Below are 65,764 nucleotides of genomic sequence, written 5' to 3' on the forward strand. Positions count from 1 at the left end.
GTTATGACTTGTGACATGATGCCTTGTGATCTTGATATTGATATTGTGGACTGATCGTATTTCTTAATTTACTGATGAGCTGGAAATACGTGAGATATACATTGTGATGAGAAATAGAATATATATATATATATATATATATATATATATATATATATATACATACGTATACATATATATATATATATATATATATATATATATATATATATATAGGGAACATTTGACAGGGGGTGAGGATGTGGCCCTTGAGGGCTCGTGATCCGAGGTCAGTTCCGGAGCGAGTGGTACATGGACACCATGGGCCCCTTGCAGGTCATGGCTATTTGGGGAAACAAAACCATTTAGCATGTGTGTACGGATGTGAGACTAACTCGAGTTGCAATACATATTACTTACTTCCATGTGTGTGAGGGAGGTGATACTCGTCTTGGTTGTATTACATTGAATCGTGACTCATTCTGTGATTTCATATTTGAATTTTCCTTGTGTTTGAGCGGTCGTGTTTACGTGTAATTTCATGACTCTGTTGACTAATAAGGGAAGGTAATGTTGAAGTAATTTCATTTAGCATGGACCAGGTTTGAAAGTAAGGCTGAGATACAGTTGTGGGTTGCATTGCTTTTACTTAGCTTTACTTCTAATTGATAAGTGACTTTTGGTTAATATCTAATGTGGGCTGTTGTGTTGTTATGTCTAATTGTCAAATTACGAGGATGTTAAAGTAATGAGGAAAAAGTTAAGAGTTTGTGGTCCCACTTAGTGTCAGTTGATAGGGAGGTTGAGGCTTGTCCTTTATAATTTGTTGTGGTTCAATTGGTCTAAGAGTCCTTCTTGAATATAATTGTTCGTTGTCTATTGGTCTTTACCTCCTAGTGTTGTGTTGACGGGATAATGGGGTATGAGTATGTTATGTCAGAATTGTTTAAGTATGGGTAGGATTTAAAGAGGTGTTACGACTGTACTTATCTGTTTATTTTAATTGATTTTATATCGTATTACGTGAACTATTCTTAGTCGGCCTATGATGCTTACTAGCACGTGTGGTGTACTGATACTACTCTTGCTACATCCTTTTCGGGTGTAGATGTGTCTCAAGTTATTGCTTGAAGGTTTCACTTAGTTGCAGTGGCGGGGATCTTCCTACAGCTTTTGTGCATCTCGTTCCAGGGCAGAAGTTGTGTTGTTTTATTTTAAGCTTATTCCTCTGGATTGTAGAAGCTCTTGTATACGTCTAGACTAGGTCCCGGGAAATTGTAAGCTCAAATTTTATAAGACTGTCACTTATGTTTTCTCACTTATGTTTATGATTATCTGGTATTGAATGGAAAAATGAGTTTCAAAAATGGGTTGGTTGGTGAGGGTTCACCTACTAGAAGGTAATCAGGTAGGTGTCTGCACGATCCGTAATTTGTCATGACACAAGCAATCAACTTATCACTACTTTCATTAAACTATTCGTCACTTTAGATGTCTAACTGATAGTTCAAGCTGACTTTTTGTGGCTATCTAGGCATACGACGTAAGTAAAACTCAAACCTTAAAAAGAATATAACGAACAACCAGGTCACCTTCATATGTAACATGTAACTTATCTTATATTCAAGATTACAAATCCCACATTTTAAGGAAGTTTACCTATAAATATACTCTAATAACTTGATGGTGTAAAAAAATGCTATATTACATTTACATTGTATATAACTTAAGCTCAATCATTAAACTACAAAGCAGGAGAAACTATCACTAAAACATAGCTTAATTAACTAGATGAACTAGAAACTCTAGCACCTCTCAAGGGTTGAAATATTCAATCATCCAAACTAAGCATAATTAGAAGTAGTCAACAGGGATCTCAGGACATAGTCCTAAGCCCCAACATTGTAGTAACTCATTTTGGGACTTGCTAGGTACAGGGTATTACAATATTAATAAGTTTTATATCAAATTGAAATGTTTGTGTTTAGGTAGATTTATAATTTTACAAAGAAAACATTTAAAATGGTAACAAACAACTGCCTCAATTAGTCCATCCATTATTTAATGGAAAGACCGCGACCTCAAAATGATGTTGTTTTGAAATTGCATTTTGGATAAACTGAAAACAATAAAAGAAAAGAAGTAGGCAAAACCCTCTCATTGTATCTAGTTCAATCAGGTGCCAAGCTAATAATTTTGTTAAGGGTGTTCAAGGTTTAATACAGATGTAAAAAAAAGGTCATTTTTTACCGTATATGTAACTTTTCTGATGAGATGTTCAACCTGGGTGCGACCCGATCCATCTTATTACACAAAAAAAAAAAACTACCATCAAAGTTGTGCCTCAATCTCTAACCAAATTTGCTTATGTAAATGTCACGTCCCAAAATACCCGCTAGACGTGATTGGCACCCAGCAAACACCACCCGCCAGGCGAACCATATATTATACCCTTAATCATTTATGAAAGCACTAAAAGAAAATAAGTGCAGGTCCAACAACGTTATTAATGATAAAAATGCGAAATAGTCGCCAACCAAATTCATAATCGATTTATGAAAATCAACCAACGCTAAGAGTAAAAGAATCTCTAGCCCACATCCCACACTAAGACCAATAGCATCTAACAGAGTTACATGAGTTTGAGTATCGGACATGTAAACCCAAAACAAAAGAAATAACTAGAAAAAAACTAGATAAAGCTAAAATGGTTGCCTCCACGAACAATGCGGTGGCTCTCCTCAGCAACAGAATCCACTCACGAAATCTTCAATTACCAGTCTCGTTCTCAATGACAGTATCTTCATGGACATGCAGGTAAGGAGTAAGTTATACATAAATGTCACACCCCGATCTCACTAGGGTGTGATGGGCACGACCCGAGCGAACCCCGCCGTCTCGTATCCACGTATTCTCTTTGGATACTTAAATCAAATGAAAGTAAAATACATAGTAAAATTTGCAAAATCTTTTTGTCGTTTTTCAAACTAAACACGGTCAGTAAGCGTAAGGACCCCGTAACATAATGTAATATAATAAAACACATGCTAGTGTAAATGTCACGTCCCAAAGTCTCTAACTATTCCCGCTAGATACTCGATTCGGCAACACCGGAATGAAGTGGAGCTCGCCAATCCGCCGGAACGTCTCCCGTAATGGCTTCTACTCATCCGTGTGTACCGCGGCCGAAAACGCGCGCGCCCACAAAAGGCGAACCAATGTACCGAGTATGTAAGGCATGGATGGTAACATAGAAAGAAACATAATCATGTTTCAACAACAGTATGGGGATAGAGCATATCATGTAAGAGAGAGTATCCCGTAAAAGAGACATATAAGTAAGTTTGTACATATGGATCATATCATGTAAACCGTAACTCGTACATATGGATCATATCATGTAAAGTCAGAAACATGTGAGTGCCTAGGGCGGATACCACGCATGATAATGTCATGTCATAGCGAAATACATCGTCGCCCATATAATCCCACGTCATCCCGCGTCCGGATGATAACGATTTAATGAAAATCCCTTCCCATATCCCCATGTATCCCCTCCTCCCCCCATGTACATATTTAGCAACATGAGAGCCCAAGGAAAGTCATGTACCTATCGGAGTGACGTAAGGTCGGCGACCTTCGATTACATTATGGAACAATCGTGACTAACGATAATTATAAGGCGAGACTAACAATAAAGGATAACATCACGGATCATATCATTTCATATACTTTGAAACCTTGAAATAGTCATTATTCAAAAATAGCTTAACATTTCATATCGTCATATTCATGGTAAGAACAGATCCTTGACATATTCGTCATATACGTTTTCCCATGTCTAGCATCATCATTGTCGTCATAAAGTCATAGTCGTTGTTTTAGTCATAAAACTTTCAAAATCGAAAACTTGGATTTTTGAAGAAAAATGAATATTTTGGAAAACCTTTATAAGCTTTTAAGAAGGAAAAATAAATTACTTCTAACTTTTGGGAATGAGTTATGGAAGCATTTATAAAATCTTACATCCATGCCATAGAAAGAAAAGGGACAACATACGTGCCGCGCCTTACTAGCTACGCTCCATCCAAACTTGTTAGTCTACATTCAAGAGAGTTGACATAATCATTAGACTCATCACCATATACTTATCTCATCCTTCAAACAAATTCATTTATATCCCGCCGAAATTTCTAAAGATCTCAATGACCCCGAGATCTTACTCGGCCCAAATCATCAACAACAAAGCCGAGAATGGAACTCGGCCAAAGCAATAATAATGCTAGCAATTATTCTAGCAACACTTCAAGATTCAATTCAATTCCCAATTAATATATACTTCCACCCGAAATCTCACAACACCACCAAAGTCAACAACGCATTACTTCCTTCCAATTTTATGAGTTATATCGACAATCCATATCAACAACCATGCATTAACAACATTTAATGTAAAATTTAAGCAATGCCGCACACTTCTTCAACATTCCGATAATGGTTATAACTTCACTTTAAGCCATCAAACCTTCACTTATCATTATGAAATTCACAATTCAACAACTAAAATATAAATAAAGTCAATTCACTACCCGAATCCTTCCAATTTCAATGGAAACAACAACAATACATTTCTTTCTTCCAAATTCATAAACTATACCAACAACAATTCCATATATCAACATTAACCATAATATTTCCAACTTCAAAATACTTCATAAACATTCCATATTATTTCCATCACTTTTATAACGATTTTACCTAAACCAATATTAACACAAATAGAAAGAGATTCATACCTTTCCTCGATAATAATGCTATATATTTACTCCTCCACCTTGAACTTAAGCCACAAAGCCTCAATACGCGTCACAACTTTGAAGTCACAACTATCCCGGAATTTGGGAATTATACCCGGTTTCAATGCTAAAAGTTGGTGGTGGAAGGTTGGGGAATTTTCAGAATATTTGGAATGTTTTTTGGTCTGATTTTTTTGGCTGAAAATGAGGGGTTAAGCCCTTTATATAGCAAGTCACACAATGCGCCGACTCCGTAGCGCCACCGTTCATCCGCGGAAATTATTTCGAGACCTAAAACTTTTATACACCGATCTCTTTATTTGCATACACGGATATGTCCAAAACTCCATACAATTCGTATAACTTATTCAACATCCCAAACTTTTCCTTATTCCAAATTTACCCTTAACACTCCATACCAATGAAAAGATGAATATGCAACTGGCAAAAACAAAATCGGAAATTAAAAGTCTTATCCACAACTTGTCGCAATCCAACTTAAAATATTCCAACGTACAAAATACGGGATATAACAATAAATATAACCCAGTACGATCCTCGACCAGCCACTTTAAATACCCCCGGAACAAGTGTTAGAAAATACAAACACACAACAAGCACAAAATATTACGCACATAAATATATCATTATATAATAGCAACCAAGTCCCAAACCACTGTTTATCAAGTATATTATATATCTCAACACAATTTACACTAAGGACCTGTCATAAACAGCAGTTAAACAATTAATCAACACCATGAATCCACGGCAACATACACAATGTGCCAAATATGTCGGAAAGCATACACAATGTCCCAATATAATCAAGAAGCATACACAATGCTAAGGGAAGCATACACAATGCCCCAATATCATGGCTCACAGCTATATCACATCACAAAATAATTTATAAAGAGAGCTTTAGATTATTTGAAAATAAAGTATATGCGGCTGGCCTTAAGGACCACCGATTCTTCCAAGTACACGCTCGCCCCAACACATGGACCAAGCAGACAAAACACATTTTAAAACGGGTTTTGAAAAGCAAGAACCCAAAGTTTAAAGTCTCACTTACCTCAAATTTACAATTCAAGCACACTTCCCAATAATTTAAAACTGTGTTCTTGAATCTCCAGATTTCCTCAAACTACACAAAAACGGATTTAGGATGGTCAAAACCCTTAGGATAAACTACTTCTATATTTTTAGAGGCTTAAACGGTTAAAGTCAAATTTTAAAGGACAAAAATGCCCTCTGGTCAATGTGTTCAAAACCCAACAAGACATATGTTTCGGGAAGGCCTTAACGAGAGGATTCCAACGATATATAGAAGTCCAAAATCCGACACTATTTGCCCTTTCAAATCAATGATTTTGATTGAAGAACCCTAGAGCTAAACTTTCTCAATCCCTCAAAATATCCCCATATTTTCACCATAAAGATTCACCCATAATTATGTAATAAACTTAAATAAAAGATTAGAATCATTACCTTAATGAGTTGGGTGGGAAATCTTTATTTTTCTCCTCTCTCTTCCTCTCTTTTTCTCCCTTTCTTCTATTGTGTTTTTTTTTATTTTTTCTCTGCTCGGCTTCTATTGCTTCTGCTTCTGTAATTCACATCTGACTCTCTTATTCCCTTTTACTCCTTATTTTTTTTATTTTTGTGGGCTTGGCCCACATCTCTTTTTCCTTCTTCTTCTTTTGTTTTTTTTTTCTAAAGGACCTTTTAATCCTCCTTTTCTTTTATTTTGTACCACTTAATTCTTCTATATATATATAGAAGAATTATTTTTGATATTTTCTTTTCTTTTATTTTGTACCACTTTATTATTTTTGATTAAATACCAAAATAACCCTTAATTTAATATGTGTTATTACATTCTCCACCACTTAAAATAACGTTCGTCCTCGAACGGGTATAATTCATACCTGTCGCGTCAAATAAATGAGGATATTTATCTCGCATATCCGCCTCGGACTCAAAAGTAGCCTCCTCGGTTGGTTGATTACGCCATAACACTTTGACTGAAGCTACCTTCTTCGACCTTAATTGTCATACTTGCCTATCAAGAATAGATATGGGGCCCTCCTCATAAGTCAAATTCTCATCAAGCTCTACATCCTCTGGCTGAATCTTATGGCTATCATCACCAACATATCGTCTTAGCATAGACACGTGAAATACAGGATGAACAGCAGACAATCTCGGAGGTAAACCAAGTCTATATGCCACCAACCCAATTCAATCCAAAATCTCATAAGGACCAATGTATCTAGGACTTAACTTACCTTTCCGACCGAATCTCATAACTCCTTTCATAGGGGATACTTGTAGAAAGACTTTTTCCCCTTTCATGAACTCCACATCACGTACTTTCTTATCTACATAGGACTTCTGTCTGCTTTGTGCTATCTTAAGTCGTTCTCGTATAATCGCTACTTTCTCCAAGGCTTGCGGAACCAAATCTGGACCTAATAGTTGTGTTTCGCTCGGTTCAAACCATCCAACTGGTGAACGACACCTGCGACCATATAGAGCCTCAAACGGCGCCATCTGTATACTCGATTGGTAGCTGTTATTATAAGCAAACTCTGCCAAAGGCAACTGATCGTCCCAATGACCACCAAAATCAATCGCGCAAGCTCTAAGCATGTCCTCTAAAATCTGAATAACTCGCTCGGGCATCGTCCATCGGTTTGTGGATGAAAAGCCGTACTTAACTCGATCCGTGAACCCAACGACTTCGAAAAGACTTCCAAAACTCGGCGAGAATCGTGCACCTCGATCAGATATTATAAAAATAGGCACACCAAGAAGTCATACTATCTCACGGAGGTAAATATATGCTAACTGCTCTGCGGTATGAGTAAACCGAACTAGTATAAAATGAGCGGATTTTGTGAGTCTATCCACAATCACCCAGACTGAGTCATGTTTCTTGAAAGTATTCGGCAAACCAACTACGAAATCCATCGTAATCCTTTCCCACTTCCACTCTGGAATAATCAAGTTTTGCATTACTCCACCGGGTTTTTGATGTTCATAATTAACCTGCTGACAATTTAAACAACTAGTCACATGTTTCAAAATATCAGCCTTCATACCTTACCACCAATATATAATCCACGCAAGTCTTGGTACATCTTCGTAGCACCTGGGTGGATGGAGTATCGCGAGCTATGAGCCTCTTCAAGAAGTAGTTGCTTCACATCACCCACCATAGGAATACACAGTCTACCATGAAAACGTAACACGCCTTCGCCATCAATAGAGAATGACTTAGCGCCCCTATTTTGCACTCGATCTTGTAGTCTAGCAAGACGGGGATCTTCATATTGGCAAGCCTTGACTTGTCCCACTAAGGACGATTGTGCCACCATACCTACAAGTAACCTGCCTTGCACTGTATGATCAATCCGAACTCCACGGTTGGCTAATGCCTGAATATCCTTAGCCATAGGTCATTCTTCAGCATTAAATCGGGCCAAGCTGCCCATAGACTTTCTGCTCAAGGCGTCTTCCACCACATTCGCCTTACCAGGATAATACAAAATAGTAAGATCATAATCTTTAATAACTCTAACCACCGTCGCTGTCTCAAATTCAGATCTCTTTGCTTGAATATGCATTGCAGACTCTTGTGATCAGTATAGATTTCACACGGCTAACCATAAAGATAGTGACGCCAGATGTTGAGTGCAAATACAATTGCGGCCAATTATAAGTCATGAGTTGGTTAATTCTTCTCATGTTTCTTTAGCTGTCGAGACGCATAAGCTACCACTTTTCCATTCTGCATCAAGACACAACTCAACCTGACTCGAGATGCATCACAATAAAGGGTGAACCCACCCTCATCAGTAGGTAAGGTCAAAATCGGTGTTGTAGTCAATGCAGTCTTTAATTTCTGAAAATTCATCTGACCCCTAGTATACCACACTTTCTGAGTTAAACATGTCAATGGAGGTGCTATCTTCGAGAAACCCTCCACAAACCTCCTATAATATCCAACTAGTCCCATAAAGCTGCGTATCTCTGTGGGAGTAGTGGGTTGAGGCCAATCTCGTATTGCTTCAATTTTCTTCGGATCAACTTAAATCCCATCTCGGGACACCATGTGTCCTGAAAAGAAAACTATGCTCAACCAAAACTCACATTTTGAGAACTTGGCATAAAGCTTTTGCTCCTTAAGTGTCTGTTGCACAATTCTCAAGTGTTGTCCATGCTCAGCCTCACTCCGAGAGTAGACCAAAATATCATCAATGAACAAAATCACAAAATGGTCTAAGTATGGCTTGAATACCCTATTCATGAGGTCCATAAATGCTGCGGGGGCATTAGTTAGCCCGAATGACATCACCAAAAATTCGAAGTGCCCATATCTTGTCCGAAAAGTCGTCTTGGAGATGTCCTCAGTCTTGATTCTCGGTGATGATAACCTGATCTCAAGTCGATTTTGGAAAAATGAGTAGCACCCTGCAGCTGATCAAATAAATCATCAATACGAGGCAATGGATACTTATTCTTGATAGTCGCCTTGTTCGGTTCGTAGTCAATGCACATTCTCATCGTGCCATCTTTCTTCTTCACAAATAACACAGGTGCACCCCAAGGCAATACACTAGGCCCAATGAACCCCTTATCAAGTAGCTCTTAGAGTTGAGCCTTCAGTTCTTTCAACTCAGTTGGAGACATACGATATGGAGGAATAGAGATAAGTTGAGTCCCTGGAACTAAATCAATGCTGAATTTGATTTCTCTTATCGGGGGTAGGCTAGGTAAATCTTCAGGAAAAACACCCGCAAATTCATGAACAACATGTACACTATCAATAGTAACATTCTCCGCTCGAGTATCATGAACGGTGGCAATAAAACCCAAACACCCATGATTAGTCATTCGGCGTGCCTTTACATAAGATATTATTTTTCCTTGAGTCATAGGAGTCATGCCTTTCCACACTAAAGGTTCTCCAGGAAAATTAAAACGTATAAGCTTAGCATAGCAATCAACCGATGCAGAACATGATGCCAACCAATCCATGCCCATAATCACATTGAAAGCGGACATCGGTAACACACGTAGATCAACTACGGTGTCCTTGCCCTGAACAGATATCACACAATCTCTATAAACTCTATCCACTAATATACTCTTCCCCACTGGGGTTTCTACCACATATGGCACATTAATAGACTCAACTCCCCATTCTAAGAATATAGCAAAAGAAGGAGATACATATGAATACGTAGAACCGGGATCAATAAGAGTATATGCACCATGAGAACCGATAGTAATAATACCTGTGACTACTGCATTAGATGCCGCGACATCCTGCCTGGTCATAGCGAAGAATCTCGGCGGTCCACCCCCTCCCTGAGCAACCTGTGCACCCTGTCCATAAGCACCCCAGGAAAGAGGTCTACCGGCGTACACCGACAATGTGTACCAGTAGTTCCCTCGCGGTCGTGTAGTAGCTCGACTAGCACCAGAATTTTCTTTAGGACAATATTTAGCAATATTCCCCTTTCGCACCATAAGTAAAACAAGCCCCATCTACCCCGAAGCAACGACCACTGTGATTTCTACCACAGTTAGAACACCTCGGATGATAACCTGACTGATATGAGCTATTACCCTTCTTCTGCATCTGCTGCTGGCCCTGTCTAGCTGAATAACCACTAGAAGACTGCACCACTGATTCTGACTGAGTAGGTCTGGACTGCCCATGATAAAAACCACTCTTGCCCCCCGATGGAGCACCACTAAACCCACCCATGTTACGTGACTTTTTGCTTTCACGCTCAACTTTGTCCATCTCTAGATGGGACTCGTAACGGAGAGCAGTGTCAACTACATTTGAATAGGTACCATATCGCACATCTCGTACTACAAGACCACGATAGCGATGCTCAAGTCCATTCACGAATCGCCTCACCTTCTCTCTCGGATCCTCAACCAAAGAAGGCACATACCTGGATAAATTTGTAAACTTGGCCTCATACTCTATAATGGTCATAGTTCCCTGCCGCAGATTATTGAACTGACATCTCATGTCATCTTGCTTGCTTAATGTAATATACCTGCTCTTAAACAGAGCTAAAAATTCTGACCAAGTAATAGATGGTAACCCTGCTTGTCAACCTCTCTGAATCAAAATCCACCAAGACTCTGCAGACCCAGAGAATAAGAAAGTGGCAAATTCCACACCACGAGTCTCCTTCAGCCCCAACGTAGTCAATATCTTTTCACAACGATCAATGAACTTCCAAAGGGTTCAATAGAAGTTGGTGAAGCATCAAACTGCGATAGCTTAAGATCCATGAAATTCTTAAACTCCTTGGATTGCCTATGCAGACCGGACAACTTTGTTGAGGGGCCAGGCGAGGTATCGATTAGCCGCAACATTCAAGCGAACTTGAGCTTGTGCTTGTGAAGTAGCACTCGAGGACACAGGAATTCCACCATGATTGGGCGTCAATGCCTCTAACACATTCAACAATCTGGTCACCACATCTGCAGGAAAAGCAATAGTAGGTGCAGCAACTAGTGCTGGTGGAGTGTTCTAAACCACTTGTTCCTGCACTTGCTCTCCGGGACGCAACTCGGGGGCCGATCCCCATTCACAACCGAGTGCCGAGGGAGTGGCACCGAGTCCCGATCCAAGCTCTAGTCTGATGAGCACCAGCTTGTCTACCACCGCGGGTAGCACTTTGTCCAGCACCACGTTTAGCAGATGAAGATGCGCGTTTCGTAGCCATCTGCGAAATAACTATTACAAGGTTAGACTTGATTCAACTCACGCACGAACGAGAAATGAAAGAAGGGAAAACTACCTAGATGTTCAGTAGCCTCAAGGTCATAAGTATGGGCGCCTATATACCCATGAACAAGACTCTACTAAACACTGCTCTATGACCCGGGACTTACAGCCTAAGCTCTGATACCAACTTTGTCACCTCCCAAAATACCCGCTAGACGTGATTGGCACCCAGCAAACACCACCCGCCAGGCGAACCATATATCATACCCTTAATCATTTACAAAAGCACTAAAAGAAAATAAGTGCAGGTTCAATAACGTTATTAATGATCAAAATGCGAAATAGTCGCCAACCAAATTCATAATCGATTTATGAAAACCAACCAACGCTAAGAGTAAAAGAATCTCTAGCCCACATCCCATGCTAAGACCATGGAGCATCTAACAAAGTTACATGAGTTTGAGTGTCGGACATATAAACCCAAAATAAAAGAAATAACTAGAAATAAACTAGATAAAGCTGAAATAGCTGCCTCCACGAATAATGCGGTGGCTCTCCTCAGTAACAGAATCCACTCACGAAATCTTCAATTACCAGCCTCGTTCTCAATGACAGTATATGCATGGACATGCGAGTAAGAGTGAGTTATACATAAATATAACCCGAAGATCCTTGACCCGTCATTTTAAATACCCTGGAACAAGTGTTAAAAAATACAAACACACAACAAGCACAAAATATTACGCACATGAATATATCATTATATAATAGCAACCAAGTCCCAAACCACTGTTTATCAAGTATATTATATATCTCAACTCAATTTACACTAAGAACCTGTCATAAACGGCAGTTAAAGAATTAATCAACACCATGAATCCACGGTAACATACATAATGTGCCAAATATGTCGAGAAGCATCCACAATGCCCCAATATAATCAAGAAGCATACACAATGCTAAGGGAAGCATACACAATGCCCCAATATAATCAAGAATCATACACAATGCTAAGGGAAGCACACACAATGCCCCAATATCATGGCTCACAGCTATATCACATCACAAAATAATTTATAAAGAGAGTTTCAGATTATTTTAAATTAAAGTATATGCGGGCCGGCCTTAAGGACTACCGATTCTCGGCGACACACGCTCGCCCCAACACATGGACCGAGACGGACAAAACACATTTTAAAATGGGTTATGAAAAGCAAGTACCCAAAGCTTAAAGTCTCACTTACCTCAAATTTACAATTCAAACACACTTCCCAATAATTCAAAACTGCGTTCTCGAGTCCCCGGATTGCCTCAAACGACACAAAAACGGATTTAGGATGGCCAAAACCCTTAGGGTAAACCACTTCTATATTTTTAGAGGGTTAAACGGTTAAAGTCAAATTTTAAAGGACAAAAACGCCCTCTGGTCAATGTGTTCAAAACCCAACAAGACATATGTTTTCGAGAAGGCCTTAATGAGAGGATTCCAACGATATACAGAAGTCTAAAATCTGACACTATTTTCCCTTTCAAATCAATGATTTTGATTGAAGAACCCTAGAGCTAAACTTTCTCAATTCCTCAAAATATGCCCATATTTCACCATAAAGATTCACCCATAATTATGTAATAAACTTAAATAAAAGATTAGAAAACCTTAATGAGTTGGGTGGAAAATCTTTATTTTTCTCCTCTCTCTTCCTCTCTTTTTCTCCCTTTCTTCTACTGCGTTTTTTTTTTATTTTTTCTCTGTTTGGCTTCTATTGCTTACCTTCTGTAATTCACGTCTGACTCTCTTATTCCCTTTTACTGTTTATTTTCTTTTTTCTTTTTCTTTTTTTCTTTTTGTGGGCTTGGACCACATATCTTTTTCCTTCTTCTTCTTCTGTTTTTTTTTTTCTAAAGGACCTTTTAATCCTCCTTTTCTTTTATTTTGTACCATTTAATTCTTCTATATTTTTTTATTTTTTATTTTGATTAAATACCAAAATAACCCCTAATTTAATATGGGTTAGTATAGTAAAATCTTTTGTATGTCATTGATCAAGGTCTTGGTAAGAAGAACAAAGGGTCAAGATGAATTCTCTTTATTTCTTTCCTTATGTGTATGAGTTTAAATAACAACTTGAGACTAACATTTGTTGCATGATCCGTTTTCTCACTATAAGGTTCTAACTTTCAAGAAAGACAAGTTAGTTTATAACCATCACATAAAAATATTTATTTCTGAATACACCTTCGGCGAATTTTTGCCATTAATACAAGATCAAGTTGTTTTCACCAAATGCATCATGACAGTCAATCACAAATTTGGGACACTTGGAAAGAGAATTTTCCAAGTCATTATAACTCTTTTTAGCTAATGAAAGGATGGCATCTTGAAGCAAGCTTATCAAGAAACCTGTCACGACCAAATTTCACTAACTCGTGGGGGCACCTACCTTTCCCACCTCGGTAGGCGAACCCTTATCCCAAAAATAATAAAACATAAGTATAGCAAAAAAAAAAACGTAAGTCTCACGATAATAATAAAAAGAAATGTGGAAGTAATGAGAATCTAACCCCAGTATCAGGTCTGGTCATACAAGAGCTCTACCAAATACTACAAGTCTGAATAATACATAAGATCTCAAATGATGTCTCGAAAATGGAAATAAGACAAAAATAGTAAGAAGAGTTTTTGAGCAACGAACGTCCTCATGCTCACCGTCAATAGACTCGGCAACAACCTCGATAATCAGCAATGAGGGGTAGAAGTAGATCCAACCTGATGCGCTGCATTCATAAAAGAATGCAGCAAGTGCAGGTCAATACAAACCACAAGTACTGGTAGGTATCATAGGCCGACTAAGACTAGCTAACGTCTATTAAGACAACAAAGCAAGATAAACACGTAAAACAACAAGGTACAAGTCAACATGAATCAATAACCACGGTACAAGTCATCACCTATGTTATAGCATCTAAACCCAACAGTGCCAAGTCTCAGTATAACCAATCTGAACCAGTATATCACAATTATATCACAGAAAACCAAGAGGTACAATCCAATGCAATATGAATGAGGAATGCAATGCATATGCACCGTACACATGTACTTCGATGATAGAACATCACATCTCGCAAAGACAACCCATGGGGGACAAGCGAAGTCCATGTACCAGTCACTCCGCACACAGCCCAGAGATGACTCCATATCCAACCAATACGCCTCATATCAGTCATTCCTCACACAGCCCAGAGATGATATACAATAAGTCTTAGAATAGTACCAGTCACTCTGCACACAACTCAGAGATGACTCATATCAAATATGCCTCAATCCAGCTGTATTTCCTTCTCACATTCCATCCTCAGTACAATAATAAGGCAATATTAATGTATCATGGAAATGAGTATGAATACGATGCAATGTAATATCTAATAGCCAATTCAATCCCAACCAGTACCACACATGGCACACAAGTAATATCAATAATAAGGCTACACAATAAGCCACAATGGAATCACAATTCTTAACTCAATATCAAATTAAAGTAAGGTACCGCAATATCATAATCATGATATGTCACTAATCACCAATATCTAATGTCTCAACGTGATGACAAGCCAATAAGTAAATAGAACAAGATAAGTCAACAATGCAACGGGGTGGCTAGCCCCCAAATCATTCAACAATGCCCACCTAAGGCAATATCCAACCCAACTTCATACCCTAAGATTTACATGCATTCTCCGACTATATCATCTAAACATACGCTTCACTAATCAAAGTCTCACCATAAGGTAAATCGTAATCTACCTGGAAGGCCGAACAACAAACTCGAATGTCAGTCGTGAGCCTTGCCCTTTAGTTGCGTCTCAAAGTAATGAAATTCTAGTCATATCTGGATTAGGAGATTAGAATCAAGAAGAACCATTATTCAAACCTTACTTATATTCAAGACCCAAATCCCAACCTATGGAATGGGGTTTATGAACTAAAAAGATGAATTTAGGAAACTATAGGTCTCAACATGAAATTAATGTTCTAGGTGATCAATTCCCATCAATTATAAGCTAGAAGAACTAACAAGTTACTTAAATTCGGATTCTAGGCAAAACCCCCAAATTTGGGTATGAACCTTAACTTTCAATTTCATAAATTAGCCACTAATTAGGAAGGAATCATGCAATAATAGTTTCTAATCATCAATTCCATGCTTAATAAAGCTAACCCAATCAATAATTCAAGGATTTATAGTCTAGAACAAAGAACCCATAAAATCCTCTTTTAATCCTCAAGTTCATAATGAAACTAGCATGATTTAGAGATTCCCTATGATGATTAATGGAATATGGAATAGCAATGAAGATGGAAGGACTTACCACAATGATTTTTCCCCAAGAAATGCCTTGAAATATTTCCAATTGCTTTATTTTTGGGGTGGTATTGAATGAAAGACTTAGGGCTTACAACACACATTTAATGAACTCAACTGCCCGTCACCCGCTTCTACGCCCACTCTAGCGCTACAACGATCCCGCTTCCGCAGTCCCGTGATTGTTTCTGCGGTCCTGCCCAGATGCACAAGCCGCTATAGCTGCAGGATCACCACTATAGTGGTACCACTGCCACGGTCCTGGTGCCGCTATAGCGGGACACCAGACACCAGAAACCCTAGAAGTTTCGTCACTAAACCCAAAATTCTGACTATCTCCTAAGCCTATATGCTTATAAACCATATAAGCAGATGTACATAAAAACACGCTACGATTGCACTCGTGGCCTCGAAATTCCGAATAGAGGTCTCGTTGACCTAGACAACCCCGATACCTCAAAATTAACTTCCCATCTCAAGTCCCAAAATGCACCCGAGTGCATTGAGAACCAAATCGAATATACACACCAGTTTTAAAAGACCATCTGGATATCTCAAAATCGACAGATTCTCGAAAAAGGTCCATTTACCCTAAAGTCAACTTTTAGTCAACTCTTTTTTGCTTTACGACCAAATTTCTCACAAATTCATCCAAATCATATCCAAGGATCTCGAGAAGTATGTCAACGGACCCCCTGGGTCAAATGTGAGCTAAACAAGCTGCGAAAGGGTCAAAACACCAAAAAGGCTATAACGACCAAACGGGTCTTTACATAAGATAAATATTAAACAATCGCTCGTCCTCGAGGGACGAAGGGAAAAGAACAGAAAAGTACCTGAATCGGCAAATAACTGAGGATATCGGCTACGCATGTTGGACTCAGTCTCTCAAGTGGCCTCCTTAACAGGACAATGCTTCCATTGCACCTTCACAGAAACTGTCTCATTGGACCTCACTTTCGAACCTGCCTATCCAAAATCGCAATAGGCTCCTCCTCGTAAGTCAAATTCTAATCAAGCAATACCGAGTCCTAACGAAAAATATAAGTACCATCAGCATGATACCTTTTGAGCATAGACACATAAAACTGGATGAACGCCTGCCAAGCCTGGTGGCAAGGCCAACTCATAAGCAATATCACCCACACGATTAAGGATCTCAAGTGGCCTAGTATACCTCAAACTCAGCTTAACTCTCTTCCCAAATCTCATATCACCCTTTATGGGTGAAATCTTCAACAAAACCTGATCACCAACGGCGAACTCTAAATCTCGGACCTTCTGGTCCGCATACATCTTCTGTCGACTCTGAGCTGCCAAAAGCTTGGCTTGAATCACCCACACCTTCTCAAGAGACTCTCTCTCAATAGATCCGTACCCTAAGGTTGAACCTTAAATGCATCAAACCAACCAATCGGAGATCTACATCTCCTACCATACAAAGCCTCAAAAGGCGTCATTTCGATACTAGAGTGATAACTGTTGTTATACACAAACTCTGCCAACGGCAAGTACTGATCTCAATGACCACTAAAGTTTATAACGCAAGCCCTCAACATATCCTCGAGCACCTGAATGGTCCGCTCGGACTACCCATCGATCTGAGGGTTAAAAACTGTACTAAGATCCACTCGGGTACCTAACTCAGCCTGAAAAGCGCTCTAAAAATGGAAAGTGAAGATAGTACCCCGATCAGATATGATAGAAATAGGAACCCCCATGCAACCTCATAATGTCATGAATGTACAACTTGGCTAACTTCTCCACGGTATAAGAAACCTGAACTGGAATGAAATGAGCAGACTTAGTCCACCGATCAACTATCACCCAAATCGAATCAAACTTACCCAGGGTCTTCGGAAGACCCATAACGAAATCCATGGCAATCCTCTCCTACTTTCACTCAGGAATAGGCATCCTCTGAAGTACACTATTGGGTCGCTATTTCTCATATTTAACTTGCTGATAATTCCCACACTTAGCCACAAAATCAGCTATATCCCTCTTGATACGGTGCCACCAGTAATGCTGCCTCAAATCATGATACATCTTAGTCGCCCCCGAATAAATGGAATATCGAGAGATATGGGCCTCAATCACAAGTCACCAACATGAGAAATGCACATGCGCCCCTTAATCCTCAAAGTACCCTCAGAATCAATCAGGACCTTCTTGGCCTCACCCCGCAGAACCCTATCTCAAATCTTGTTCAACTGAGCATCCTCAAACTGATGAGTCCTGATCTGCTCTAAAGAGGACGATCTCGCCTTAACTCAAGCTAAGACTTTTCCTGGGATCAAAATATCAAGACGAATCAAGCTATTGGCCAGAGTCTGAACCTCCATGGCCAACGGTCGCTCGAAAAGAACCAAAAAGTCTAAATTCCCCATACTCGTGGCCTTGCGACTCAAGGGCATCAACAACAACATTGGCTTTCCCTGGATGATAAAGAATAGAGATGTCATAGTCCTTCAGGAGCTCCATCCGCGCTGCTTGAAATTAAAATCTCTCTGGGTAAACACGTGTCGAAGGCTACAGTGATCGATAAAAACCTCACAGTAGATGCCATACAAGTAATGCCTCCAGATCTTCAAAGATAAGACCACAGCTAGCAACTCTAAATTATGGGTAGGGTAATTCCTCTCATGGATCTTTAACTGATGGGAAGCATAGGCTATGACACTACCCTCATGCATCAAAACTGCACCCAAACCCATACGGGATGCGTCATAATAGACTGAGAAATTCTTACCCTCCACGGGTAATGCTAGAATTGAGGCTGAGGTCAAAAGGATCTTTAGCTTTTGAAATCTCTCTTCACAATCATCGGACCACTGGAAGGGAACATCCTTCTGGTCCTTGTTATACTTTGGAAGATTATGAGATTTTATATTATTATGCCATAATTCGTTTAGCATAAGTTTGAGAGGAGGTTATATGGCTCCTTTGATAGTTAATGAAGTTTTACATAAGTGTTAAAGAGGTATCATATCGATTAGAGGTCAAACGAATCGAAAAGAACGCATCTTCGTGAAAATTGGAGTTTGTGGGCAGTTTGAGGCAGCATATTGAGTTTGTTGTGCAGAAAACTGGCCATAAACTTGCCATTTTGGGTGAAATCACTGCCCAACACCACCCCAAGGTTTAGTGGAGAGATGCGGCCGTAAGTTACAACTTGTTGGGCTGCATCTCCATAACAAGTTGGGGCGGTTCAAGGGCTTTTTAAAGTTCTAAAAGGTCCCATTTCATATATACACTTTCCATACTCCTCTATATACCTTATAAGAGTGTTCTTGAAGGTTCTCCATCACCCCCAAATCATTCCAAACCATCACGAGAGAAAATCAAGCTCTAAAACCTCAAGCTAACCCATGAAAGATGATTGTCTTTGCTTCTATTTGAAGTTGTGGTGAAATTGGTCTTGGAGTAAGTTTTGGGAGGTGAAGTTCTTCTAGTATAAGGTATGTTCTTTATCTTATTTCATATGTTGAGTGACTTGAAGTTTTAGCAAGTCTTAAAAGGAAGAGAATCATAGTAGAGAAATCACAAGGTATCAAGTTGAAGATGATGTCTATGTGTTGATTTTGAAAGGGAATTTTGGATTGATTTAAGTTTAATTTGAATATAAGTTCTTGGCTATGGTATTGTTGATGCTTTTATTGTTGTTTTGGAGTTTGGTAGAAGTGGATGATATAGGGGAAGTGCTGCCCAATTTTCGCTAGCTCACCAATTAATTTAGTTTAAACTTATGAGAGTTTCAATGACTTGACCCTAGTATGAATCATCTTGAATGTAGATTTAAAAGCTTGGGAGGATAAGCATTAAGTAGTTAAGGAGACGACAAGGTATGTTAAGGCTATACTTTTTTTTCTATTGGCATGATCACATTGATAAAAACATATACAAATGTCCTCTATAATGACTCCATTCCTAGAAGTATTAGAAGTTTATGGTTCTTGATGTTCTTATGATATTGTTGACATTTGTCTCATGATTATTGATTTTTATCATATGGTTATTGATGTTATTCATTGATGTTGTTCCTCCAAGGTGAGATATGTCCATGAAGGTAGTTCCATAATGGTAATCGGAGGTTTACCAACCTTATGTCACTCTGATAGAGTTGTAATGTTTCTTTGTACTCTTATGCATGTTTATATATATATATATATATATATTATATATATATATATATATATATATATATATATATATATATATATATATATATATATATATATATATATAGCTATTTTCTCATACCAAGCAGCGCTATAGTCGGTCGGGTACGGCACCTATTGTGCACACCACTGCAGTTAGGTACGGATGACACCGAGCCTTAATATGACCGGGTACGGATGACACCGAGCCTGTATGGTCAGGTACAGTATTATGATATATGTATATGTATGAAAATGTTTTTTTAAAAGGAAAAGCATGCATGGTATCCGCCTTAAGAGGCATTCAGATGTACAGGTTATTTCTCTTATCTCTTATTACTTTCATGTTTTCATCATATTGTTTTCCATGCCTCACATACTCAGTACATTATTCGTATGCGACGTCCTTTTGTTTGGGGACACTGCTTTCATGCCCGCAGGTAGACAGGGAGACAGACCAGACCCCTAGACTGCCTTCTCAGCGATTATACAGGAGCACTCCACATGTTCCGGAGTTGCAGATTAGCGTGGTATGATTCTTTTGTGTGCATGTGGGTATGGCGAGGTCCTGTCCCGTCCTTATTATGTTATGCACTCTATGTAAAGGCTCGTAGATATATTCATACAGTTAGATGTCTTGTGACCTTGTCGGTCCTTATTTTTGCTATATCATTTTGGTATTCTTGTCGACTTGTATATATCGGCACAATTGATGATGTATATACGTGCATATTTCTTTTGGGCTTATGTTTCTTACAGTTTATGATATCTCTCAGTTAGCATTATGGCCCACTCAGGTATGATTATGTGATGTACGTATGTCATGTGGTACTCGGTAGGTTAGCTCTGGGTGCCCGTCATGGTCCTCCGGTTGGGTCTTGACAAATCTAGTCAATGATGAAGCAATAGTAGCGAAACCCTTCACAATTCGACGGTAGTAACTGGCCAAACCCACGAAACTATAGATCTCGATCAAAGTAGCGGGCCTCACCTAATCCCTCACAGCCTCAATATTCTTAGGATCCACTATGATGTTGTCCTTAGACATAACGTGGCCCAAGAACGCCATAGACTCTAACCAAAACTCACACTTTGAAAAATTAGCAAACAAACTATTCTTCTTCAAAAATCCAAGCACTATGCGATGACGGCCCTCATGATCCTCTCTACTCTTGGAATACACCAAGATATCATCAATAAACACAATCACAAATGAGTCAAGGAATGGCCTAAAGATGCCATTCATCAAAGTCATGAATGCAGCTGCGGCATTGGTAAGCCCAAATGACATAACCAAAAACTCATAATGCCCATATCTCGTCCGAAAAGCTATCTTCAGAATATCCTCGGCCCTTGAGCCCAGTGTCACACACATGATCCAGATAAGCTAAACACCCCTTGTTGACTAATTTCTTTGCCTGAAGAAAGGAAATAATCTTCTTCGGAGCAGGACTAAAATAATCTTCTTCGGAGCAGGACTAGGAGTACCCCTCCACTCAAGTCTAGGAATGCCCGGCATGGCTAAAGTGGCTGTCTTGGCATGACAGTCCAAGATCGCATGATAAGGAGAAAGCCAGGTCATACCTGTCACGCCCCGAACCATGGCCTGGGCAAAACACGGCACTCTGTGCCATACTGCATGTGACCGAGCGAACCACATGGCTTGTTGAATCATTATGAGGCATGCATGAGCGGAAATATAACATGAATATGATGAGCTTTTATAAAACAGGAGAATCATAACATTTATAAAATACTGGTTTAAAACATGAATGCTGAAATAACATGAGTTGAGCCAAAAATGGCTAAACACCTTACATGTCTAACATAACTAAACTGACTAGTCTATGAAACCTCTAATCATGAGTCTTGACTGGAAAACGTACTTGCTAGGACAAGGCCCCCAACATACCTTTAAATGCATAACTAATAAAATAAAGATAACTGACTAAAACCCCGAATGAGGTGGGGCTCACTAATAAGCTGATACGAGCGAATCCTACTGAGCAGATGTGGCGTCCTGTAAATCCGTACCTGCATCGTGAAATCCAGGCTCCCGGGTAATAAAAAGGGACGTTAGCATATTGAATGTACTGGTATGTAAAGCAACTGAATGAAATAACATGGGATATGAAAATAACATAATAGAGACTGAACTGAAACATGATCATGAACATGAGTACATATACATAAATAACATGTGTAAAGTATCGTGAGTAGGGAGAGCGAAAGAATATAACCGACAACATGGTCCGGGTACTTGCGTCCTACAGTAGCGAACACCATACCTTGCCGAGAGACATGAGATTTAATAATATTATGAAAGGATCAAATATTATGAGAGATCGTCCCAAGCATGGGTGGAGCGATCCTCATCCTACGGTAGCTACGTAGTTTCAGGCTGTTTGAAGCCTTCTCGGTAATCAATGCAACTCCCAAAAATATGAACATGGAAGATAAATGGCACTTGCTGCCCATGGCTTTTCATGAATCATAACTTGCATTTAAATGGATATCATTTGTATTATTCTTGCATGAACTTATAAAACATATATATAGCTTTTCTTGAAAATATCATAATAGTTCATAACCTTACATGTAAGAACCCATGGAATGCAAGGTATGGGTTTTCATGGATTACGGACAGATTCTCAATAATCATAATGATGTATCAAGAACACAATGAAAAATTTATAACAATTTAATACATAATATAACATGGGGCGGACCTAGTGGTTATCATGAACATACGTTAAAAACCTAGTTTTCGTAAAGCTTCATACTTTATGGAAGAAGAAGAAGCGTGGGGAAGAACAATGATGTTCCCACACGTAGATAGCAACTCTACATACGTGGTAATGCTCCAAACTTGTATGAAAAATCTATTCTTGGAAGAAGAATCCCAAAGCTTAAGTCTTGAATCGCTTTAATTGGGTTTTCCTGAAAACCCAATTAAGAACGTTGAATTTCTACTTAATAATCATGAATGTATGTTGGAATTGACTTGGAATGCATTGGAATAGGCTTACCTTAAAGTATCTTGAAGGTGGGGAGAGAAGAGCTTCGTCCTTAGGGATTGAGAGACTCCTTCAGGGTTCTTTTCCTCAGAAAAATTGGTTTAAAACGAAGTGGGAATGAATATAACTAAGTTAGGCTTTTAAAAAGTCGTGTTCGGTGCGCGGATGCACAGCTGGAGGCCCACTTCGTGCAGGTGATCGCGCAGTGAAGGCAGTAACACTACCTCTTGAAGGGCACTTCGCGCATCTGAAGGGCACTTCGCGCAGCACTTCGCACAGACTACGCAATGTCCAGTAAAACGGGCATAACTTCTAGTACACAGCTCCCTTTAAGCTCCATAATATATGGTTGGAAAGGTATTTCAAAGGCCTACAACTTTCAAGGAGGACGTTTTCCCAAATTCCTTATATATTTTTTCGCATACTCATTTTAAGTGAGATATAGTGCAAACTCATTTGAAAAAATGCTCCGTAGGGTAGCTTCCGACTTTCCTTTGCTCAAGGACTCTTGTCACGACCCGACTAGGGGGCTATGACGGGTACCCGGAGCTAACTACCGAGCACCACTCATTATGCTAGTCATCATACCCAACCTGAACATACACAATCTCGAAGGCAACATATGCTGCATATATATATATATATATATATATATATATACACCTACAAAAATGATATACGAAATATATACCGATATATCCATAAGACATTAACTACCCACGTATCCGTATCTACGAGCCTCTACTAGAGTACTGTGACACAAGGACGGGACAGGACCCCGTCATACCCGAATATATACACAAAATAATATGACCATAAGTAGCACCTCCGGAGTAGTGGAGTGCTCCTGTGAATCCGCTGATAAGCTCCTACGGGTCTGCACCGTCTCCCTGTCTACCTGTGGGCATGAACACAACGTCCAAAAAGAAAAGGACGTCAGTACGAAAAGTGTACTGAGTATGTAAGGCATGAATAATACTAACATAGTAAGGAAATTATGAAACATGAGGCGAAGATATAACCTGCTTAGCTTTTAAATCGTTAACCCACGTCCGGGTTACCATCACACGCCGCCCACTAGTGGTGTCATGTCCAGCCCTCTAGGCACGGTGTAATCACAAGCAACCTGCCTTAGCGGTGACATTTCCGGCTATCTAAGCGCGGTGTAATCATAAGCAGCCCGCCTTAGCGGTGTCATGCCCGGCCATCTAGGCGCGGTGTAATCTTATCATCATATACTCATCATATAGCATACATTCGGAATCAATTAAAACTACAACTCTATCTGTGTGACGTAAGGTCGAGAACCCCCGATCCCATTATGGAGTAGTCATGATCATCGTATCTCACGTTGAAGGAACTAACATTATAAGGTGAGTCTAGCAATAATGAATAACATCGACGACTCATTGGCTTCGTATGAATGTCATATCATCATCATCATTGTATTCATATCACGTTTCTTATCTTCATTTCATGAGAAGCTCTTTATAAACATTGACTCATAGTTTCCGGAATGTAAGAAGGTCATGGAAAGATAAAGGAAGTCATATCGTAGGAATCATGCCTTAGAAAGGAAGGGACTAGCCTCACATACCTTTTCTCCTTACTAACTTGTCGACTAAACGCTTCCTTCCAAGTTTGTAATTCTACATTCAAGGGAATTCATACTAAGGTTAGATAATCGATAGCATACTTGAAGCTAAGCTAAAGCTAATGAAAATTGGGTAGCATTTCCTTTGTTTCTACTACTCTACTTCTTCCATGTGATATAGCAACTCCTAAGCATCAATAACACACCCACAATATCATAATCAATAAACTTTATTAAGTTCGACATCATCCAATTCTCAAATCCCCTTTCACAGTCATTCATAACCATAGCCATATTATAACACCACATTTATCCTCATATAATGCTTCTCCAATATTATTAATATCATTTATAACAAGATCACACCCATAACATCTCAAGAATTATGATTCACATCAAACTACTATTCAAGAATACCATTAATTCACCATTGAGCTCCATATTCTACCTTCTTCCATAATCTAAGTCTTTCAACCATTAAATATTCTAAATAACATGAAATGATCATAAAACTCACCTTTGATTGTGTAGGAATGGGTTTTGGATGGAGATGCTTCACTTGGAGAAAACCTTAACTTCAATTCCAAGAGATTTATTGACTTCTAGCAACTCTAGAGAGCTTCCTTACACTTGATTTCCTTGGATGGGTGATATTGATCCTTGATTTCCCTTAAATTCTTGTAGATGAAGTGTGTGGAATATTCTAGAGAGTTGGAGAGAGGTGGAGAAGTGAGAAAAATAAGAAATTAGAAGTAGGAACATGTATTTATACTTGAAAATTATGCAGCCCGTCAGGACTTATACGAACCCTTATACGGTCCGTATAAGTGACCGTATTTCACCATTAGGGAAAACACCTTTTCTGTTGGGGGTTATACGGACCCTTACACGGACCGTAAGTTATACGGACCATATAAGTGGTCGTATAACTCCACTTCTCTGAAATTATTTTCGTCGTTTCGTTTGATCCCCAATCCTTGTGGGACCTTCTTAGCACTTGTTTAGCACTTCATTAACAATCTAAGGATCGTTATAATTCTTCCTCAAGACACTATTAAATCCACATTAGCTCAGTACTTTGCACACCCTTCTTCAAAACATGACTTATGCTTGACATTCTTTAACGAACTTTCTTCTCTTACCTTAAATGTCTTTGGAACCTTAATTAGAACCGTTAAGTACTACTTCTTACTTGTAGAAACATCATATACTCTTGTCCTGCGTTAGTCTATCTACCATATGACAACATGAAATTTTTTGAGGTGTAACAACTCTTCTCATGTCTTGATTGGGTTTCAAACACCATTTCTACACTACTCATATTGGGTTCATTATACCCCGTCTTACGAGTCAAATCTTAGCCCGAATGCACGAGGCGTTACAATACCTAAAATAATACGAAATCCACTATATCAAGTATCATCAAGTCTACCTACGTGTCATAACTCATAAAAGTAACCAAGCACGACGGATAGACTCAATCAAACACAACAGAATCATCTACTGGAGTAGACACATGAATAGGCACAGCTATGCTATCACAAGTCAAGTCCCAACCAACAGCATGATATGCAGACACATATGAATAAGTGGATCCAGGATCAAATAACACAAAAGCTGCTCTATGTCGGACAGAAACAGTACCTGAAATGACCGCATCTGAGGCCTCCGCCTCGGGTCTACCTGGGAATGAATAACACTGGGCCCCACCACGACCAGACTGTCCAGACTGTGATCCACCTCTCGAACTCTGAGACCCACCTCTACCGGACTAGGAACCACTCTAGAGTCTGTGAACCACCGCGGGCTGACTGAGTACTGCCTCTCAAAGAAGTACCACCCCGGCTACTTGAAGATGTCAGAGTCCTATAGAACTAATAACCCTGCCTGGATCGAGGACACTCTCTAGCAGAATAACCAGGCGATCCACATGTAAAACAAGCTGTAGAAGGCGAAGCCTGATGAACTGAAACTGAAGACCCATCTGGAACAACTCAGTCTGCTGGTTGAGAAAATGAGCTCTCAGAAGCTCTCTGCCTGGAAGGCCTACTAGAAGAAGTTTGCAATGCTGACTGTACAAGGCGGCCGGAATAGGACTGATACTACCTAGAAGACTGTCGGCGCCCCTCGAGCTGGAACCACTATAACCCCCAAACTGTCTCTGCCTCTTCTCACTAACCCCTCCAAACGAGCGGGCCTTGGCAGCCTCAACTAATGACGCATGCTCAACAATGGACTGGAAGGAAGCACCCATGGCCTCAAACTAAAGGCATGGAATCTGAAAAGAAGTAACGATCCCACCAATAAATCATCGAATCCTATGGGCTCAGTAGGAAACAAGGTGCTAAATAATGGGCCAAATGCAAATAGCGAGTCACATAAGCATCAACAGATAATCCCCTCTGCTGTAAGTGTAGGAACTCATCTCTACGTGCCTCTCTCAAGGCATGAGGCACATACTTCTCAAGGAAGGTCCGATGAAACTGTGTCTAAGCAAGTAGAGGAGAACCCTCTGGTCTGCAAGAAATGAAGTACCTCCACCAGGTCTTCGCGTCTCCGTGAAACTGGTATGACACAGAATCAACCCCGTAGGTCTCAACAATCCCCATCTTGTGCAATAACTCGTGCATGTCCAATATAAACCCATATGCATCCTCTCTAGAAGTACCAGCGAATCTCGGCGGATCCATCTTCCTGAACCTCCCTACCAGCTCCTGATCTGTCAAAGTCATAATAGGGCCTGTCATGTGTCTAAGATCATCTCCCGACGCTAGCACTGCATCCATCCGTGGAGCCACAGTCGCAGCAGGGTGCCCTGCACGAGTCTGCCTCTGCTCGGGGGTCTGTGCACCAACTCTAATCTGTGATCCTCCGCTCGGAGAAGTAATACCAGCGGCAGCCTACAGGGCATCCAAATGAAGTAGAATACGAGCCATGGTGTCCTGAACTGTCTGATCTGAAGTGGCCTCGGGGTGTGCTCATGCAGGATCCATATTATCCCCAATGGCTTGGTCTCGACTGGCTGAAGTTCAGGCTCAGGCTCTGGAGATGGAGATCTAGCATGCCATTTCCCAACCGCAAGAGCCCTGCCCCTGGATGGTGCAGCCCCGCGGCCTCTAGCTCGACCGCGTCCTCTAACTATCGCTCGTCCCCTGGTGTCAGTCGTTGCTACGAGCTCCGGCACCTGATTTTAGGCTATCGTGGTTCGAGTCCTCATCATCTGTGGGAGAAGAGATATGAGTCAGATACCAATTCGATTGTTCCGATACCAATTAGAATAAAATAGCACGAAAGAATGAAAGAATGTTTAATTTCTAAATGTCCTATAGCCTCTCGCAGATAAGTATGGAGCTCATCGTACCGATCCACAAGACTCTACTAGACACGCTCTTATATTATAGACCGGGTAACCTAGAGCTCTGATACCAACTTGTCACGATCCAATTTCACTAAGTTGTGCAGGCACTTACCTTCCCCACCTCAGTAGGCGAACCCTTATCCCAACAATCAAAAAACGTAAGTATAGGGGAAGAAAATAGAATAACGTAAGTCGCACGATAATAATATAAAGAAATGCGGAAGTAATAAGAATCCAATCCAGTATCAGGTCTGGTCTGACAAGAGCTCTACTAAAAACTACAAGTTTGAATAATACATAAGATCTCAAATGATGTCTCCAAAATGGAAATAAGACATAAATAGTAAGAAGAGTCTTGGGGCAGCGAACGTCCTCCTGCTCACCCTGAATAGACTTGGCAGCAACCTCAATAATGAGCCACGAGAGGTAGAAGTAGATCCAACCTGATACTCTGCATTCATAAAAGAATGCAGCAAGTCCAGGTCAGTACAAAGAACAAGTACTGGTAGGTATCATAGGCTGACTAAGACTAGCTAACGTATATTAAGACAACAAAGCAAGATAAACACGTAAAACAACAAGGTACAAGTCAACACGAATCAATAATCACGGTAAAAGTTATCACCTATGTTATAACATCTAAACCCAACAGTGTCAAGTCTCAGTATAACCAATCTCAACCAGTATATCACAATCATATCACAACTATATCACAGAAAACCAATAGGTACAATCCAATGCAATAATGTATGAATGATGAATGTAATGCAAATGCACCATACACATGTACTCCGACGATGGAACATCACATCTCGGCAGCACAACCCATGGGGGACCCGCGAAGTCCATGTACCAATCACTCCACACACAGCCTAGAGATGATTCTGTATACAACTAATACGCCTCACATCAGTCATTCCGCAGACAGCCTAGAGATGACTCGATATACAATATGTCTCAGAATAGTACCGGGCACTCCGCACACAACCCAGATATGACTCGTATCAAATATGTCTCAATGTATCTGTATTTCCTTCTCACTTTCCATCCTCAGTACCATAACAAGGCAATATTAATGTATCATGAAAATGAGTATGAATACGATACAATGTAATATCAAATAACCAATTCAATCCCAAACAGTACCACATGGCACACAAGTAATATCAATAATAAGGCTACACAATAAGCCACAATGGAATCACAATTCTCATCTCAATATCAAATCAAAGTAAGGTACCGCAATATCATAATCATGATATGTCACTAATCACCAATATCTGATGTCTCAATGTGACAAGATAAGTAAATAGAACAAGATAATTTAATAACGCAACGGGGTGGCTAGCTCCCAAATCATTCAACAAGACCCAACCTAAGGCAATATCCAACCCAACTTCATACTTGAAGGTTTACATGCATTCTCCGACTATATCATCTAAACATACGCTTCGCTAATAAAAATCTCACCATAAGGTAAATCGTAACCTACCTGTAAGGCCGACAACAAACTCGAATGTCAATCGTGAGCCTTGCCTTTTCGTTGCGCCTCAAAGTAATGAAAGTCTAGTCATATCCGAATTAGGAAATTAGAATCAAGAAGAATCATTATTCAAACCTCACTTCTATTAAAGACCCAAATCTCAACCTATAGAATGGGATTTATGAACTAAAAAGATGAATTTAGGAATCTATAGATCTCAACATGAAATTAATGTTCTAGGTGATCAATTCCCATAAATTTTAAGTTAGAAGAACTAACAAGTCACTTAAATTCAGATTCTAGGCAAAACCCCCAAATTTGGGTATGAACCCTAACTTCCAATTTCATAAATTAGCCACTAATTAGGAAGGAATCATGCAATAGTAATTTCTAATCATCAATTTCATGCTTAATAAAGCTATGCCTATATATCAGTTGTGTAACTTAATGACTAGCTATCAATTTGCAAGGGCAAAAGGTCTACAATATTAAAGAAAAACTTGGTTCCCTTGATGCTTCAACTTATACGGTCGCAACTCTTAAATGCTTGATCATTGAAGTAAGATTATTCATGTCTCCCTATTTCTTTCGCGAGCTTTATCCTAGTCACATTTGTGTATGCTAAATTGAGATATGGAATTGGATTCAAGAGTTAGGATTCAAAGTATAGTTTACCTATGTAATTTTATGTTGTTTCTGTAGTTTTTGGTTACTATCAGGTTTAACTTTTTTACGCATAGCATCAGATGTGGTCCAATAAAAACTACTGCTTTCATGGTTTAACAAATTTTATTCTCTCCGATATTGAAAATTCATATCAAAAACCTTAATTTTCACTCCTAGCTAACATGTAGGACCTTGTTCCCTTTCTCCGATTAGTGATAAGAACGGAAAAAATCAGCTCTTTTATTTAGAATTGGAGAAGAAAGACTGATCAAAGTCTAGGTAAGCAATTATCACCGTTATATTATTACTTTGTTTAAAATTATAATCAACAATTTGTATATGTCCCTTGAAAAACATAAGTGTGATCTAAATATATATTTTTAGTTAATAAATTATGATGGAAAATATAGCAATTTATGCTATTTCTCAATTTACTAATTACGCCTGCACTCTTTAATCTTCAAATATTATTTTATTAATTATTATGTGATTTTAAAAGTTTGCACCGAATAACATGGGATATATGTGCAACGCACGTTTTCAGAACTAGTAATATAAAAAATGTGTACATAATCGATTCACTTACACAGTAATTAAATATAAATTTTAATGATAAGTATTATTTTCTCTATCCCAATCGATACAGGACTTTTTTCTTTTAGTCAGTCTCATAAAGAATGACACCGTTCTATAACAATTTAACTTTAAACTTTCGACTTTACCCTTAATGTGATGATTTAAAGCCACAAAAATATCTATCACTTATTTTAGACCATAAATTTCAAAAATCTTTCTTTCATTCTTAAATTTTGTTCCAGTCAAATACCTTCACATAAATTAAAGAAGGGAGTAATATACAACCTGATAAACATGATAACTAAACTATATTGATAGTGCAATTTCTTTTGATACGGTATCATTTTCCATTGGAATATATCCCTTTTGTTCTTTCAAATAGATTACTGCTTGGTGTAACAAGATCTCCCATCCCGCTCCTTTCCAGTGCAAATTCCTGCCTCTTCCTAGTGCAAACCTGTAATCTAGATGCCTAGAGAAGGAGGAAATGCTAAAGTACCAAATTAACTGAAAACACTATGATACAAGGAATTCATGTCATAATTTATAAATCTAATAGTAATATGTTAGTGAGGTCCAAAATATCTCACTTCTGTAGCAATCAAACCAGTAGTAATAGCACTTGCTAGCCACTTTTCAACCTTGTAACTAGAAGTCCAAAATGGATTGTTGCAGAGTTTGTCACTTATGAAATTTCAAATTCCAAGGCCGAACCTCCAAGATGTCGTCCTAAAGTTTCACTTGTGATATTTAAAACTCCATGACAGTGGCTATTTACGGGGGCTGAAAAGTGGCTATTTGTGTATTTTACCCATCAAACCGCTGACTTTTAAAACACAAAGGTTGGACTACTTGATCCAATGATACAATCCTCTTATTTAAAACTTCATATTTACAAACCCTGTGCAATCCATACAATCCTCTCATTTAAAACATCATATGTACAAACTCTGCATAATCCATTTTTTCAAGTGACAATCTCCATTCTGCAGCAAGGGCAATTGGTATAATTCTCTAACCATGGAACCAAACAACTTGAATGGAACTTGTGGTCACATTGCAAATGCATTAGGTTATCACCAACCTTGAATTGGTCCAAGCAAATGGTGCATTCATCCTTTTCTATATCCTTCCATTGCTTTATTACCCTGCTAAATTTCTTTATCCCATTTTGCTTCAGTCCAAACATCTTTTTCTGCTGCAATGTATTTGATTCAGCTTGCCCATTTTCAACATCTTTAATTCTTTCTTCTTTACTTTTAGTCCTGTTTGGAATAACCACGATGAAGTAGTATAAGCTCACTGAAGAGGCTGACAACATAGCTGAGATCACATTAACAAAAAAATGTTTTAACTCCGAACAGAATATCAGGATTTTTTATTGAGATGCATCCCTTAAGAAAAACAAATACATGGTTGTTGGCATAGAAAAAACTTAAGAACATCCAGTGCTTATACTGAATCAACTAATACATGAAATGTATTTTTAGATACAATTTATCATATGGATAATTAATGCATATTACCACCTGAATTTATCACTTAACCATGATAAAGAAACGTAGTTAGGCGTGAACATTGAGTGTAAGCAGGTATTTTCTGTTATCGGTTGTAGAAGAATGAATTGTGTTGCATTGCATTCCAGGTATATGTATTTAATGTTTATAAGGTATTGAATCAAATCTTCTCTAACCCTATCATTGTACAAGAATATTCTATACGATGAAATCCATAACTCTTTCTTCTTTGCTTCCATTCCTGTTTTCAGTAACCGGAATGAAGAAGTATAAACTAAATGAGATCACATTATAACAGAAAATATTTTAACTAAGGACTGAATATGAGGGTTAAGCAAGCCTTGAGAAAAACAATCACTTGGTTGTTGGTAGGAAAAAACATACCTACACTGTTGTCCATACCGAATCAATAGATACGTGACTTGTCCTTTTCACATACAATGTATCACTTGATCATGGTTAATCTCACATAAACATGATACAGATAAGATAGTTAGGTGCAAATATCCTGTGCGAGTAGGTATTTTTCATTATTGTATCCAATAAGTGATGGAAGCCTTTATCAACAAAATATTATAAATGCTTGAACATCCACAATAGGAAGACTAAACCAGTGATTTCACACAGAGAATGACGACCCCACATAAGTTCCAAATACTCATGCCGTGTTACCAGAAAGTTGACGAGTAAGAGTGAAGTAATTCTGTACGTCATATAAATACACACCATCTCTATTCACTACAGAGATAAAAAAGTTCAGTTATGCATAACTCAGTTAGAATGCACCAAACTCAGTTATGTATAGAGAGATGTCCAGCTCACTTATGCATAGCTGCCTGTAATTGAAGTTAACTATACCTACAAACAGTTAGAATGGGCGGAACTCGTTATCATCCCTCTCTCACGTGCAAGTCACTTGCAGTTTGTCCATTAGTTTTAGCTTTTCTTTGGTTCATTCCATTACTCGAACTAAATCCCCTCAAGTTTGCAAAATCAAAAGGTACCCAAAGCTAGTTAAATATGGAAGATCCAACACGGACACAAACATTTTTGGAGAGTCCGTGCAACATAACAACTACACATCCTCCTCTTAACATGTTTAGGTAGCAATTGACCTACAACTTTTGTCCAATATGGGAATATTTTACCTAAGTTTAGAGGAAAATTATTTACAGAACAAGCGTAAAAATTACCTTCTTAGCCTGTGATCCAATCTCTGCTTGGCTTCTCTAGCTTTTTCACCTAGATTCTCATCATTATATCCATGGCTTCCTATACTTCTTTGCTCTATCTGCTCATTGAAATGCAAAACACAAGAATATATCAGTTAGTTCTTTCACTCAATTCACATCAAAATTCTCCAAAAATGTGAAGAGGTGTGGGTTTTGTGGTGGGGCGGATGCACAAAGGCAGATGCAGAATATAAAGTTTATGAGTTCCTGAAACGACAGAATTTAAAGTTTATGTGTTTTACGAAACCTCAAGTTAATATATAATAATAACTTAATTCAAAGTCAACTATTTATAGATACTTTGTGAATGTTTTATTTAATACATATACAAAGGTCTAGGCAAAAGCTACTAAGACCCCGTTTGGATTGGCTTACAAGTTGGTCAAGCCAGCTTATAAGCCATTTTTAACTTTTTGGGTGCTTGGCAAAGCAAAAAACTGCTTAAAATAAGTTAAAAATTGTTTAAAATAAGTCAAAAACAGAAAGTTGGAGAACCCAACTTTTTTCTTTTTTGCTTAAAAGTCATTTTGATTTGTCCAACGATTTTACTTTTTCATGTCTTATATTTTCTTCTAATTCCAATATTACCCTCACCACTAGAAAAAAAAAGTGTTTAACAATACTTGTGTACCAAACTAATCAACAACTTTTTTTTTATCCAAATACGTAATTACTTATTTATAAAATAAGTTTCACCATTTAAAAAGTACTTTAAAAACTTATACTAAAAAGCTACTTTTTTTCAGCTAATCCAAACGGGCTCTAAGTGAACCCATACCTCATATTCTGCATAGCCAGAATTTTTAGTAACAAAGATTTAAAATATAAGATAGTAAAACACAAAGAAGCCAGGGCCAACATCTAACATCAACTATAGATAGATGAAAAAGAAATTTAATTTATATACACAGTGTTATTTTTTTATTTTTTTTTATTTTTACTAAGTTCAAGATTTGAGTAGCATACCTTAGAAGAAACAGAAGGGGTAAGTGAATCAAATGATCGGAGCTGAAAACCCCTCTTTGTAATACAAAGAATTCCAAGAAACAAACCAGACATTTATGATTGTGATGTTATATGAGATAAAATTGTGGACATGGTATTTTAATTTCTGTACAAGCTTTGTCTTTTGGGCGGTTGGGCAAAAAAGTATTAGTATAAGTATTGAAGCAAAGATGAAACTTTAAGAAAGATGAAAGCGATTTTGGCACACTAAGAAGCTAACGTGTCTAAAAATATAGTAGTTAATGCTTAGCGACTTGGACATAAGTTATTGGTTTATTGATCACCGCCCAACTGAAACTGGATAATGGTAAAGTAATGTGCACAAATGCTTACATGAATCAGCACTATTTTAATCAATAGTATGATATTTAATTAAACCATGTTTAATTATAAGATATTAACTTGTGCTTGCAATGTTAATATTAATACAATTAAAAATATTAGAGTTAATGGTCAAAACGCACCCGAACTATCACTTTTTTGCGAGTTTCACACCTCAACTATAAATCGTTCCCTTTTACTATTTGAACTATTATATTTATGTATTAAAACACATCTAGTTAAGTAAATGATAATAGTTTAGGTAGAAAAAGGTAACAGTTGATAGTTGGTCTAGCCAGCTCAAGGTGTCTTTTAGGGCCTGTTTGGAAAGCCACCTAGGTAATTGGAATTGAGTGTGATTGGTTGTAATTACACGGTTTGACCTGTTTGTTTGACCAAGTAATTACACAGTTAGGTGAAAATTGATTGTAATTGAGAGGGTGTAATTAAACTCTCCAATTCTCAAAGGGGGTTGAGAATTGGGTGTAATTATACCCTATAATTACAGGGTTAATTTTTAGTGTTTTTTTTTCTTTTTCTTTTAAATTTATTTTTTATTTCTATTATTTTAATTTCTTTTGATTTTTAATTTATTTTTCATTTCTATTATTTTAATTTCTGTTTTATTTTTACTTTTTAATTATTTTTATTTTTTAAAATACATTTTCTTATATTATTTATTTTTTATGTGCTTTCTTCTCATTCCCAACTTTAACTTCTTGTGGTTCCATGTAATTGCTCGTATTTTTTTTATTTTATTATTTTATTCATTTAGTATAATCGTGTTATTATTCTAATTTTTAAAATTACACCTCTTAATATTGGAAAAATGAGTCATTAACAAACTTGGCATATAACGAGTGACGTTATTAAAGTAGAATTTCGTTGTGAATGAGGTTATAGATTTATATTTTCCCTTTCTTTTGAATTATTTACTTAAGTTACTTGGAACTTACTTATGTAATGTTGCAATTTGACATAAGAATATTATGTTAAACTTTTTCTTTTGGATTTTGAATTTAGGTTATATTTTCAATTTTAAGTTATTTGCTTTCACAATGCATGTTAGTTAATTTTTCACTTACATTTGATGGATTTTTTGTGTCAAACTTTTGAATAATGTTATGCCATTATATTTATAAATATTATTTTTTTGTCAAACATCCAATCCATGACGTTCTCACAAGAAAAGTCTTTCTTTTAAGTTTTATAATTAATTAAAACTAAATATTATTAATTTGAAAAATACATATCAATTATTTTTTACAATATTAGTTACAAACATATGATTATTAATGAATATATTTTCAAGATTAATGAATATAGTTTCAAGAAACAATGTGCTATTAAAAAACTAATTTAATTTCATTTATAAAGGCAAATATTTTTCAAATATTAATTTTAAATTGTTTATAATTAAATTTTATTTTAAATTAAACTAATCGTGTAAGTACACTTGTGCAACTAAACATCACGCTTGTAATTACACTGTAATTACGTTATGACAAACAAACAAGTCTTTGTAATTACATTATTGTGTAATTACTGTATTCCAATTACCGGGTGGCTTTCCAAACAGGCCCTTAATATATAAATGGTGATAGTTCAGATAGGAAAACACAACAGCTGATAGTTGGCCTAGTCAGCACGAGATGTATTTTAACATATAAATGGTGATAATTCATGTAAGAAAAAGGAACAATTAATAGTTAGGATGTGAAACTCGCGAAAAATAATAATTAAAGTGTGCTTTTTTACTATTATCTCAAAATATATGATGATAATGTTTGTTTAATAGAAGCAATGCAGTTAAACTTAGAGCCCGTTTGGATTGGCTTATAAGTTGCCTATAAGCTATTTTCAGCTTTTTTTTTTTGAGTGTTTAATTTTGTCGCATTTACAAATTTAGTGCCTATTTTGTGCTTAAAATAAATTTCAAAAAATTAATTGAGTTTGTTTGCTTAACTTATCTAAAACAAATTTTTATAAGTGAAAACAACTTATGCCCAAAAAAAATAAGTTGGACTACACTAATTTTTTTTTTTTTTTTTGTGCTTTTTTTAAGCCCATCCAAACAGGCTCTTAATCGGTTGATTTAGCTTTGTCTTCAAAATATTTGTTATTTCTTTCTTCCAAACTGTCCACATAGGCATGTTTAGATTGTATCACCACTATGCATGTCTTCTTGCTCCTCCTTTTTCTGTTCCAACAATTTAACAATTACGTGTAGCTGTTGCCTGATGGCATTATTCATTTTAAGCAATGCGAAAATCCGCTGTTGTCATTTTGCAATGAATGAAAAGGTTATTTATTGAAGGGGTCGACGCACATTCCCTCTACGTGTTGTCATCCGACACCACTTGATCAAATTTACACGTAACTAAAATGCAACTACTAAGTCCATCGCAAGAAGTATTTTTCCTTTCGTTAATTGTATGTTACTTTCAGCACTAATACTTTTAATGGCCAAATTCCGTTAATAATAATTATTTCACACACAGACACATTCAAAAATATAGTGAATAAGTAATATTTGAAAAAGGGTCAAATATACCCCTGTACCATTGAAAAAGGGCCAAATATATCTCTCGTTATACTTCGGGTCCAAATATACCCCTGCCGTTATACTATTGGTTCAAATATACCCCTCTTCCGTTAAAGTTGTCCAAGATGGACATTCGATCCTACGTGGCATTGACATTTGATGAGGCGGATGTCACGCGGCATGCTACCTCAACGCCCCTAACATATTTTATCCCTCCCTTCTATCTGTTCTTCTAAACTAAAATTTCATTCCCCTCCACCACCATTACCACCTCTAAAATATCTCTTTGGAGGTAATTTCTTCTTAACTTCATTGTTTTTACCCTTTTAACAATAATTTTGGTGGTGGGTTTGAGTGGAATATTGAATATAATTCATGTTAACTTGTATTTGCAGATGCTTGCGGAAGAAAAGTACTCTCTCCGTCCCATAATAAGTGTCATTTTAGCCAAATTTTTTTGGTCCCATAATGACTGTCATCTCAGGAAACCAATGCATATGTTAATTAGTTTTTCCAACTTTTCCCTTGAACAAAAGAAGTAGTATTACTCTAGATGATGATGGTTGAATTCCCAATGTCAAAAGATGGACAACTTGTGCATGCTCTAATCATCAAGAGGAAAAAGTAATTTTTTTTTTACATTAGGGTAATTTGGTAAACTTCACACTTCATCATTGATTTCTTAATACGCGTATATTTTGCTAAGGCGACACTTATTATGAGACGGAGGGAGTATTTTTTATTAACTATGAAAAGCGTTTTGGGATGCGAAATCCTAGTGAAAAAGTGTTAATCTTCTCTAAGTCAAGATACACTTTTTATGCTTTCATTTAGTTTGTTTGTCATTTTCCATCCGTAGTTCTTATATAACTATTAATTGACTACTAAAAAAAAAAAAAAAATGGGTTTCGCTGACTAGAATGTGGATGACTAAATCTGGTGCTTCTTGTAATCAAAATGAAGGAAAGTTGTACTGAATATTTACAATGTGATGTAGTCTTTGCTTGTTGGAAGGGGAAGGAAGCTTTAGGGGCGGTAATGGTGGTGGAGGGAAAGGAAGAATACATAGAGAGGAGGGGTAAATGGGCTAAAAAGGCTGAAACACATTACGTCACGTAAGATCCACCTCATCAAATATTAACATCACGTAGGATTTAACGTCCAATTGACAACTTTATGAATAAGTGATATTCGGACCAATAAGATAAGATAACAAAAGAGGATATTTGGGCAAAGATAACGATAAAAGATATTTGGCCCTTTTACAATAGTACAGGGGTATATTTGGCCCTTTTCCGATTAATATTCATATAAAACTTCACTATTAATACAAAGAATTAAAGAAGATATACCATATCCAAAATGTTTGACATCATCTTTATCTATCATCTTTATCTACTCCTAAAAAGAGAAAAATTGTAGCATATATACATAAGATATCATCTTACACCGTCCCTAACAAAATAAAAGCCTTCTTGAACTTCAACTTCCTTCTTCAACTTCAACTTTCTCCTTACTTTCTTGAACGGTAGATTCTTCATCTTCAAATTCATGAGTTGTAAAAAAATAAGTTTATATCAGTTCAGTAACAAAGAAGAAACATAAGACTGAAACATATTTATCTGAAAGAATGCAAAACATTAAATTTTCTAAAAAAAACACATTAAGAGCCCGTTTGGATTGGCTTATAAGTTACTTATAAGCTATTTTCAATTTTTTTTTGTTAGTTTCACTTTACTAATTTAAAGTCATTTTAAGGCTAAAATACACTCAAAAAATAATTGTACTGCTTGACTTATCTGATCTAAAGAAATTATGTTCTAAAATGTAATTTCGCTTAAAATAAGCCCATCCAAACAGGCTCTAACAATAACTTATATATCTACCGGATAGTCCAAAAAATTTAGATAATTTCCAAAACTAAAGATAGAGAAATGTGTCCTAGTGAGTAACTGGTTTATCTTATTAGAGTAATGTTCAGGAACCTATATTTTATATGCACGCATAAACTTTATTATCCGTTATTACAGAAACTTGTGTATAAACATTAAAAAACAGTGTGACTGCTGAATGTTGCACAGCAGATACGGGCATAAGCTAACAGAAGAGCATACTATATATATGTTGATGACTTAGGGAAACAGAGTACAGCATAATATGAATAATCTCTTATTTCGCTGAGTTTAAAAGATATAATTATGATACTCAAGTTGGTGTTTTTGTTTAACAGGCTCTACTTTAGTTAGTATATCACACTTCAATCCGGTAAAAGACTTCAGTTAGCTGTACGGAGATAGAATCAGCTTGAATAGGCAATTGCGAAATCACAGAGTGACAATCCACTTGTGTATTCTGCTTGGAAACAGGACTTTAACTAAGGAGTATCTAAGCAAATGTTAGATACATTGTTGATATGGGCAAAAATGATTACATCAACAACTACTTGTTGCCTCAGTTCTACCTCAAGCAAATTATATCTATAGTTTGAGGCACCAATTGTGATTGGAGATTGTGAATGATTGCACAGTTTTAATTGGGAAAAATGGTAGGATCCTTGTAAGAATTGTAAACCGTCTAAAAATAGGCAGACTTACCGTCATAAGGTATTTTATCTTTATTTGCATCTTAAAATTATTTTACTCTTTCAGATAGGAGGTTCAGGAGATTTCTCTTGAGTTTATCAGAACTCTTTAATATTTGTAAATTGCCTTTCAAGACTTAACCAGGTCCTTAGGCTTTGCTGCTAGCTCTTATCTCTTTATTTGTGGTGATAACCACAACGGATTACAATTTCTAACACCTAACATACCATTAGTAAGAACCAGTCCTCAAATGCTAAAACTGTAGTTGCTTAGCTCATTTCTTGTGGAGAAAAAGGATCTTCTTATATTTATGTGCTTTACAAATGACGGAACATTCCAACAAAGCAATTTAAGAAGCCATCAAAACACTCCAGGGACACTATAAGGGCAGACAAAAATTTACTCCACTTAAAGTTCAAAAGAACTGAAAGTCTGGGCAAAGACTTGGAAAAAAAAAAAAAAAACTCTTTTTGGAAAAACGTTTGACAACAACTGGCCAAGGTGATAAATAATCCTTACACTTGTGGCTCAATTAGTTAGTAATGCCAACAACAATCCACATGTTGAAAAAGAAATTAACAAAGAAATAAGATCCACCATAGAACCAAATTCAATAATACACGTACAAAAGCAGAAACTTACCTTGATGAGAAGAACGCTCTAAGAATGCGTGTTTTTTTATCAGAGCAGTTGACAAGAGCCAGACCAACAGACAGTGATGAGTGCAGTGGCAGAGCCAGATTTTCGTCTAGGAGGTTCAAAAATTCTAAAAGGTAAATACACAAAAAAGTCAGGGGTTCAACATCTACTATATATGCATAATAAAATAATTTTAACTTTAAAAATACACTGTAATTTTTTGCCGAGGGATGAACCCCCTAGAGCCAATGTGGCTCCGCCCCTGGATGAGTGATGAGTGATGAGCGATGAGCAGTAACGAGAGAAGGCTGAAGTTCTTCTTTTAACACAACTAAGTGTTTTGCGACTGCAGAATAAATTTCAACTTCAAACAGTCTACTAAATTTCCTCTTATATATATGACAACTAACAAAAGAAGTTTCGGAATAAAACACATTATTATAAAGCAGAAGCTAAACACCTAAGGGCCCTAAAGCAGCACTTGAGTAGTTATTAGCAGCAGCAGGCCAGCAGTTGTTAGCAGCAACTACAGTAACAACAGTTCAGCAGCTAAGGCAAGAAGCAGCAGCTAACAACTCAAAATCCAGCTAAAGCAAGAAGCAAGCAAGCCACTAGATATATAATACATTCTTAAACTTCATCTAGAAAATTAGCTACAACATCCAACATCCCGTAGGGATACCAACAACAACAACAACAAGAAGCCCAGTATAATCCCACCATGCCGTAAGGCAAGAGGAAGAACCATGAAAATCATAAAGCAAGCCATAACAAGCTATGGACGTGTTTAAAAGACCTCGGCTCAAGAGAGGAAAAGATATATATATATATATATATATATATATATATATATATATATATATATATATAAACAATATAAAACAAGGAATAACAAAAGCAGAAAAATCATTGTTCTCTTCAAAGAGGATGGAGGATTCGGAAAGAAAGAGCATTAACTACTATAGATAAATAAGATAATCAAAGAACTGATTCAGGACAAATATAAGCAGTTTCAAATCAAATCAAATGGCAATAAACAAATGAGCAAAAACTACTATGGTGAAAGGATAAGCCACCTAGCACTGTCTTTCTAAGGCAGTCCTCCACAACCTCTATAAAAAGTAAGGTGGTGTCTCAGAGAAGCCTAAAAATCAATTGATCTTAATCCCAGTCTAACCACCTCTCCAATACTCTTTCGCCTCTTTACCTCTCAGTCCCCGAAACAGTTGTAAACTTACGTTAACAAAAGCCAACCTCTCACATCTCCGGATAGCAAAAAGTTAAATGAATCTGTCTCTCCTATATTACTACGCCCAAACCATCTCGGCCTCATTCTCGCATCTTGTCCTCCACCGATGCCACTCCCACCTTAATCTAATATCTTCATTCCTAATTGAAAAAGACTATCTCTCTAGTGTGCCCACACATCCACCGTTATTAACAGCATTTCCGCGACTTTCATCTTATCGAACGATGACATCTCTTGACCAAAACTCCGCTCCGTACAATAAAAAACCCCCCAATGTCTAACCACCACTTTGTAGAACTTGCCTTTAAGTTTTGGTGGCACCTTCTTATCACACAGCACTCCGGAGGCGAGCCTCCATTTCATCCACCCAAACATCCCGTAGGGATACCAACATACTAAAAAGAAAACTAAAGAGAAAAAGCTTCTTACTCATTTATCTCAACAGTAGATTTGAAATGTCGTTTTTTGTAAAGTTCATTTATGCCGCAGATTAAAGATTATACTAATTTAGTAGCATTAACTAGGATAAAGTATTTTTATATTTGAGATACAGTCTACGAAAATCATAAAGAACAAGCCATTTAGTTTACAAAACAAAAAAGCTATGGACGTATATATACAGAATATATAAATATATTGTTAACCATATAATTTTTGTGTACGTATATATATATATTTGGAATCAATCTTTAAAATATAATGTTAATCTCACTGACAGTTCATGCCAGATGACATCATTAAAAAGTAATCTCCAATTGTTCTCTTCAAAGAGGATGGAGGATTCAGAACAAAAGAAGGGCTATTGATTGCAGCTTCTGGAGTATTCTCTAAATTCTCTTCAACTTCAAGACCCTGTAAATGGTTTTTCTTTACTGATTCAGGAGTCTTAATTGATTTTTTATTTGATCCTTCTCTATCAGTTTGTGCAATACTTTTGTCATATCCTAAAGCAGGCAAGCAAAAACAACTGTAAGCACTAAGCAGAAGCTGTCAAGCTAAGGCAAGCAGCTCAGGCAAGAAGCAGCAGCTGTAAGCACTGTGCAGTAGATAAGGCAAATAGTAAACCCTCTAATAAAAAGTAATGTGGTTGTCTCAGAGAAGCCTAAAAATCAATTGATCATCAAAGTTATAGATGACAGTTTTAAGCAGAGACAGGACTAGCTATTAAAGGAGCTTAGAATTTCCCTTTTGCTTTTTCCTCCGGTCATGAAAGAGTTGTAAACTTATGTTAACAAAAGAAATCTTTACCAATTTTGAAAATGGATAGCCAAAAAGTTAAATGAATCAGGTCCTACAGGGACATCAATCCGAATTGGGACATTTTTTGTAGGGATGTGTGATTTGGTAATCCTTTTCAAATCTGTAAATGCGTCTGGCATTTGATTTGCTATTTTCTGCAAGTGAATAATCCTTTGAACCTCTTGCTCACAAATAGAAGCACGTGGATCGATGAGGCAAATGATGAATTATTCCAAAAAATTTCCCCTTTTTATTTCATTATTCTCTCTCCCCAAATTTTGGGAAAATTGTCTCATCAAATCTTACATCGCAAATCGAAAGATGAACAAATCTCGAAGTTAATGGTTCATGTAGCGAATAATGGAGGGTGATTCAAACCCAACATATATTCCTAATCTTCTCAGGGACCCATCTTATTTTGCCGATGTGGTATGGTGCTACGGCACATATACAAAACATCCAAAAATTCTTAGATGGGATATATTAGGTTCTTGACCCAAAAAAAAATTGCAAATATTTTAGAAAATTTATGATAGTTTGTCGGTCCGAGACGAACAAGTGTTCTTCGTACGCAAAATAGTGTGACCCAAACAGCCCATGGGCAACCTCGTTTTCATGAGTAATGGTTTTGCAATCAACTACTATTCATTTTGGCACGTTTAATTAATGACTTTGCAAGGCCATTTTGAGTGTGAACATGAACATCCACGGATGTTCAACTCTTATCCCAATTGATAAACAATAATCATTAAATGTTTGGGATGAAAACTTCTGCAACATTATCAAGGCGAATAGACTTTATCGGATTATTAGGGAAATTGTGCCCGTAATCGAATTATTTGTGCCAATAGTTTCGCAAACGCCCGTCTTTAGTGGTAAAACGAGATCCAACATGATAGGACACACGTGAGACCATCTGAACGAAAAGCGTGATCCCATTAACCATAAAATATCTAAATGGCCCGTAGTGGGCAGTGAGGTTGTCCACAAATATCCCCATAATACTATAAAACTCCAAAAATTCGAGGATTCAAACTCAACCTTTTGTAGGTGGTGGCCTAATAATTAACTTGCCTTGATAACAAGAAGGGCAAGAAAATACATTGTTTAAAAGAATCTTCGGGTTCTTTAATGGGTGCCCATTTGAATTTTCTATAATTCGTCTCATCATTATAGATCCGTGGTGTACCTTCACGATCATGCCAAAGTACAAACGTATTGGAGTCGGTAAACTTCCGGGTTTATGACAGAATGTCTCAATTACACTAATTTTTTTACACACACACACACACACACACACACACACACACAACTATATATATATATATATATATATTTATATATCCATATATCCTATATATATATATATATAATATATTCAAGATTATTATCTCTAATATTGTTTTGATATGGTATCCATTTTGACGGATATCTTTAAAACTTAATAAGTTCCTTCGGGACTTAGGAGAGAACATAGCATCGCTTATAATGAGTTTTGTTCCCTTAGGCAAAATTATGGTGGCTCTTCCGAGCCTTCAATCAAACTAGTACTACCCAGGACATGGTATTAACATTTAGCCTTACCCATAAGTAAATGAGAAAAATATTTCTTGTCTCTCTGAATATCGTGTGTGTAGTAGCCAAATCAATCAAACAAATATCTTCATTATTGGATTTTAATCCAAACTTGCTTTGAGAGTTATCCATATCTTCGAATGGAATGACATAAACAAAGCAAAATAAATATTAAATATTAGTGCTTCCAGTGAAAGTAGATACAGACCAAGTACAAACAAATTGAACTTCATATCAATACAACGTTTCAATATAATAATCCAAACCGATAATCGTGTAGGATATTTAATTAACTTATATGGTCTATATGTACTAATTTAATAACATATTACTGTGGATAACCATAAATGTCTTATACACGAAACAAGGACTCAATAATTGTCATTAAAAGAGCTGCTGTGAATAATTGTCATATACAGTACTATACCCATATCACCTTTAGTTTAGGAAAAATAAAGGCGTACAAATTGTAGAGCAAGTAGGATAACATAAAGTACTGGCATATCTATTACTGCTAGACTCGTGTAAAGAGGAAAAAAAAATGCAGGCATCTTTATTCTTTTATGCAGTAATACTTATTTTCTCGGCATGCTCATTTTTCCATGCATGTCTTTAGCTTTCTTTGTATAGAGAATATTCAGATGTAAAGTTGGACTTCAAGCAATAGAACTTAAGAACTTCGCTAAGCTTTTCTACAATTGCAGTAAACGAGAAATCCAACACCAACAATATTTAATCAAGACGAATTAGATTAATCTTATTAATAACTAACTATAGATCTAGACTAACTAATACGAATTTAAAGACTAGTACTCATGTAGACAATTAATGTTACATGATCTCTTATTCACTAACTTCTATGACTAGCAAAACTTAAAACAAATAACTCAATCATCTCTAACCACAGAACCATCACCAATCAAGTGATCTATCTTTCCTTCAACAAGTTTCCAAAAAATTTGCTACATCCAAGTGTGTGATGTCAATTTGATTTTCGAGAGATAAATTGGTATTCCGAGGATTTTTCTCTTTCCTTTTTATTGATGCCATATAGATAAAGGCTAACCAAGTCTTCAAACGTACTCTCACGGTGCGGGCCTGTCCATTTCGCAACATTGATAGCATTTATTTTCTGAGTCATGTGCTTCTGGCACTTCATGCCTCTCATCCTTATTTTTCCCCTTTCGGTGGTAATTTTTCTTTGAAGGGTGATTAACACCAGGAAAATAATTTCTTCCTTGACCATTATCATGACCACGACCACGATTACTATCACGACCACGACTATTATCATGACCACGACCAGGACCACGACCTTTTTCAAGCACAACATTAGTGGGCATACACCTCATTCACTTCGGGAGTGGTGCGGCCAACATTGGGTCGATTAATCGTGATTTTTCATTTTTGAGCAAATCACTATTTTTGTTCGGCCATACGTATTGTCTAAGATGAATTTCTTAGAATCAAATCACAATACTTTTTTGAAACCTTTCTCTCGATATTCTTCTTTAGAACAGAGCACATTCGAGGCATGAAAAGTGGAGAACACCTTTTCCACTTATCGAATCACTAATCTTTTCTCCACGTAGTATGTCGATTTAGAAGTAATTCGAACATCTCGCAGTTATACTTCATAATCGATTTGAAATCTTGTAGCCTTAGATTGATCCATTCGTGTATTCGTGCTTTTGGAAGGAAGACCATCTTTAATTTGGTCATACCTTTCTTTCAAGTTTTTCCATAAAACGAGTGGATCCTTACTAGTAAGATATTCAATTTTCGGTCTAAACCCAACATATATTCGTCAAGATGATGTCGCAAAGCATATCGTAAATTTCACATTTTCTACATCCAAAAATTTTATTATTTTCTTTAATAATTGTCTCCAAGACCCATAAAGATCAAGATATAATTTGTGCATCTAAAGCACCTATTCTGATAGGTAGTTATTGCGAAATATCACGGCAACGAACTAGTGTTTTGTAAGGTTAGCGATAAAATAAATAGAATAAAAATAAGCACCTTAAACTGTCAAAATTTTCGAGACGGTAGAAAATTCGTGCCGATAACGAATTGATAACGTTATGAACAATAAACTAAAGCAAATATATGTAGAACAAAAGAGAGAGTTCTTATTTCTAACGCACTAGGGATGAAATCTGATAGAACCTCTCTATTTATAGGAAGAATTAACTTGCCTTGATAAGCATGGCACAATTGTTAAAATTCCTCCTAAAGATTTGAATTTCACAATATTATAATAATATTTATAACAATGCTGGTGTTTTTTTGATGTCTTTTATCGGGGTATTTTATCAAATACTTTTCTGCATTAAACAGTGGATAAAATGTTGATTAGTTGCAAGATAATGACTAATTTTTCTGTGTTTTTTTGTAGGGGTATCATCTTTTTTTTTTCTCAGTTAAAGAGTGGCCAAATGTTGACTAGTTAGTTGTGAGATAATGACTAATTTCTTATCAGCGCCGTAAAAAATGGCTATTTGCTCATTGCTTAGTTCAACGGGAGGCCTATAAAAAATTTAATTTATTAAATTTTAATAAAAAAAGGAGAGTTATCCAAATTTAATAAAAAAAAACATAAAAAAATATTAGACACGTGGGATCGTGGTGATGGACCACATGAAATTTAATTTGAATTATAGATTATATTGTTGGGTGTTGTCAAAACAAGTCTTTTTTTTTTAGCGCGGATTACCCTTCATTTGGGGTGGTCTTTAATTTTTGTCCTAGAGTGGTGGTAATTTAAGTTTCACAGTACTTCGCCTAATATCACCTTTTAGTTATGGAAAAAATAAAGGCTTACAAATTGTAGAGAAAAAAAAAATTACTGGCATAATTATAAATGCAAATTTGCCTAAAGCGGAAAAAATGCAGGCATCTTTAAAAATTTACCGGCATGCAAAAGTTAACGACGACCATTTTGAGGGACAAAAATTAAAGATCACGCCCAGCAAAAGGCAACCCTGCAAATTGCCCCAGACAAGTCCCCACATAGTAGCTTATAGATTGAGAAACCACTTATAATGTATATGATACTTTCATTTGGTACATGGAATAAGGTGAGATATCCTATGATTACGTCTGAGATTCAATTTATAATGTGTTTGGTTGATTGTATAAATTTATTCTCAAAATTAATTAATATCACCTAATAAGAATCATCTCTAACACTAACATCACCAACCAAGTGATCGATATGTCACAATCGAGGTATTTTGAAATTGTCACATAGTGATACGGGCATGTCAACGTTTGGTGTTGCGTACTATCGACATGGCCGATTTTTACAAATCTCCTTTTTACGCAAGTTGCCCCCGAAGCAATTAGGTTGAAGGCAAAAAAAATTGCTTACACCAACAAATTATAGTGATCAGTATCTAGAATCACAAGCTAATAAGTTCCCACTCGTATAAGGCAAGCAGAGGCGGATCTACACACACTTGAAGGTTGATGTGCACGCGCCATCCCACCCTTCTCGAAAAAAAAATTATGTATATATATGCGTGTATATACCTTGAGAAATTAGTATATATTTAATTGTGCACCTAACTAACGCCAAAGTTCTTTCAACATGGCACGCGTTAGTTGCGTCAATATATTTACGCTCAACCTTTGCCGGATCGAACCCGAATGTAATTTTAATTATTTTTTCGAGCAATATTTTTGGAAAACAATAAGATTAAGTGAGTTATCCCGATATTTGAACTGCCACTATCATACATGTTAAACCTCTAAAAAATTGTATTTATCTCTTTCATTCGTTTCACTATGTTAAATTTTATTTATTACACATATTTGACCTATATACTTGTATTTTCGCCAAATTCTTGAAATTATCTATTAGGACCAGTCCGACACGATTATCCCTCCAAAGTGTGCATTAAAAATTTTGTTGGCGTTTATGTTAAGATAACAGCGTCTTTTGCATTGCCTTAAAATCCTGGGTCTGCCTCTGAAGGTAAGTAAAGTCACTAACAGCCTAATGGAAAATTAGATTTTCCTTTTTCTTCTTTTGGGTTATGTCTAAGTTCCATTTTAATTTTGAGTTGGATGGAAGTCACATCGTTTCACAAATCATATGAATCATGAAGTGTAATATAAAAATTATCCAAATAATTGAATTTTCCTGTTTCTAACACTACTAAGAAAAAGGGCGTTTTCGATCAAAAAATTTCGACCACATTTTTGGTAAAAAAAAATCGACCACGCGCGGTTGAAAAATCAAGAATTTAATTTTTATTTTATTTTCGTAGTTTCGATATCTGCGACAATTTTTTAAAATGAAAATATAATTTCGACCACGTGTGGTCGAAATTAAATTTTGTATAAATAATAAATGGGAAACGTTTAAATTAAAAATAAAAAAAATCAATTTTCGACCACATGTGGTCGAAAATTGGACCACATTTATACACATCTAATGGCTGGTCTTTACTTTTCATATTGAACGTTTTTCTTATATTTCTCTTTCTCTCTCTCTCCTCTCTCTCTCTACCCACACACACCACCTCTCTCCCTCTCATCTCTACCCACACCACCAGCCCACCGCCCCACCAGCCCAAACCCTCAACCCACCGCCTTCCGACCACCGTCAGTCCACCGTCGGTGGCGTAGCCCTTGCGTTTTCAGGTACGTTTTTTTTTTTTCCAATGTCATGAACACTTACCAATGCATAATAATCTCATGTTATTAGCTACATTACCTTCTATATTTAGTAGATTTGATAACTTTATTTAGTGTTCAATATTTGTTTTAGGGTTTATTTTATGTTATTTTTTTTGGATTTTGAGTTGAAATTGAATGTTATTTTTTGGGCTGTTTTGGTCCCTTTTTTTGGGACTATTTTGATTCTTTATTTATGTGCTATTTATTTATTTTGGTTCTTTATTTATGTGCTCTTGAACCATCACTGGCAATTCTTGGTTTCTTCTTTTTCATCTTTTGCTTATACTTGTGTCTATTCTTGTTGGATTTTAGAATAGTGAATAACAACAGTGGTTCTCAGTTGGGTGGGCCCTCTTTTTTTGTTACGTGGTTATGGTCTTAACAACTCTCTTTTAGTAAATAGTAGCAGAAATGATGAAAAAGTGGGGTTTCTTGAAAAAAGTGGTGATGGTTGTGATATATTTGACGGGAATTGGGTGTGGGAGAGAGTTATCCACTTATATAAATCAAAAGATTGTATGTTCTTGGATGAAGGATTTCGTTGTTCTGAAAATGGCAGGCCTGATAATTTTTATACTAAATGGCGTTGGCAGCCTAAAGATTGCAACTTGCCCAGGTTTTTTTTTTTTTTTTGTTTCAAACAACTGAATATTGTTTGATTATAATACTCTTTGTCCTATGTATTCATGTTTTGCTGGTAGTGTCTTCTTCTGGCAGAATTTTCATTTTTCCTGAGTATACTTTTCTCGTAGTTGATAAAAGTACTAAATTTTGCAATTGTTTTGTGGACTCTCTAAAAGTTCATATTGACTAAAGAACAATGGATTTTTCATTTTTGGCCCACCGCCAAAATTAATTACAGGCTCTATACACTGAGAATATGTATATTATATGCGAATTTATACTTAATACACAAAACATATACATTTTGCCGGCTATTATTTTCTAGGTGATCCAAAAATGTAATTATCCCTTGTTTTTATTGTTCTTTATTTTGAGAGGATTACTATGATTAGCTGTAGAAGGATTTTCATAGTCATTTATCATTAATTTTGTTTTCCTATATTCTGAGAGCATTGCTGTGATTCACTGTAGAAGGATTTTTCATAATCTGATTGAACCTGGAAAAACAGAATTTAATGCTATTACTTACCTTTTGGGACAGATTTGATGCAAAATATATGCTAGAAAAGCTGAGGAGTTGACGGGTAGTGTTTGTTGGGGATTCAATAGGAAGAAACCAGTGGGAGTCTCTTCTCTGCTTGTTGTCTTCTGCAGTTTCTGATAACAGCTCGATATATGAAGTTAATGGTAGTCCAATTACAAAGCATACGGGTTCTTTAATTTTTAAGTTCAGGGAATTCAACTGCACGGTCGAATACTACCGAGCTCCATTCTTAGTGCTGCAGAGTCGTCCGCCTGCTGGGGCTCCAAGAAATGTTAAATTGACCTTGAAGTTGGATCAGATGGATTGGAGCTCTGTTCAGTGGAAAGGTGCAGATTTTTTTGTTTTTCAACAGTGGTCACTGGTGGAATTATGAGAAAACCATTAGAGGGTAAAATCTTTTCTTTCCTATCATCAATAGCCATTGTTTTCTTTGGTTGATGTCTGATAAACAACATATGATATAGTACTTGAATTATTTCTTAAGTAGAATAGGCAAATCTATTAGAGTGGCTAGAAATAGGGCTGATATATTTCTGGTCCTTTTTTTTTTTTTTTGCCTCCTTTTTGTTTGTAGGAGCTCCAGAGGGGTCAGGCGGTACCTCAAGATGAGATCTTCAAGATTACTCACACGAGGAAGGAGAAGAACGCTGATGGTACAGACCGATGGGTTGAGCCAAGGGCTGAGCGAACTTGGGTAAGTCGTTAGTTAACAATAATAATATATTTTTTGTACTAACTTAGACTATTAACATTGTATCCTTTAATTTTGAAAGAATTTCAACAACACTTTGGGAGTTTCGATCCACTCGACAAGTACCACGCGAGATAACCGACGAGTTAATACAGCAACAATGGATTGAGAAGGTTGCTCCCCAACAAGGCATAGGACAGTATCTAAATCATGCTCTTGTCGATGAGTCTAGTGGGAAGGATACGGATCATGTCTCTAACACCGAACATTGACCTATATATGATATAATGTGCTGTTGTGTGTGTGTGTGTGTGTGTGTGTGTTTAAATGGATATGTATATTATGTTTAAGGGTTTGAATGTAGTTTTAATTTGAACTAGAAGTACTTTTAATTTTAAGATGTTTAAGTGTTTGAATGGACAATGTTTAAGTGTTCAAGTGTTTGATACATATATATATATATATAGCACGTTGTTGTGTTGAATTGGATGACTGTTTTGGTTGATGAATTTGGTTATTTGAAAATTGGCAGGTGGGATGTCAAAAACAGGCAAATGCTGGAAAAAATATTCCAGATTTTCGACCACAAGCCCAGATATTTCATAATTTCTTACCTTTCGTTTCGTTTCCACCGTCGAAATTGTGAAAATAATTTTTTATATTTAAATATAAATAATGTTTTTGACCACATCGTCCGTAGTCGAAAAAAAAATTAAATATATAATTTAATATAAAAATAATTTTTCGAATACGTGGTAGAAAATAATTTCCCTAATTTAGGTAGAATGTGATTTTCCTTTTTTGGTCGAAAAACAGTTTCATTTTAATTTTTGAGTTGGATGAAAGTCACATCGTTTCACAATAAATGAATCATGAAGTGTAATATAAAAAATCCAAATAATTTTTAGTAGTGTTATTTCACGTCAACAAAATAATACTGAGAGTCATTATTATATGGGACCAGATAAGACAATAAAAACTAATTGAATTATTGAGAATTTTCTTTCATGGTGGGATTCAAAACAAGTCAGATAGTGATCTTTGGTTCGATTTAATTCACTTGTTTCAACTTCTACGCTATAGCCATATGATAACTTATAAGGAACTTTTTCATAGAAATCAATTAATGTACCTTGTAGTTTTTATTTATTTATAATGTATGTTTTATTCAAAAAATTTAAGAGCAAAATGCGACTTGAATGTTTTTAACGAGAAAACTAGTGTTACTTAAAGTTTCAATTTCGGGCGTGATATATATTTTTTTTTTTTTTTTTTTTTTTTTGACTTAGAATGTCATAAAATTATAAATTTGGATTGGTTTTTTTCCTTCTATTTAAGTGTTTTAAGAAAGAAACCAAGCTACGGCAGATTAATTTAGATGACTAAAGTTTCGAGTTAAACGAAAACATAAACTAAATAGACTATACTTTTTAGTAAATATGGACCGCAAGTAGAAAAAAACAATCTATAGGGATGTATGTATTTAATTTTAAATATATGAAATATGTTTAAAACTGAATCATGTTATAAAAAGTATTTAGCGTAAGCAAATTATATATTAACTAATCATCAATGCCAAATGGAGCATTTGGCAACTTCTCGAACTTTTATGGCAAATGAACTGGTTTTCCTTTATTCGAAGAAATTACTGAGAAGGGATGATGGGCGATTGTGTTTACTTTAGGTTTTATGCTTTTTAGAAGTTTTTAGCTCTAGTTAAAACTTTTTAGGCCAGTAGAAAATATAGCAACTTCTAGTACTCTTTATTTTTATTTTTATGTTATATAAAGCTGACCTGACATGAATTTTAACTGAAGAACATGTTAGTGAGATTCATATAGCTGACTCCGACTTATTTGTAACTGAAACATAATTATTGTAATATTAGAGATAAGAATCATTATAGATAAATTCTCAACTTCTTTTGGTCTCCATTTTTTTTACCCGTAACAGGTATTGGTATATACCTGGATTTCGTTCTTTCATTAGCATAAGGTCACAATTTTCTGCACATACATTTCTTGAAAAAACCAAATAGTCAATAGCTTAATTACAAGAAACCTATTATCCATTTACTACATATTTTCCAGAAATCTTGCACACCTACAAACTGGAGACAGAGACATATCCCACTTCCTTTCATTTTCTCTTTTGTCTTAATTATGGAGTAGCACTAGCTAGTTCTATTCAAAATAATTGCCATTCTGCAACATGGACAATATGCATTAGATTCTAGCCATGGCACCAAACACTTAAAATGAAACTTGTGAGCACATGTCAACTGCATTAGGTTATCTCCAATCTTAAATTGGTCTAAGCAAATTGCACATTCATCTTGTTCAGAAGATTTCCAAATCATTTTTGCGCAATTGAACTTCTTTGATCCACTTTTCTTTAGTCCTGAAAATACTTCTCTCTGCAAATTGTCCACCCCGAGATTTGGCCTATTATCCACCATCCCTTGTCTTTGGTTTAGTGATTGTCTATTTTTGAGACTCCTGAATTCAATACCACAAAATGAACACGCACAATTAGTGACTTTAGGATAGATGGTCAAACAAATGTTTGGGTAGAAAGCTAAGATATTAGCAATCATATAACTTATCTAACGAATTCAAGTTATATACGCTGACCATGCAAAAACATTTTCCTCTGATGGCAGGCTATTACCATTTTTAACTGGTTATCAATTAATGTATATTATAGAAATTTACCTATAATTACCTTATATAAATAACTGTCAGTACGTTGAAGTTAAACTCTTTGATATCAAAGAGAGGAAAGTGAGATTTTCACCTTTTATTTTGTGATTTCCATCCTGCACTAAGCCTCTCATCCAACCTTTGCTTGGCTTCTCTAGCAGCTTCACCTAGTTTCTCATCTTGGTATGCTTGGCTTGTTGCACCCCTTTGCTGTTAATTCAATGATGCAAGGAAAAACACCAGAATTAGTATAACAACTAAACCTCAGTTCGGAGCAAGTTAGGATCGACTATATGAATCTTCATTGTCCAGATCGCTTCATTTAAGCTCGTCTCAATTCAATATTAGTATCATGTCATTACCTCCACATACAATTTTAACTAGGGTAGGTGCAAACTTTCCTAAGAAATACACACAAAGAATCAGAATCTTGTCATTATAATAGCCAACAACAACAATATCTCAATCTCAAGTAAGTAATTGAGGTCGGTCATATGAATCCTTAATTGTCCATATCGCTCCATTTAAGTTCATCAGTTCAATACCAGTATCATGTCATTACATCCACAAAAAAATTTAACTAGGATATATGAAAATTTTCCTGTAAAATACACACAACAAACATGTATTAATTAGTACCTTAGATGAGCTTGAGCTGAGAGGGTATTCATGGCTACTAGTGTATAGACAAAAAGAAGACCTTCTTGTGGATGAAAAAGCAGAGGTTTGAGATGAATCCAACCATCCACTACTTTGATGAAATCTCCTTCTTCTAGCACATTCAACACCAGGAAGCATGCCAGCCATTTTTACAAAGAGTAAAGAGAGAAGGAAAATATAGTGGAAAATTAAAAGGTAATATTATACAATATATAGGCCTAACTCTCTTGCAACTATTTCAAGTGAAATGAGAGACAGAGCAAATCTTTCTCTTCCCATAGATTCTGTGTGATTAGTATTCCCTCCGTGCCAATTTATATGAAGGCAACAGAGGGCGAGGTCAAAATACTTAATTTTGATTATGAATTCGTGTATAAATTTAAATTTTTAAAAATAAAATTTAAATATTTCAAAACAACACAAAAAGTACTAAAAGTCAATATAGTTAAAAATTTAAAATATTTTTAAAAAGATATTGTTTAAACATTATTTGCCTAAATAGTAACACTTTCACATAAAATAGGACAAAGGGAGTATGCGATAGTTAGCATTTTCTTTTAAAAACATATGTCGCTGTTCTTGTTTTTGTTGTTTATGATGGAAAGACAGCTCCTGAATGCACGAAGTTTCTTGGAAAGTGAAACCTTTCTTTTCATTTGAATCTTGAATAAAAGGGCAAAAAAATAAATAATTTTTCAACTAAAGTTCTTTGGCAGACAGAAGAGGTCCCTACCATTTCATTCATTTTTTGATAAGCTATCACTTTCAGCTGCACTCTCCTATTTTCACATGCCTTTCCCTTAAATAGAAGGATGTAATAGGAAAGACAACACTTTTTTGAGTCCGGAACCAAAATGCCCCCCAAAAAAATATTTTGAATGAAAATACCCTAATAAAAAAAAAATTCCAAACTACCTTTAGCACAGTAAAAACCAAAATACCCTAATAAAAAAAAATATTTCCAAACTACCTTTAGCGCAGTAATTTATTGCGCTAAAGCACTTAACTGACGACTCCGTTAATCGCTATAACGCAAGCAATTTCTTTAGCTATAGTGTCCCTCTTTTTTTTTTCGCCCTTTTGGTTAACCCTTCTTCCATTACACTTTTTAACGTACTTTGACCATAGATTAATCAATACTTGGACCTCAAAACTTCAATATTTTATATAGAACCCTACTTATTTTTGTGCAATTAATAAGGTAGGATCAATACATCAAGGATACACAAAAGTTCGGATGACACCGTTTTAGTGGTTGAAAAGTGCTCGAACGCCATTTTCGTTTGAAGGCTCGGTGACATTAGCTTGAAGTTCTTACGAATACTTAAACTTGTTCATTAATAATTAATCAAAAGTTAGTCAAAATGGCAAGCATTCATACAAAAAAAAAAAAAAAAACTTAATTAAATTGCATCATTCATAACCTTGAGTAGATGAAAATATTTAAACTTGTTCATTAATAAGAAACCCCTTTTTAAAATACAATCATCAAAGTAAGAAAAAAACTTAAAAACATTCCATCAATTAATGCCCTCAGTTGATCTTCCGCCACCACCGAGATGTGCCACCACCACTAGAGATACTTCCACCATGAAAGTTTCCTCCACCACGAGAGGTACTTTCACCGCGAGATGTAGTTTGACCACCATGCCGTAAGGGATATTTGCGCTTATCATGACCAACATAATTGCAAAATGAGCATTTTCGAGTGTATCTCCCCTGGTGAACATCCATTTCATTATGAATACGCGAGTATGCATTCTTTCTGAATTTACGGATAAATGCTTTATTTGCAACCATTGAAAATGGATTCGGTGGCCAATAATTCTCACTACCAAGTGGGTAGAACCTTCCAGCATACGTTCTTGCATAATTTTCAACTGTATATTCCTCAGCCATGTACGGGGAGGCGTTCTTTCCCATTGCGATAAAACACTTGAAGGTACGAGAACATGACATGTGATATGATTGCCAACTTGCCGCATGTGCATGTTCTTGGAATCTCACAAATTGTGTGGACGTTACCTCCTTTACCTTGGTGCACACTTGTTGTGAGTTCAAATATGCGCTCTCTGCGGTTGTACTCCATCCGGTCATGTTTCGAGCCTTATATTTGTGGTACTCGAAGCAGTTTGACGGTTTTGGCATCCATCTTAGACCTGATGTTGCATGTGCTTTGGCCTTTTTTGATCTATTGACAAACCGCTCCACAACTCCGCTTAAATGTCATTCTTACTATTGCGGTGACGAGTAGTCCCCGTGCAGATTTCAACAAGCCATTGAATGACTCGTAGCCGTTTGTTGTCGCATACCCCATCGCCTACCTTCATCCTGGTGTAATGTCCATTTGTCTTTATCAATTCCATTCAACCAGTGGAAGGCTTCCTCATTCGCCCGCCTAATAATGTCCATCTGCAAGTTAAACTTCTTCTCCTGATGCTCTGTTGCAGCTGCCCACATCCAATTGCTAAGTGCTGGGATTCGATATGCCTTTTGGAAGTTTGTCTTCAAATGCCTTAAACAATAACGATGGTAGGCAAAAGGTGGCTGCCACCCCTGCAAATTGAACATATTATGCAATATGCCAGCATGTCTATCTGATATCACACATATTCCCATGCGATCCTTAATAACGTGTTGCCTTAAGTAGTCCAAAAACATACCCCACGTACTAATGCTCTCATTAGCTGCAATTGCAAAAGCTAGAGGGAATATAGCTCCATTTGCATCCATTCCAAGCTAGCTATTAGCAACTTTATGTCATACTTCCCGTATACATGTGTTCTATCTATTGATATTACGAGTCGACAATGAGCAAAACCATCAATGCATGGTTTGAAGGCCCAAAACACAAAATCAAAAATATTACGGCACACTAAGCTTCGATTTGAGCTTCCATTCAACAACAAGTACCATGATTGAAGTGTTGTAGCCGCCATGTATCTCGGCAACGTCTTGAAAGAGCCCTCCCAATTGCCGAAGACTATCTCATGTGCACGCCTACGCCCAAGATACGCCTTCCTCCTAGTAATGCTTTTTACTATATACTTTCGGACGACTCTAAAACAATCTTTAATAGGGAACTCAAAAAGTTGAAATATCGGATATAACAATGAGGAACATTATATTAACACCAAAAATAAAATAAACTTAGGCGAAGGGGATACCTTGGGTTTTCTCTAATGTCGCCAACTAATACACGTGCAATCAAATTAGTATCTAGATTGCAATGATCATCTGGGAGGTCACCCATATCACAAGTGTGCTTTGTGTAGAACTTTGAAATAGTCCACATTTTTTCAGCAGTTTCCTTACCACGGAGCATCCATTTGCAGACTTGATATTTTTGCTTGCAGACCAATCGCCAAAGTTTTCGTGCGGAATCGTCAACTTTAAACTCCCTCATCCCCTGGATGCATTAAATCTTAACAGCCTTTTGCAATGATTTTTTCGAGCTGAAAATCATCTCTTTTTCAATATGAGCCTTTTGTTTTAAAAGATCCACTGGCTCTTTCCACAAACTTCGCCGAATATGATCATCATCCTTAGTAAAGACAAAGACATTTGGACGATCTTGAAGATGATCAAGATAGGGGATCTCATCGGAATTCCACTGAATCGGGGTCGACTCTTTGCGTCGTTGAACTTGGCTTTGCGGGCTGAATCGGAGTCGAGTCTTCTTTGTTCAAATGGTTGCTATGAATTCGAGCCCTCCTCGTGTCTTTGGATCGTTCATCATGTATTGCAATAGTTCTACTTGATGTTGAGGATTAGTTCCAACCTCAATCTCATCGTCACTTTACTCATCGTCACTTTCTCCGCATTAGGTATTTCCTCACTATCGCTGGATGATGTCACTATATAATTCGGATAATCCGGACCATCCACAGCAGGCCTTTGCCTATAATTTGGTGCAACCACCACATTCTCCCTACATAAGAAACTAGGGTGTTTTAACTACTACACATCAAATAACACTATTGATGTTAAAAAAAATAGACGTACCGATAGTAATCAACTGCACCAAAACTTGAGGAAGGACCATCGCTTTGAGTTGTTGGATAGGCTAAGGATGTTCCAACCTGATTCATCCATCCCGATTGAGGAGACCGTCCGATATGATCCATATCAAGTGTATAACCCCTAAATAATATAATCGACATCATTAGTAGCATTCAAGTGCCACTACACATAATAATAATAATAATAATAATAATAATAATAATAATAATAATAATAATAATAATAATAATAATAATAATAATAATAATAATAATAATAATAATAATAATAATAATAATAAATAATATTGTAAAAAATGAATATTTACCACCGCCCCGTCAAATTGCTGACTTAAACTATCCGGAGGCATTTGGCTAGTCAAAATAACTTTCATAGGTACTCGTATGTCGGGGTAATTGTGTTGATAAGTAGGTTCCGCTTGAGTGACTTCGTCCGAATTATAGACGGGCTTCCGACGAGGTCTATTTCGGGCTTCCCGAGGAGCCCCAGCCATGAATTCAAGTCGATTAATGGGGACCTTCTCTATATACATTTCAAGGACGTTTAAAGTTATGCATTGCCTATAATCATAAGGCGCCTTCAAATAATCAGTCAAAGAATCATCGTCTTGAATGTATCACTGTCCATAACTAGTTACACCTTGCGGCGTAAATGACATTGAATATTTTCCAATTATATTTAGATCAAAATCACTTCTACTAACTTGTAATATATTATACAAGGCTTGGAGTAGTTTTGAGAATTTTAAGTCAAGTGAAAACTTAACATGGTATTTTGGGGAAGAATCATAGAGCAAATTATTTTCCTCGAATATAATTTGTCCGTCCCAAAATAAAGAAACTCTAATTCTTGGAACATCTGCCATATTTTGAATAATTTAGGAGGAATACAAAATGCAAAAACTAGATGAAACTTCAAATTTTTTGCTTTTTTTGCCTTATACGAACTCGATATTAATAGGATTTGAAGTTTAAATATAGAACCAACGCATGCATACAATTACAGTGTCTTGCAGTGTTACGTCAAATCAAATTAAGTGCAGAGTGTTGCATAACGCATGAAATAACTGCGTTATGTCATGAAAATAGCGCGATAAATTATCGTTATTCTCACAACGCGATAAAATACCGCGCTATGACGGATAACGTAGTAATTTAATGCGTTATCCGGTATAACACGATTTCTTGCGCTATACCGTAAGATATTGTCACCTCAAGCTCACAAACGAAAAAACGTCATGATTCGAATCAAACTTTATATAACGTAATTTGATGAATAGTTGTTACCAACCACATAACATTCCACACAAAATTGAGTTACTATGTCATTTTTTGACCAATTTAGAGATATTAGTCGTGTTATATCGTTCACTCCAGCAAACATATTTGAAGCAATAGGTAGGACCTGGGAATTAGATGATGATGATTTGCATTACTCAAATAACCCTAACGATAGATTCAATCGAGAATACAATAATAAAATGAGAGAGGAGTGGGATTGGCGTGTTAGGGAGGCTGCAGCAGACGGAGCACAAGTTAGCGAAAGTAGGGCTTAAACGCCCAAAAAAACGTGTTATGTCAATGTCTCGCGGAACTCCACAAGAGTTTAATTTGGCTCTTAATCATTTTCACGAAGACAATAATCGGATGCAAATACGTTACCATAGGGTAGAATATGATATACATGGTAGCACAAGATTTAGATCCAAGTGGGATTCGGACTGTGAAATGTCCGATGAAGATTAATATTTTTCTTACAATAAGGTAAGTAGGTAGAGTCATATACACCCTCCCCCCCCCCAGGGTACTTAGGGGTTTGGAACTATATAAGTAGCCACTTTATTTTGTTATTATACTACACCATATTCAATTTCGAGTAGTAGAAACTCGGCTTGGTCTTTACTCCTTCCAAAAGAACAAATAGCGTTGATGATGAGAGTTCAAATCATAGCAGTTTTCGAGCGATACCGGTGATTTCAAACTAGATGAGCTAAATCCCCACCTTCTTATAGAGCGTAATGATGATTTTGCGGTGTGAAATATTCGGATCCGCGGGAATATTATTGCGGTTTACGCCGAGAATGGTCACATCGGCTTGCCGAATCAGAACGTCTTGTTCGTGACTTGGAAATTCTCAACGTTCCAATCCCAACAAGGTACTCCTTAACCATGCCTCAAGTAGGTCCAGAAACTTGCGAGCTTGCCGTGCAAAGGATTAGCAACGAAAACAACAGAATGCTGGCAAGACGATGTAGATTTTACATGCTAAAGTTGGCCGAAGAACAAGCATCATCAACCGATAGAGAACTAACTGCTACTGGAAAAAAAAAATATGTCTTAAGAAACCACCAATATTTTTCTGAGGACAATATTGAGGACTTGTACTCTGATGATGATTAAGAATGTTGTGATTTTAGTTTTAAGTTTAATTTATGATTATGCTGTTATTTTGAAGAATATTAGTATGTTAAGTATTTTCATCTACTCAAGGTTATGAATGATGCAATTTAATTAAGTTTTTTTTTTTTGTATGAATGCTGCCATTTTGACTAACTTTTGATTAATTATTAATGAACAAGTTTAAGTATTCGTAAAGAACTTCAAGCTAATGTCACCGAGCCTTCAAACAAAAATGGCGTTCGAGCACTTTTCAACCACTAAAACGGCCATCCGAACTTTTGTGTATCCTTGATGTATTGATCCTACCTTATTAATCGCACAAAAATAAGTAGGGTTCTATATAAAATATTGAAGTTTCGGGGTCCCGAAGCATGATTAATCTATGGTCAAATTACGTTAAAAAGTGTAATGGAAGAAGGGTTAACCAAAAGGGCCGAAAAAAAAAAAGAGGGACACTATAGCGCAGTAAATTACTGCGCTATAGCAGTTAACGGAGCCGTCCCCGTTAAGTGCTTTAGCGCAGTAAATTACTGCGCTAAAGGTAGTTTGGTAACATTTTTTTTTTGTTGGGGTATTTTGGTTCAAAATGTTTTTTTTTTGGGGCATTTTGGTTCCGGACTCTCACTTTTTTCTCCTTTTATTTTTATTTTTATTTTTATTTTTATTTTTATTTTACTTTACCCTTTTTTTCTTTAACTTTAGAAAAGATCCAAATTAGAAAAAAGGAAAAGGGAAACCAGGTAAGACGTGTGTGTTCGGTATTGAGGAAAATTTATTCTTGAAAAATAAGGAGTCGTTTGGACATGATTTGAAATCATAATATGAAATTAGTGATTTGAAATCATGATGATTTGAAATTGAAGTTTTGTTTGGATATGCAATTCGAATTTTTTAAGTTGTATTTTTTATTCTAGATATAAAAACTCCACAAGTTGTGAAAACCATCAAAACTTTTTCAATTCTTATACAATCTTACCAAATGAGCAAATCATTGTTCATAACAAAATTAATACACTACTAGAAGCCAAAAGGTCTTTCTAAAAGATACCACATCAAGTGATCGAACTTTAGTTCAATAAAAAGAAAAATTGAACATGAGTTGTATAAGTAAATGCAGTTGGTAAATGCTTGGTAAAAGTAGATTTATTATAAATATACTACCAACTTGAAAATCGTTTAATATTTGATATAAATGGTTGGTAAACATGGTTGGTAAATATATCAACCAACTTATGGGTCAAATTTTACATTTCAAATGATTTGAAATCATGATGTGAAATCCCAAAACAAACTTTTTTGGAGAATTTGGGATTTGAAATCATGATATGAAGGTTGAATTTGAAAATTTGTGCAAATTGCCTAAACAAACGCTGATTTGAAATCAAAATATGAAATCATGATTTCATATCGCATGGCCAAACGCTTACGAAGTGAACTTATTACTTATTTTCTCATGCTCGAATAGTTAGTGGAAAATATTTTTCAAAAAGCTGCCACCCTCACCCACCACCCACCTCCTATACCAAGAAGCGGGGTGTCGGGGGTAAAAAAAAAATATCACTTTTTATAAAAGTAAAATAAAGTATATAAAAAGTGTTACACCTTGAAAATTTCGTGTCATTTGCATTATGACTAAACTAACATAGGCTCAAAGTGGACATAAAGCCCTTATAAGGTTAAGGAGGGTATCCAATGATTCTAAGTATGTACCTTGAGGTTTCAAAGTCATATAAAGCGGCAGAAAGTAAGGTTGCTGAAAGATTGGAATTTGAGCCATGTTTTGGGATGATTTTGTATCATTTGAGCTATATATTGCTTAGAATTACATTGGGGGGGGGGGGGATCTATAGGGACCCTTAGATAGTTAATGAAGTTTTATACAAGTGCCAAGAAGGTTCCATAAGGATTGGAGGTCAAACGAATCGAAAAGAGCGCATTTTTGCGAAATCTGGGAAAATGGGGCCATATGTGGCCGCATACTCAGTATGCTGGGCCGCATATTGGCAGCAAACTCACCAAATTTTCTGGCCTCACTGCCCAACCTCCTCCCCATGGAGAGGCGGGGAGATGCGGCCGCATATCCCATATGCTGAGCCGCATCTCCACCGCAAGTTGATGCGGGAGGGGCGACTTTGACAGCTTTTTAAATCCCAAAAGATCCCATTTTATATCAACCTCCCACACTTATTTCCCCATACTTCTAGAAGAGTTCTTAAAGGTTCCATAACATTCCAAACCTTTCCATATCATCAAGAGAGAATACCAACATCAAAGATAATCCGTGGAAGGTGATTGTTCTTATTTACTCTTCATGGATGAATGGCTTGATCTTGGAAAGAGTTAGTATGTGGAGTTTTTCCATTATAAGGTATGTTCTTCTTTGTATTATGATAGAGTTGATGTAAAGGTTAGTCACCTAAAGAAAAGAATTAAGCCGGAGAAGTCATAAAGTGTTAAAGTGAAGACGAAGACCATGAGATCAACTTGAAAGGGGATTTTGGATAGATTTGAAATTAAATTGAATATAACTTGATTATGATATTGTGGATGTTATTATTGTTGTTAGGAGCTATTTTGTAATATGGTGGAAGTCGATAAAATAGGGGAAGTGCTGCCCAAATTTCGTTAGCTCGTTAATTACACTAGTTTGAACTTAAGAGTGTTTTCAAGACTTAACCTTAGTATGAATCCTCTTGAATGTAGATTTTGCGACTTTGGAGGAGAACGTTAAGTAGTTAAGAAGACGAAAAGGTATGTTAAGGCTAACTCTTTTCTTTAAAGGCATGATTTTTCCTTATTGTGAGTCCATCTAAGATGTCCATAATATCCTACTTTTACGAAACGCTGTAGCTCATAACTCTCAATGTTCTCATGATATTGTTGACAAATACTCTCTATATTGATGATGATATTAATGATGATAATGATGGTGATGACGAGGATGATTCATAATATGAAATCGGAGGTTCACGAACGCATGTCACATAGATAGGTTGTAATATTTCCTTTGGATTCTCGTATATGTTATATATATGTATATAGTTGTTTTTAAACCATAGTCTTATGTAAGTAGGGTATGATATCTATTATCACTGCTACCCCGGTTGGGTACGGACAACATCGGCCCCAGTATAATGGGGTAAGGACAACACCGAGTCTTATTATGGCCAGGGTATGCAGGCAGCAAACCTATATGGTAGGGCATGTATTATCATATGTATATATGTATGAAAATGTTTCCTACGAAGAAAAGGTTAAGTATGTATGACAATCGTTTTAAAGGGGAAAAAATTTGTTCTCTTTATCTTATTTATCAAAATCCACTTTGTATTATCCTACATATTTACTTTTTTCCCGGCCACCTTTTTTTTAAAATTTTCTTCTCCGCGGGAGCCCCGGCCCCTTTTTAGGTTCTTCCTGGGATTGCATAGAGTGCTCCTTTGATCCGAAGTGATTAATTTGGTCTATTCGTGACATTTTGGGCTTTGGGGGGGTCTTTTTTTAAACTATTCCATGTGAAAAAGAAGATGTCATAAAAAATAAGAAACCTTACGGGGATTATTTTTGTGTATTTGTCTTTGTATATAGGGCATATTAATAGTTACAAAAACTTCGTTCCCCGGGGAATTTTTGTTTTTTGGTTTTTGGGAAAGGTTAGACGTGGCTCCCAGTTGATTAAGTATGATGAGGTGCTCGGAAGTTAGCCCATGTGCCCCCCCCGGGTTTGTGAAAAAAAGAAAAACGGGTAAAAATTTTTTTTTCCATTTTTTAAAATTTTTTTTGAAAGAAAAAAATATATAAAAAAGGGGGGGGGTGGGGGGGGGGGCGATTGGAGGTGGGTGGGTGGATAGTGGGGGATATAAGGGGAGGATGGGGGGTTGGTGGGGGGGTGGGGGGATGGGGGTCGGGGGGGGATGGTCGATGGGTTGGCGGGGGTTAAAAATGGAGGGGGGGGTGGGGGAGTTTGAGGGTAGGAGAAGACAATTTATGGAATGTCCTTGTCAAAATTTTTTTTCTTCCCTTGGAAAACGTTTTTAAAAATTTTGACCCCGAATAAAGAAAATTAAAAAATTTTTAAATATTTTCCCCCAGAAAATATATATATATATATATATATATATATATATATATATATATTTAAATTTTATAGAGTTGGTTAACACTTTTTTATAGGGGAGCGTTCGGACAAGAACTCTCCGTTAAGATGAAAGTTGCGGAAAAAAGGGTGTTTTATGGATTTGGCCAACGAGGGGAAAGGGCAAAAAGGAATACGGGGGGGTAGGGCCCGGGAGGATAAGAACGGTAAGCAGGACCAATGGTTCGGGAAGTGCGGAGGAGATGCGCGGATGCCCGGAGGGGGTGGAGGGCCAGGCGGTTTTTGGGGGGGGTTGGGGGACGAATATTCGGGAGAGGGGTTAAGGGACAGGCGCGGGGCCGACTAACAGGAACCGGCCTTTGAAGGGGGGTTAAGGGCACGGTTATGGTAGAAGATTGTTTTTTGTCGGTGTGTCATCTAGTAGCCTTATATTATTGTTTGCTTTCCCTTTTATTTATGCTACTATCTTTTTGTTTTTTGCGCTTTTATTATTTATTTTCGTGGGATTTCCTTTCAAATTGTTTTATCTGGTTTTTTCCCTTTTTTTATTTTCATTTCCTTTTGCTTTTAATTCTTGTCTTATCAAACTTTTTTTGTCATCTTTCTTGAGGGGTTCTTTCGGGGAACACCTCCCATCTTTCAAAGGGAGGGGTAAAGGTTTTGGGGACACTTT

The 65,764-nt window shown here is 36.6% G+C and overlaps 2 protein-coding genes and 1 pseudogene across 3 annotated transcripts; 1 reads left to right on the forward strand and 2 right to left on the reverse strand.

Moving 5' to 3' along the window:
- Window positions 1-31,050: 31,050 nt before the first annotated feature.
- LOC132039562 (probable E3 ubiquitin-protein ligase RHB1A) lies at window positions 31,051-34,738 on the reverse strand. 2 transcript variants are annotated; one of them, XM_059430042.1, is made up of 3 exons: window positions 34,475-34,738; window positions 33,470-33,567; window positions 31,051-32,082 (listed from the first exon to the last, which is right to left on the reverse strand). In XM_059430042.1, exons 1-3 carry the CDS (start codon window positions 34,565-34,567, stop codon window positions 32,019-32,021), a joined length of 255 nt encoding a protein of 84 aa, XP_059286025.1. In that variant the 5' UTR covers window positions 34,568-34,738; the 3' UTR covers window positions 31,051-32,018. The 2 variants fall into 2 exon arrangements, with proteins under 2 accessions (XP_059286025.1, XP_059286024.1); XM_059430041.1 differs by having other exon boundaries at window positions 31,281-32,024; window positions 34,475-34,723.
- A 14,807-nt stretch (window positions 34,739-49,545) lies between these two features.
- On the forward strand, window positions 49,546-50,927 carry LOC132039173 (protein trichome birefringence-like 11; annotated as a pseudogene).
- A 2,184-nt stretch (window positions 50,928-53,111) lies between these two features.
- LOC132040159 (probable E3 ubiquitin-protein ligase RHY1A) lies at window positions 53,112-54,870 on the reverse strand. Its single transcript, XM_059430777.1, has 3 exons — window positions 54,553-54,870; window positions 54,008-54,123; window positions 53,112-53,709 (listed from the first exon to the last, which is right to left on the reverse strand). The coding sequence occupies exons 1-3, from the start codon at window positions 54,718-54,720 to the stop codon at window positions 53,385-53,387; spliced, it is 609 nt and encodes a 202-aa protein (XP_059286760.1). The 5' UTR covers window positions 54,721-54,870; the 3' UTR covers window positions 53,112-53,384.
- Between the last annotated feature and the right edge of the window lie 10,894 nt (window positions 54,871-65,764).

Source organism: Lycium ferocissimum, chromosome 12 (genome assembly GCF_029784015.1).
Source record: "Lycium ferocissimum isolate CSIRO_LF1 chromosome 12, AGI_CSIRO_Lferr_CH_V1, whole genome shotgun sequence".
NCBI lineage: Eukaryota > Viridiplantae > Streptophyta > Magnoliopsida > Solanales > Solanaceae > Lycium > Lycium ferocissimum.

Excerpts from the sequence above, each read along its gene's own strand:
- LOC132039562 (XM_059430041.1), bottom strand. The coding sequence starts at position 34,567 with ATGTCTGGTTTGTTTCTTGGAATTCTTTGTATTACAAAGAGGGGTTTT. Across the intron at positions 33,568-34,474 it reads CCCCTTCTGTTTCTTCTAAG|ATAGAGCAAAGAAGTATAGG; the intron begins GTATGCTACTCA and ends TTCAATGAGCAG. Across the intron at positions 32,025-33,469 it reads TTGGATCACAGGCTAAGAAG|GACTAAAAGTAAAGAAGAAA; the intron begins GTAATTTTTACG and ends TATTCCAAACAG.
- LOC132040159 (XM_059430777.1), bottom strand. The coding sequence starts at position 54,720 with ATGGCTGGCATGCTTCCTGGTGTTGAATGTGCTAGAAGAAGGAGATTT. Across the intron at positions 54,124-54,552 it reads TCAGCTCAAGCTCATCTAAG|CAAAGGGGTGCAACAAGCCA; the intron begins GTACTAATTAAT and ends TTGAATTAACAG. Across the intron at positions 53,710-54,007 it reads TGGAAATCACAAAATAAAAG|GAGTCTCAAAAATAGACAAT; the intron begins GTGAAAATCTCA and ends TATTGAATTCAG.